The 62,977-nt window shown below is 37.8% G+C and overlaps 3 protein-coding genes across 3 annotated transcripts; 1 reads left to right on the forward strand and 2 right to left on the reverse strand.

The window, feature by feature from the left end:
* Window positions 1-20,022: 20,022 nt before the first annotated feature.
* LOC124642472 lies at window positions 20,023-22,208 on the reverse strand. Its single transcript, XM_047180904.1, has 8 exons — window positions 22,153-22,208; window positions 21,744-21,929; window positions 21,535-21,597; window positions 21,380-21,448; window positions 21,061-21,186; window positions 20,776-20,938; window positions 20,620-20,697; window positions 20,023-20,502 (listed from the first exon to the last, which is right to left on the reverse strand). Exons 2-8 carry the CDS (start codon window positions 21,837-21,839, stop codon window positions 20,249-20,251), a joined length of 849 nt encoding a protein of 282 aa, XP_047036860.1. The 5' UTR covers window positions 21,840-21,929; window positions 22,153-22,208; the 3' UTR covers window positions 20,023-20,248.
* Window positions 22,209-28,908: 6,700 nt separating this feature from the next.
* LOC124642246 (nose resistant to fluoxetine protein 6-like) lies at window positions 28,909-44,319 on the forward strand. The gene is made up of 14 exons (XM_047180588.1): window positions 28,909-29,049; window positions 30,214-30,384; window positions 30,889-31,094; window positions 32,379-32,584; window positions 37,329-37,420; window positions 37,671-37,852; window positions 38,243-38,394; window positions 38,860-39,022; window positions 39,948-40,141; window positions 40,445-40,595; window positions 41,467-41,650; window positions 42,810-42,952; window positions 43,579-43,688; window positions 44,139-44,319. The coding sequence occupies exons 1-14, from the start codon at window positions 29,016-29,018 to the stop codon at window positions 44,224-44,226; spliced, it is 2,076 nt and encodes a 691-aa protein (XP_047036544.1). The 5' UTR covers window positions 28,909-29,015; the 3' UTR covers window positions 44,227-44,319.
* Window positions 44,320-45,480: 1,161 nt separating this feature from the next.
* On the reverse strand, window positions 45,481-54,918 carry LOC124642195 (nose resistant to fluoxetine protein 6-like; the record flags this gene model as incomplete). Its single annotated transcript, XM_047180506.1, has 12 exons — window positions 45,481-45,631; window positions 45,963-46,105; window positions 46,491-46,674; window positions 47,128-47,278; window positions 47,582-47,775; window positions 48,058-48,220; window positions 48,476-48,627; window positions 49,061-49,242; window positions 49,636-49,742; window positions 50,032-50,237; window positions 53,139-53,344; window positions 54,729-54,918. Coding segments are annotated over 12 exons (1,992 nt in total), but the record flags the coding sequence as incomplete, so codon positions are not given.
* Window positions 54,919-62,977: the final 8,059 nt, after the last annotated feature.

The following is a 62,977-nucleotide window of genomic DNA, read 5'->3' on the forward strand; positions in this document are numbered from 1 at the left end:
GATAACCGTATTCAGTTCATAACTTTGGCCTTGAACCGTCACGATCGATACTGTACGGGCAAAATGTTTCACGGTCGGTCATGTACATCGCCAATCTGTACTGACGTATGTATCGTCCTCGTCAAACGTTTTGACGCCTCGGAACATTGCGCAAATCTCTGAGAAGAGGGTCTTATAGACCACGAGCAAAGGTTGTGCTAGGAATTTAGTTGTAGTTTGCAAACCACCGTTGTGTTGTTCGAAAACTGTAGGCTCATGTGTGAAGAATAGCGACAATGATTTATCATCATTACATAATATAAAACAAACTCACACTTACACTGTTCCTATAGCACTATGTATGCTTAAGTCTAAAGCTACGCAACGGATTTTGATGCAGATTTTTGATAGATAGAGTGAATGAAGAGGAAGGCTTATTTGTACCTATAATGCAGTGTATTTAGTATTAGCATTATTCCCGTGCGAAGCCGGGGGTCGCCAGTCATTCATATAACAGTTATTTATTTAAACTGCAGAATCAGAATCAGAATGTTTTATTTGTAAACTTAGGTCAAATTACAGCAGTGTAGGGTGTTACAAGTAGGGTTTTAGTTTCTCTATGGCTTACCACACTTACATACTATGTAGATACTACCATGCTAGTACCAAATACCACAGATTACTGTAATAGGTAGTTACTAATAGTACCTCTAGTTATAGTAAATAAAAAACGAGACAGTCTAGCAACCAGTGTTACCAAAGGGTATTGGGTTCCCCAGATGATGATGAGGTCAGATAGGCACTCACTACATGTAGAAGACTGCGACCACGCTTTTAGCCTAACCCCCAGATGAAAACAGACCACAACAATAAGTTATTAAGCATAATTATTCATCTATTTGTTTGTCACGTAAAACTATGATGGAAGTGGATTAGAATTCATTGCGAGGATATAGGGGGATGAAAGGGGATGAAGGGGGATGAAGGGGGATGAAGGGGGTGGAAGCAATTTTTAATCTAAATGCTAAAACCAGTCGCCTTTGGATTGCGACGCTAAGGGTAGAAAGAGGAATGATGTGCTACTAAATAGGGGGTTTTAAAAAGAAACAACCACTTCAGTGTCGCGTCGTTTAAGTGTGGCGTGGTTCTGCATATATTTGATTTAAAAATCACGACTCATGAACTGTTCAATGTATTTTTTGGTTGTGTTAAAGTCAAACATATGGTACCTATAGTGTGATTGTAAAAAAAATGTATTCAGAGTAAATTGAAATCATTTCATTAGGACATTATTCCTTATTTATTTTTATAGGGATGTAACAAAACTAACATAGGTACATTGTTATTGCAATCACCATCGGCCTTTTTAATGTCACTGTGTTTTTTACAATCACAGACATTGTTTTGAGTCCCACTGCAGGGCGGCCTCTCCTCATACCTACTAAGAAGAAATAAGTGTTAAATAATCACCACAGTTTTTGAAGCATGGTAACGAAAAGATAAAAGGAAAATGAAATTTAATTTGTACCTTAAAATTGGCAATCTACTGTAATACTATACACACTTAAGTGAAAGCAGAAAAACATTTTATTATGGTTTTGCTAACATCCTACAGAACCCTAAAACAGACTAGTTTTCCAGTGCATAAGTGCTCAATGCGAGCGTTTTAAAGAGCTAAATGGATATCTGCAGCCAGATGCGGAACCAAACGATTTCTTTGGCCACGTTCAGCTCGCACCAAGATAATGCTAATGTCATTGCTTATGCACATAATTTCTGGTTGAACCAACTTTCGGGGAGGAATTTTGGGTAAAATTTGGGTAAGAAGATTTTTTTTTTAATTTAATAAAATAAAATAAAAATAAATAAAATATTTAAAATTTTAGTTTTTTTTTTTTAATAATTCTTAATTTTCTTATTCTTTCTTATTTATTTTCATCCGATTTCGTTACTTCCTGAAAGTAATATTGTTTTCTTCTTAGTGTATAATAATGTCATACAGTTTTACGTGTAAACAGGCAACAGATCCTTAGTACATAATCGACCACGCCGAGAGAAGAACATATATAAGTTCGTCGATGCACATGCGTGTATGAGTGACATTGTTACGAACGGTGGCTACAACAACACACAACTGGTCACCACTGGTTACAACAGGTTGTGTCTAAACATTAACAGTAGTAGGTACTAGGCGTTTAAAACATTATGCCTACATAGTTAAATATAGTTATCGGCACGAATCTTGAGCTCTGACCTTCACCTGCGCAGCAGTAATTTATTGGGTCCCTTTTGTGGTATGAAGTGAGGCGCGGGGGCGGGCTAAAGCGGTGATTGGCCCGCAGTGCATCGCGTCGTAGCCGTCACTCGGGATTGGTTCGGGGTTGGACAAAACACACACCACAAAAGGGACCCAATAAATTACTGCTGCGCAGGTGAAGGTCAGAGCTCAAGATTCGTGCCGATAACTATACATATGTCATAATAATTAACAATACAATACACTGCTAATTACCAAACAATAATATATAAGCACTATAATAGATAGAAGCATTTCTACTAATGTATAGTATTTATTGTGAGACAAGCTGGCACTAAGTAATGCTTGATGCATATTTGATTAACTTGACGTAATCGCTTCGGCATTAATGAGTTGCAACTTAGTCAGCTTAGGGCAGGCTAATATAATAGGCGTGGCTATTATCTGGAATAATTAATGTTATTTGAAAATACATTATATTGAAAATAAGGACGGATGTGTGTATGTTTGTTTAATGTAAGGTTTAAGTATCATGTTAAAATTGCTGATTGTATTTTGATGAAACTTTCTGTGTCATCGTCTCAGGCCTCATTTACGGAGACGCGGGGCGTCTCGCGTCGCGTGTGGCGTGGCGTCTCGCGGCGCGTCGAACGTTTTTTTCTGTTTACGGTGGGGCGGCGCGTGAAGCGGCACGCATCATCCCACGCGTAAACACAAACTTATAGCAATATACGACCATGTTCATAGAGAAGCGAGATGGGAAGCGTGGCGGAGCCCGCCGCGGCGCCCGCGGCTAATCCTCTAGCGTGTGGCGAAGCACGCGGCGGGCATCGCGGCGGCGCACGCTCGCCTCGATCAAATCTAAATAAATAAGACTAGGGTCGGTTCATATCTGACGGAAAATGCGTCGAGCGTATCGTAAATGTATGATTGACGTACTAACGCATCATCGGTTAGGTGTGAATGATTGAATGTTTTATCGTATATTTGTCTGTTTTGGCGTTACGCGACCGAAAATACGCGACGTATGTTCCGTCAGATATGAACCTACCCTAACAGAAGATTCCGCCTCGGACATAGCTTCATCGAGAATTGCCGCTGCGTGCGCCGCCGCGATAAACGCTGCGTGGGACGCGTCGGTGCCATCCGCGGGCTCGGCCGCAAAAAACGCCCTAATTCAAACATCATCATCCTCCGAGCCTTTTTCCCAATCATGTTGGGGTCGGCTTCCAGTCTAACCGGATTCAGCTGAGTACCAGTGCTTTACAAGAAGCGACTGCCTATCTGACCTCCTCAACCCAGTTACCCGGGCAACCCGATACCCCTTGGTTAGACTGGTGTCAGACTTACTGGCTTCTGACTACCCGTAACGACTGCCAAGGATGTTCAATGACAGCCGGGACCTACAGTTTAACGTGCCATCCGAAACACAGCCAATGGTGTCTAAGATATACTTAGAAAGCTAAGGCCCTAATTCAAACAAACGCGTCTAAAATCGCTTTTCCGTAAACGCACACATACAACGCCATATATTTGAATTCAGTGCGGGCCGCGCCGCTCAACGCCACGCGCGACGCCCCGCGTCTCCGTAAATGAGGCCTCAGACGCAGATACAACATAAACGTCAGAATTTCTTAAAAATTACTGAAATGATTATTTTAAAAATTGAACATAGTAAACAGTTGTGTTAGTTTACATTGTCTATGTATACAATACATAATATTTTTTTCTACTGTCCGAATAGTTTCTTGTTTATTATCAGGCGTGGTTAGTAAGCTGCAGTTGATCTCCATACTAAGATATGCCATATCCATTGAATGCCGGTTTCATTTTCAGTACAAAACAGCTTCTTTGAAACTTTTAGCGCAATAAGCCATTTTCCAGTTTCATTACGTGTCATTTTAGCATAGGAATAGCATCTAATAGACATTGCAAACGTCATAAATGTGAAAATAATTTGGGGCCCAAATTCAACGACAGCGAGTAGTAGTAGTAGTAGTATTCTAAGAACAACTGGTTACTTTGAAAATTAAACGTAAAAAATTGGTAAACAATGGTTTTAAGTAAAGAAACTGACTTCAGAATCTTATATTTATTTGTATGAAACACGGGGTATACAGATGTTACATTGGTTATATACGTTCTGCATGTTTTGCCGTAGCATCATAGGTACATCATCGGCATTTAAATATAAATAAATTAAACTTTTATGTTGTCGGTGAATATGGGCCTTAAAACAAAATTGATTATAAGAATCGTAGGCATCATGTCTATAGAGGTATGTGAGAATTATGATAGTTTTTGTTTAGCTTTCACGATAATAATACAAAACAAAACTACACACGTACTACAGACTAAACCTAGTACCATACAAGCCTACGAATTCGATTCTAAGATATCCTCGTTCAGTCTCTGGAGGCTTAGCCAATCTCTCAGACCTCGTTAAGTCCCACCCCAATGGTACACATATTGATTCTTATGTGATTTTAGCTTTATATGAGTTTCTTTGTTTTGATAGTTTTGCTTTTTTGTTGGTTATGGGGTAACAAAATAATGGTGGTGTTTTAGGAATAGGCTATTTTGAGAAAAAGATGTTGTTTTTTTTGGAACATGTTGTTTACTTACTATAGTTTCACCCATGCCCCGGGAAAACCACTTACCGTAAGTAGCTTAAAAGTAATCTATTTTCTTTTTCAATAAGGTTCAGACTTCCTGGATACCAAATCGGTTCTGTAATTTTGGCATGAAAGCCCAACAAACGACTTATTTTTTTTGTAAGGAAGTATAACCTTACAAACAAACTCATGTTTGTTTTTGTTACAGCCTTTTTATCGTCCCACTGCTGGGCTGCGGCCTCCTCTCACACGGAGAAGGATTGAGCATTAATCACCACGCTTGCTCAATGCGGGTTGGCGATTTCAGACTTTACAGTCCAGGTTTCCTCAAGATGTTTTCCTTCACCTTTTTATCAGCCATTGGCGTCTAAGATATACTAGAAAGTACATACAAACTTAGAAAAGTTGCAATGGTACTTGCCTGACCTGGAATCGAACCTGCGTCCTCATACACGAGAGGTTGGTTCTTTGCCCACTAGGCCACCACGAAACAAACAAACTCATATGTTTAAAAAAAATATTTAGCAACTCACTTCCCATGCCACGTAATACCTACTACCCAAGATGGCAGCTCAAAGCTTAAAAATTCAGAATCCATCAGAACACTAATTACAGCGCTCTCGTAAATCATTGCATCTCCAGTTTACTTCGTCTTCTACTTATAGAAGACTACTAAGGACTACTGAGAACTACAGGCACGGAGGAAGGAAAGATAACGGAGATGCCATAAGGAAGGTAGGTCAGGCGCCTTTTTGTAGGTCAAGCATCGTACGATAAGCATGAATCACGGAGGAGAAAAGACTAGTCTGTTAGGAGATTTTACGTTAGGGCACCTCCGCTAGTCTTTTGTCCTCCGTGGCATGAACTCTCTCTTTTTAGAACCAATCTGTCAAAAATTGGTCTTGATTTATTGGTGATTTTATTTTGAAAGTAATGTGCAGGTTCCATAGAAGTAAGGGCGGAGCTAGTAACATTCCTCGTCCCCCGAACACCCGCATTTTGGCGCGCTACTTTCTTAGGAGATTTTGCGTAATGACATCTCCGCTAGTAATTTTGTTCTCCATGACTAAGGGAACTACGGAGTTTTAGAAGCTATTCGGTAATCCCTACTGTGCTTTTAAGATAGGAATTTCGTATGGAAAATAGTTTATTTATGAGCTTTGTGGTTTAAAGCAAGATGGATTAAGTGAGGTTAAGCGGTGCTTGCTATAGTGGGTTGGTATGTGTACCTAATTATCTTTACCTCTATGCCATGAAAGTTATGACCGATACATCCATGCTTAGCATTTTAGATCCATGATTTATTTTTAACTCTTTGGATAACCAGAAGATAGACATTTTATATTACACTGTAAGACCCTTCATGGTACCCTAGTAAGCGTACTTATTTATTATTTTGTTTAGACTGGCACCTTAACAATTTTAGTTGACTCCTAAATATTTGCGATAAAGAGTACCTATTGAAATGTAGCCTATGTAATTCAGGTCTGGGTAACGTTTTCTATTAGATGCGTTAGCTGGAGTCTTTTTTGTGTGCTACTATAATATTAAAACATTAATAAAAGTTAGTCTCAATCCAATATCAATATCAGTTGGGCTGCGGGTTGTTCGAAAGAGATACCGCGGCCCTGGTACATAAACGGCCTATGACGGAACACGACGGTTTTTAGTCAGTAAGAGTCTGACACTCCCTCACTGCTGCTAACCCACAGCGGGAGGGGTCATTTGATGATTTTTGACGTCGGAAAAAAAAAAAGATCAATATCAGTTACACCAGCATTTCAGAATACCAGCTTAGAATAATTACGTCTACAGCAAGCTATCGGAGATGTCGTCAAATCAGTAGAACGGGTCGTTTAGTACCCAATGGTGCAGTAAAGGGTTACTCGACCGAAGCTAGGAATCCGCTTGATTTTACTAATTGTTTTTGGGGTGAATGCGAATTCCTGTCTGGTTTTCGAGTTAGAAATGATTCGGGATTTGGGGTGAGGTTAATTTTTTGATAGTTCTTTTTAGATGGTTTTATAGGTAAGATGGACGCAACGAAGAGGTGAAAGAAATCCCAATATATTTTTACCTACTTAAGTTAAGTTAAAGGTAAGAAAGATATAAGGTGCGATCTTATCAATCGCACTAAATAAGTTTATATCAAAGTATTGATTTATTTTTAACTGTAAAAGTTCTTTCAAATCAAATAGTTTTTCAAAACTTTTTAATTAAAAATGGAATATTGAGAGAAGAAAAGAAGCGGAAGCATAGCATAGCAAGCATGTATATTATACCCACACAATGCATTGACATAGAAACTCCAGTTCTTATTAACTTCAATACAACCTACAACCTTGTAACAAAACAAACAAGATTATTATCTGAAGTTCAACACTACGCTTTTTGCCAACATACAAACACAAACGTCATTAAGTGCACAACCCGTGTGTAAGCCTGGACGCACACATTCGGTTTCTGGATTCGGTTTCCTGGTCAGGAATTCCTGATCGGGATTCCGTGACATTAGCGGACACGTTCCAGTTCTGACTATCTGAACGCACGGAGAAGATTCCGAAACAAATGTCATGTCTTTTCCGTTCGGAAAAAGTAAAAACGTGTGCGCTCTTGTGAACATTTTGTACGAAAAAAGAGCATTTCGGTTTCCGAATCTGAATTCCTGATCAGGAAACCGAATGTATGCGCCCAGGCTACACTTACACAACACATATGTACTCACATGTACTTACTTGTGTACTACACAAGTACACAATGTTTGCAATGTGTACTGAAAAGTAAATAGCTTGGAAATGGGTACTGAAATTAGCTACAGAGGTTTTAATTGTAGTTAGTTCTGGTTGCATATTCTGATTTTCGAATTTGAATTATATAGTGTTCTTTTTGGAATTTTATTTGATTAAAGATGCCTATAGTTCGGCCATTCAGAGAATGCGTTCCTGGCACGTCGCGATTGAACTGACGACGTAACTACATTCATTGATTATTGATATAATAATGTTGTTTTAATGCTCCTCAATTGTTAAAACGGTAAACAACCAGCAAAAATATTTTTATCGTAACTGCAACGCCATTGCAAAGTTACGTCGTCAGTTCAATCGCGACGTGTCAGGAACGCATTCTCTGAATGGCCGAACTATAGGATTCTGAATTCGTTTTCGTAATAATTTTAAACTGGCTTAGTTTTTGACCCGTGGGCCGAGGTTACTACTTCCCACAAATGGGTAAAAAAATAGCCTATAAAAATGATATTCTGATTCAAATAGGTTTATGACTGCAAAGTGTCATTAAAATCCTTACAAACTTTTGAATTATTTTGTAATATTTTAATTTTATATGTCATTTCTAGAATGAAATTTTATGTTAAGTATTGCATCTATGTATATTAAACAGTTCTAAGTGTTTTCAAATGAAGTAAGTAAAGTACCAACTTCATTTCAACTAAGTTAAAAGTTTAAATTGGACAAAAAAGTAATTTTAAATGTATTTTAAGTTACATTACCTATTTATATTGGCAGGTAATTTAAACTATTTTTGAAAAGTCAATGTGATTAGATAAAGATGCAATTGACATTTAATTTAATATGATTCGATTCTCTTTGAATTATTGAAACACTAGGTTATTTTCAAAAACCAGTCAAGTGCAAGTCCAAAAGTACTTCTCTAATCCTAGTTTCCAGAATTCGTTGTTAGGTTAGCCTGGTGGCAGACTGACAAACGGACAGCCAAGTCTTTTTAAAAATCTTAATAAATAGGGTCCTATTTTCACCTCATTGCTGTCATTTGAACATCTTTTTCAGTTGTTACGGGTAGTCAGAAGCCAGAAAGTGTGACTACCAGCCTTACCAAGGGTTATTAGGTCGCTCGGGTAACTGGGTTGAGGAGGTCAGATAGGCAGTCGCTATTTGTAAAACATTGGTTCTCAGCTGCACCTGGTTAGACTGGAAGCCAAACCCAACATAGTTAGGAAAAGGCTAGGCAGATAATGATGAGGGTCCCGTTTTGCTCTTTGGGTACACCTAAAAAAAACTTGTCAAAGAACAATGTCAGACGTCCATAGTAACTTAGGCTCAATAAAAATATTTCATGTACAGTGAAAATTCTTACAGTTTTTGTGTAGTTTAATGTCAGAAGCTTTTCTATGTTTTCCACTTTTGCATTGAACTTCTCAAAACCAAATTATTCCAAATTATTAAAACGAAAAATCTGAACTCGATAAACAAAATAATTACTTATTAAAAATGATTTTTTTTTTTTTGGAAAAGTTCTAGATAACAATTAAATATTTTATAAGAAGTTAGTATTTTATATTTAAATTGTTGTAGTAAAGAACTTTGTGTCCGTGAGAATTTAGTTTTAAAAGTTGATTGAGTGAGCCGAAACCTGACATTGTTCTTTAGCCGTAATATAGAGAAAACTCTTACAACATATTCTAGCTAGATGATATGCCTACAGTCTTCAAAACCATCCCATTAAGTTTGAGGACTTAACCCTTTCAATACTCGGCGGTTTCCCCAAATATTGTGCGGCGGTCAATGGGTTAACGACGAGTACTTATAATTATTATGACGTAACAAACATGTCTGTTATTGACATTGTTGGTTTATTAATATACCAAGTTATATTGAATTTGAAATAACCTATTTGGGACATAGAGGAACCCACATAATGTTATTTTGGAACTACCATGTTAAGCACTGGCTGTTTCCCGTGGTTTCACCCGTGTCCTGTGGCCACTGCTGCCCGTATCGGGATAAAATAAAAATGTAACTCGGGGATAGTCAAGCTTTCTAGTAGTGGAAGTATTTTTCAAATCGATTCAGAAAATGTTTCTTATTTATTTAAGAATACATATATGTAGGTACATATAGATGAGAGACGCAGAAAGTTATTTACATACTTATCTTCAAAGAAACAAATAAAGCAAAAAACACGCCATTATTAGTTTACGAGATAAGTCTAAATGCTCAGTTCTTTTTCCGATATGTAAAGACGCTCCCACACTTGTTGCGTTTGAAAAATACTAGTAATCCTGAAAGCTGATAAGCTAAATAAATGTTCGGGATAAAAAATCTGATTCGTACATAAAATAATAGGTACTAAACAGCGTTTATCTTAACTTGCTCCGTTTCAGGTCAGCCTGAAAGTCTCACTATCGTTCTTATCAAAAACTATCAAGATTTCAGTAAGCATTCGTGGATACAAAAAATTAAGCTATATCCAGAAAGATTAGGAGGTATTTCTATTCCTTACTAGCCGATCCCGCGAACTTCGTATCGTTCAAACCTTCCCTGGACCTCTGCAAACATTTTAAAACCTAAATCAGCTCAATCGGCCCAGCCGTTCTCGAGTTTTAATCAATTCATTTTTATTTATATAGATAGATAGGACCAGGAGAAAACTGCAAAGATTTTAAAATAATTTTCGCTACGCTCGCCTGATGACACAAGAAAACGAAGCATGGATGCGCCTTAACAAAATTCATTTGTATGTTCTAACAATGTGAAATTCCTTTTGCTATGCGTAGACAGTGGTATATTACTTAGAGCATGTAACTAACCGGACACGACATTGCTATGCCTTACGGCCCAGTTTCATTCAACATCTGTTTACTTTGAAAACTGGACGTGAAAATTAATAGCTCGACTAACAAAATATAACATACTATTTATAGAAAAGTGAGTCAAAATGCTTGTAGGTAATTGTTTTTGTCGTGTGCGTGTGTAACGATGTGATCGAAAATGCATGAGTGAGCTATCACTATTTGTTGCGTTACGTCAACCCTGTGTGTAAATTGGCAGACTTTTTAAACGACTTCAAGAAAAATAAGGTTCTTAGATTTACCTGTTTGTAGGCTTATGAGCAATCATCTTGCGTTTCGCTGATTTTCTGTGCAGTTTTCACTATAGTATTGTGTCAGTGTCAGACCTAGGAGAAACTTTTCTGTGTATTAACCAACCAAAAAATAAAAAAAACTTTTTACAAAAAAAAATACGACTTCAAAAAGCACTGAAAGGCAAAAATTAAGCATCGATCTCGAAGTCCGTAGCGAAATAAACATAACTGCATAGACTAGACACATACATTTCTACTCATAGCGGTTCCTGCCACTTAAATGCTCTAAAGTAGACAGTGGTATATTAAATTCCTATACGTCTCACATGTCTGGGTTCCCTACATAATAGGACGCAGACGTTTTGATTGCTTCTCGAGGAACCCTAAGTGTATTTACTTATTGCATATTTAATTTATTATTTGTACGATAGAATATCCTTTAGATTTGGTGTGATGTTTATTTTCAGACATTGAAACAAATTAACAATGTGTGTACATGTATAAACAATCTGTAATTTTTTTACTATTCACTCATAATTAAAATATAGAAATATTGTTATATAATATTATTCTTTGTATCTTATGTCTTACACAAAACTGTCGTCTAAGTAGACAGAGGGACGATGAGCCACCCGAACTCACCGCCCACAGACCCACGCCTACGGTGGCCGGGAGTCATCTCGCGACACCCGGCGCCCATGGTGTCTACCTGGTCCAGCGTGGCGGCCGGGATGAGAGGTGCGAACTCTCTGGCGTTCCACCTCCTCCTTCTCGAGCATGACCGCTTCGCAGAAGGAGGCGACGGCATCCCATTCCCTCTCGCCCCGGTCCATGGCCTGAACCAGGGCCGGACGCGAGAGGTCGCCGCCGCCCAAAGCCTCGACGAGGACCCGGCGGTGCCCCTCCCATGCGGGGCACACCTGGACTGTGTGGTCCACTGTGTCCTCGGGGCTGTCCGCACAATGGTGACACACGGGCGCCTCCTCACGTCCGATTCGGTGCAGGTACCTACCGAAACAACCGTGTCCGGTGAGGACCTGCGTCATGCGGTACGTGAGGGCGCCATGACTCCTCCCGAGCCACTCCTCAAAGAGGGGACTTACCTCCACGATCGTGGCGTGCCCTGCACTGGGTTGCGACAGTCGCTCCCTCCAGGCCACCATGAGATCGCGCCGGAGCTCTGCCCGCTGCGCGACAACTTGCCGCGGCAACGGGGTTTCCCCCCGGCGCTGAGCCTCCTCGCGCCAGTCGAACAGGCGCAAGAAGACCCTCGCCTCCAGATCCCACGGTGGCAGTCCAGCAAGTAGGCCAGCTGCTTCGCGGGAGATCGTGCGGTGCCCCCGGATTAGCCTAATGGCTATCACCCTTTGGGGCACGTTCAGGTAGTGTAAAGCCCGCGGCCGTACCGAACGTGCCCTTACCGGGGCCCCATAAAGGGCCATGGACCGCATGACCTCCGCGTAGAGTTTACGGCAGGGGGCGTTTGGGCCTCCCAGATTAGACAGGAGCCATTTGAAGGCAGCACCTGCCTTCTCCAGTTTTGGGGCCCAAACGTCGGAAATGCTCGACGAAGTTCCACCGGCGGTCGAGGACGAGTCCCAGGTATTTCATCGCCCTCTCGATGCCGATGGGAACCCACCCCCCCCCACCGTGACTTGGGAGCCTGAAGGTGGCGCGTTCCGAAGCCCATGAAAACACATGGCCTCGGATTTGTGCAAGGCCACCTCCAGGCCCAGCAGCTGGATCCTCTCAATGACTGTCGCAACCCCGCGCGTCATTATGTCGGCCGCCTCCTGGTGCAACCTCCCCTGTGCCAGAACCAGCGTGTCGTCAGCGTAGCAGACCACGCTGACGCCGCTAGGGAGGTCGGCGCGCAGCACCCAGTCGTAGCCGATGTTCCACAAGAGCGGCCCCAGAACCGACCCCTGCGGAACACCGCACGACATCTCTCGCCGGTTCCATTCCCCGTTGTGACCAGGGTAAATGATGGACCTATCCGACAGATACTCCTCGACCACGCGACGAAGGTAGGTCGGCACCCAGTGATACCGGAGTGCCTCCCTAATGCAACTCCAGGGAAGGGTGTTGAAGGCGTTGGCGATGTCAAGAGACACCGCCAAGACGACCCCCCCCCCCCTCCGGGACATCCCCCGTCGTGAGAGCTCTCACGCGCATGATGGCGTCCACCGTTGAGCGCCCCCTGCGGAAACCGAACTGGTGGTCCGCAAGGTTCGGCCCTATCCCCCCAAGGTGCGCGACGAGGCGGTTTGCGACAACTCGCTCGAAGAGCTTGCCCACCTCGTCGAGCAACACGATGGGCCGGTATGCGGACGGAGAGTCCGCAGGGAGGTTGTTATACCTACGTTGTTCCATTAAATACACAATAACCCAAAAACAATTATCGCATTATACCAATGATTAAAAACTATTTACATTAATTTTCATAACTATTTACATTAAATAACAATAAAGTTTTTAATGCACTTTGACTCTTATTTAAATTAATAATAGGGAATTGGTTTGCAAGTGACTATATAAGCCGAAACAGACGTCAACTGTCAACTGTGAATTGAAATGATAATTGATAATTTTCGCAGGATATGTACGACTGTACGTGTATGTCCTAGACAAGAATTAGTGTGTTTCGGAGGGCACGTTAATCTGTAGATCCCGGTTGTCATTGCACATCCGACTAGGTTGAGGAGGTCTGGTTCGAGAAAATTTTATAGTGAGTGTAAACGCCATACCAAACCATAGCTATATATAAAATCAAGCACATCAGCTCGTCTACATATCCGCAATCCAAGGAGTTCCCCTTCCTGCCGGGCTACCGGAGGAAATCGACAAGGAACAGTCTTCACGTTATTTGCTATTATGTGTAGGAAGATGTTATAATAATTTAGATTGAATGTAGAGAATTGTTTCCTGGGTTAATAGTAGTTTGATGATGGAACTAGCTGCTTTACTCGGTTTCAACGGGTGTACTCACGGGTGTACTTCAGAGTATTCAAAAGGCACTTAAAATTGGTAGGTCCCGGCTGTCATTTGAACATCTTTGGCAGTTGATTCCGGGTCAGGCAAGTATCGGCACGGATATTGAGCTCTCGGCGGAAGAGTGGGGCTCGCTTTGCGCACTGTACACATAAGGCAATAAACCAATAAATCGCTTCTGCGCAGGTGAAGGTCAGGGCTCAATATCCGTGCCGATAACTATACCAATGCAACTTTTCTAAGTTTGTATGTACTTTCTAAGTATATCTTAGACACCAGTGACCGTGTTTCAGTGGGCACGATAAAGTGTAGATCTCTGGTATCGTTGAAGGTATTTAGCAGTCGTTACGGATAGTTTAGAAAGTTTGCAAACCTGTCTTACATAGGGGTATTCGGTTGCCCGGGTAACTAGGAGGAAATCAGATAGGCAGTCGCTCTTTGTAAAACACTGGTACTCAGCTGCATCAACTACAAGCTAGCTTGAACTTCATTATGTAAAATTAGTTACTAAAATAAACCGCACTAATACCAAACTAACCACAAACTAATTCCGCCACTTCAGGCGTCAAAAATCGTGTGAAAATTAGATTAAAATGAGAGTGGCAAATAAACTAATGTTATTAATTGTTAGTACAAAACGTTAACCAATCGGCGCAGTAATTATAGGGCTAAAATAAATATCACGTCAGAGTTGCACGGAAATTAATTACACTATGAATATTAATAGCTTTGGGTGGTGGTACAAGGATTGGGAGATCGCGATTTGGGTTGAATGTTTAATGTGACTTCGAGCGGTTCGAATAACAAAAAGAAAAACCGACAAGAGACGCAATCGTCTCTTGTCGGTTTTTCTCCATAGGACCAACTTTTTACAACTGTACACACAGATTTGGCGTTTTATTAGGAACTATAAGTATGATAGGCCCACATAGACACAGAAGAATAATTAAAGAAGTGGCTTGAATAATCTACGAATACTTATTTCTCTATGTACATATATTGTTCGTAACTATATAATATACCTACTATTCTTTTTCACACTATGTCTTTCTTTTTTCTATCTCTTTCACACTATGTCTTTCTTTTTTCTATCTTTTTTATACGGTACAATAAATAAACTTATTTGTGTATGTTTGTGTAGAGATAAATGTAACTTTTGAAACCGCCACAAGCATTTGTTTATTTGAGCAAAAAATCCTTAATTCAATACATAACTGAAGCCGTAAAAAATAAAATACCAATATTCAAATTACATCACAAAATCGCTATCGCTTATGCCTCAAACCGCTTACAACCCCAGAATATTGATGTAACACGTACCAGAGTGAGCGGTTGTCGTCAAAACGCGCACGTTGTGGCCCCACACCGCGTTCTGTGGCCCCACACTGCCGAAAGCAGCTTAATGGCGGTTATAAAGGGTGTTTGGTAAACAGCGAGTTACCAGTACTTTAGCTTTTTTTATACAAGGGTGTTGTTTTTATTGAGTGTACGAAAATAAGGTATGTTTGGGTTGATTTTCGTATTAGGGGATTGAGTGATTATATATTAACTGGGCTGCGTGTGTTGAGTTCAATTTTTGTGTAGGTATATCTAAATCTGCTCTGAAACGATTTTGAAAAATATTTTACGAATACAATGATATGTTATTTGCGCTATTATAAGTCAATTTAATCATGTAATCTGTAATGTAATGTATATCTAAAATATGTATTTAATTTTGTAATATTTTTTACGGAATATATTAATCTTGTTTTTCAATGGGTTTTACCTGGAATAAATAATCATGGACTTTATTGTATTCTATGACAGGAAACCTCAACAAACTTTTTGACACTCAAACCTAACGTTTTCAACATCGATTTTTCTGCTCAATTTAAAAGCTGCAACCCCCACTTTTGACAACCAACACATAAAACCACAAAACAGCTTATTTAATCTTTAATCTGCTGTTACCAGTGGTTTACAGGCTCGGTTTAACTTTGAATCAGTAGTAATTTCACGGACCACGACCTCTGATGGTAAGTGTCACTTCAAAAGTTGTGTTGCTATTTATTTTTCGATTTAAAACTGAATTTACTCTGAGTTGTTCAATCTGGCCTGTTTGTTGCTGTGATATATGGGGATGAAATATGCTGGATTTTATAAGGTAGATTGCTGGTGTAGTATTTGTAAGAGCGACTGTCGTGCGTGGGGTTTTGGGTTCGATTTGAGGGCCGAACTTGCTGTTTTTCTGAAAAACCTTTTGCAAAGTAGCCCGTAATTTATGGCAGTTGGTGATATACCTTGTTGATCTTTTTGATATCCCTTGGAGAGGTAATTACAATTGTCTGTCAAAATTTCATCCAAAACGATTAAGCCCCTTTAATTAACAAACATTTAAATTCTCTGTCCCATTTGCAACCGTACAGTTAAATCATATCTAATCGATTCACTCGATTTTTATTCTATTTCCTCGATTCGATATCAAAACAAACACAAAACAAGATTCCTAATAAATAACACTACATAAATCGTCAGTGATCCTTTTAATAAATTCAATATTATCACATTTCCCTCTTCATATGAAAAACAAAACCAAAAAAGACTGAAATAAAGAAAATGAAACAGTTCATTTCATGCTTGAACCAATTCTGATCTAATTGGAAATTGCATTAAAAATTGAATCGTGTTTTTCGTGTTTTTCCAATTAAAATTGCATTTACACTTGAACTGGAAAATGCATGGAGAATAAAATGACTAGCGGAGATGTCATAACGCAAATCTCTTAAGAAAGAAGCGCGTCAAAATGCGGGTGTTCGGGGGACGAGGAACGTTACTAGTTCCACCCTTAATTGCCTTCTATGGAACCCACCCTGTTACTGTTACAGCCTTTTTATCGTCCCACTGCTGGGCTGCGGCCTCCTCTCACACGGAGAAGGATTGAGCATTAATCACCACGCTTGCTCAATGCGGGTTAGTGATTTCAGATTTTATATACATATAGTCAAATATTTTCAAATATTTCAAATATTTATTGCAATCATGAGTGTTACAAGGTGTTATAAAATGTAGAGGTACATACATGATACCCTGTTAGGGCGCAGAAATTTTAATATACAGTTACTTACAAACTATTTAGTTAATCTTAGGTAGTCCAGCATGTCGATTCTATAAAATATCACAACTCACTTCGACATCACTCTCACTTCGACTTCGATCTAAAGGTAGAATTCCGTGGACGCGACAATAGTCAACCTTTGAAAATGTATGGCACCGTTGTCGAGGCCCGTGACAGTCGCGCGCGGCCGACGAATTTCGTAAGCTGCTCGCGGCATTGTCAAAAATTTAATTCTGGTTTTACTAAAATTCTATAGATGTTATTAAGCGCTAGACCATGTTGAGAAGCGTACGGCCGCGAGCGGCTCACGAAATTCGTCGTCCGCGCGCGACTGTCGCAGCCCTCGGCAGCGGTGCCATACATTTTCATAGGTTGACTTTTGTCGCGCGCGGCTGCGACAATCGCGACCCACGGAATTCTACCTTAAAGTTTCGTGATTGACATTGTCAAACTACACTAGCGCTTCACTATCGAGCGTGTTGACAAGTTGAACTAAATCAAAGTCGAGATTTTGACAGATTTGTCAAAATCTGTCTATCTATAGGGGAGGTAGGGGAGAGATGGGCAGTTGGGAGACATGATCAAATCAGAATAAAAGGGGGGTCCTTTTATTCTGATTTCTGATCATAGTTTTGTTTTTTTTTAATTGGGTAGTTTACGTTACCGACTGGTAACGGTGTTCATCCATAGACTATCTGTCATTTCTGTGAGTTGTCAAGAACAAACACTCGTAAAAGTACTTAAATATTTTGTTGCGGTTTCGGATCGTTATAAAGAGAAAACTAATGAAAGGTATGTGTATTTTCTATTATTAATTATTGATTGTCAAAATCTCCAGTTACAATTATAGTAAGTCGATGCAATCCACACCTATTATACCTTTAGAAGAGAGTACTACAGCAATAGTTAATGGGCCCCACGTTTTTATTTTAGTCTAATATGACCGGGACCACCTACGTAGGTTGACAGGTAAGTAACTATTTTTTATTTTCTAGTTTTCAGTGCACATAAGATAAAACCGTTTAACTTAAAAGTTTTTTTACCGATTTTTTTTTCATAAACTAAGTCAAAAGTGTCCAATGCTCTCTATGGTAGGGAGGCTTTTCTTCGTCAGTGAAAATTTGTGAGGTTATAAATCTGCGCGAAAAATCCTTTATAGAATCTTGTTTCAGGTACCGTTGCCAACTTGATCTAGAGACTATTATATTTAAAATAGTGTTTAAATAAAGTTCTAAGTGTTTTAAAGTGATTAAGTGCCTACATTTAACGATGGCTAGAATGTTTTTGCTTAAATCTTTATTAGAAGGTGCTCATGCTTTAGATAATTTAGAAAAGCGTCAACAATCTGCTAGAATTCGTAGTTTACCTTTATTAACTCGCGATGATGACTATGTGAGCATATATAGATTGTCAAAGGAGCTAATTGACCAACTGGAGTCTGATTTACTGCCCCTGATAAAGCCCACAAAACGTCGAGGCAAAGGACTTACAACTCGTGTAAAAGTAAGTATTGACACAGTTTATAGTTGAAAAATTGTAATCAAGCACACAATAATAAGAAAAACACTTAGTTCTTAATAAGGAGTATTCCCTTTATGTGGTTTCCCCGCCAGCTGATATGTTTTCAAAAGCCTCTGTACTTCAGTTATAATATTGGTATTCTCTTAAGCATGAAAATAACCAAATTGGTCTCAATTTTGTTTTCACTAAATCCAGATAAAGTAGGTATTACATTTTTTATTGATTTATTGTTTCACAGATACTATGTACTTTATCATTCTTGGCTAGTGGCAGTTACCAGAAGGTTATTAAAGAGGGCATCAGAACTTATTTATCGCAACCGTCTGCATCTCGTTGCATAAATGAAGTAGTGGAAGCTCTGAACAATCCGGCCGTAGTAAAAAAATATATAAGGTTTCCTCAAAATCAGCAAGAAAGGCAAATTTTAAAAGAAAGGTTAGTACCTAGATATAATATAATTTTAATATTATTATAATTAAACTGACCCTTTTATTTTTACAGTTGATCATGTTAGTGATTATTGTAAATTACAGGTTCTACAAAAGGTTTGGGTTTCCAGCCACCATAGGCTGTATTGATGGCACTCTGGTGGCAATGAAGAGACCAGCAGAGAACGAAGAACGGTTTTACTGCCGCAAAGGCTACCATGCAAGAAATGTGCAATTGGTAAAATGGATTTCAATGTTGTAATCAATTATAATTAGGTATAATAGAGTCATTGTAATTTATTTCTTTTTCAGATAACAGATGCAGATTTAAATATTTTACACGTGGATCCCACATATGGAGGAGCTACTCACGATAGCTTCATTTTTAATTATAGTGCTATCAAAGACCATTTAGAGGCATTAACAAATGCTGGTGAAGAAGTAGTTTTGCTCGGTAAGTAGATCCTTTCCTGACCCTGCTTCAGAATATAAGCCTAATTACTAAGTATAAAAACTACATAGTTATTTTTTTTTCAGGTGATTCAGGATATGCTCAGCGTGCCTACCTCATGACGCCAATTAGTGGCGCTGAAGAGAATTCCCCTGAAGCTTATTACAATAAGCGTCATTCAACTGCTCGCAACTCAGTTGAGAGAACAATAGGCCTCCTAAAAGGACGATTTAGGTGCTTATTAGTACACAGAGTACTCGACTACCATCCAGATGTAGTTGCAAAAATAGTAATTGCATGTTGTGTTTTGCACAACATGTGCAATCGCGCGGGAATTCCGGCAATCTCTATTTCCGAGGAAGAAAGAGTAGAAGAGCTTGAAATAATTGCTGAAGCAACAAGGAGGCAAACTAGAGATTTACCATGCAACGCCGATTTAGCTTTAGGTCAATTACGAAGGCGAAACTTCGTGAATGGGCTTTGGCGTTCACGTCATAATTAATGGGTGCTAATTAAATAGACTTCTTTTTATTATCATTATTCGGCCCAAAAATGTATGTTGGCTTCTAAATTACTAAGTCAGCCACAATTAACTATGCCGGATTGCTGAACCAGAGGTCTTGGGTTCGATTCCCGGTTCGGTCGACATTTGTGTGATGAGCATGCCTGTTGGCCGTGGTCTGGGTGTGACAATATGTATCTATACTAATATTATAAAGAGGAAAACTTTGTTTGTTTGGTTGTAATGGATAAACTCAAAAACTACTGGACCAATTTTAAATATTCTTTCAATAATCTTAGCTGATGTTTATTTTGTTTTGATTGAAAAAAATAAAAAAATAAACTTATGTAAATTAGCTTATTTATTGTTCAACCACCTATAACAATTTACCTAGTTTAGGACCTCGAAGTTTAGTTTAGGCCGAAGCCAAACGCTGAATCCCTTTTGAGACAACTTTAATCTAAAAATTCTGTCCCTCTCTGCACTCCTCTCCAGAAAGGACTGCATGATCTGCGTATTCAATCTTTGTATCTCCAGCTGCTGTTCTTCCAACCTCAGGAATCTCTCAGTCATGGAGGAGAATTCCTATCTCTGTTGACGGCCTCTGCCAATGCTTGCAGCCCTTGACCGACTGCAGCTACAGCTTCAGCAAAAATTCTGTCCCTCTCTGCACTCCTCTCCAGAAAGGACTGCATGATCTGCGTATTCAATCTTTGTATCTCCAGCTGCTGTTCTTCCAACCTCAGGAATCTCTCAGTCATGGAGGAGAATTCCGTTCGCCGTTGTGATGGTGGAAGAGCAGCAACTGAAGACGTGTGACGTGCTGAAAAGAGAACACCTATTACTACATGCGTTAATAAAAACTCTTAAATAAATAGCTGCCTTTCGTTGTGATTTGTCTCAAAAATTGTTTTGATGGTTATTTTTAGTTTGTACTTACACACAGAACCACCTCGACTACCACGAACTGTCCTAGAGCGCCGAGAAGGTGAAGCCACTGAAGCTGTGTGACGTGAAACTAAAAAGATAAATATTTACATTTTAAAATTCTCGATCTAATGGTAGAGAATGCTGTTTAAATGTATTTTTTACCTACATGATGAAGCCGCAGTTCTTGGAATGACTGGGGAGGCTACTGGGGTGGAACCACGGCGTGAAGGTGAAGGTGTGGGCGTATGGGAAAGTGTTACAGTTGGAGGGGACAGGCTGGGATGATAAACATGAGGATTTGGAGGAGGAGTGTTGTCTAACTGGTTATTCTGAAACAACAGAAACAATCTTAAAAAGGCCCACTTCCTAATATTGAAATTAAATATCGACAATTCCAAGTGACACAGTAAATAATATTAAAGCACTTAGAATTTCAGAGATAGATACATACCCGTAAAATGCTTTGGCTAGTTCCAACAATGGAGCTGGATGAGGAAGCAAACAGTTTTCTCGAAATTGCACTAGCTGGTGGTCTGTAATTTCGAGGTGCTGGACTGTCCTCAATCAGGGCGGAATCCTGTAAATTGGATAAAATGCTATCTTCCTTGTGGGATAAAATTAAGATTATAATATTATTAGGGTTATTACAAGGATGAATTACTATTTCAATTATATTGGTAATAATAAAATGAATTTCAATATTTATAGATACTAATAGAATATAATCTAGACACATCATATACAGACATATTTAGTACAAAATAGCTTACATAAAATACAATAGCTGCTGATTCCTCAGTAGGCCGTGCCTGACTCTGCTGTTGTTGTGGTACATTAATCTATAATAAGTTAACATAAAAAAAAATGCTAGATAAGAGTGTAAAATAATGAATTCCATAAAATTATGAATTAAAAAATATCTTACGTTGTCATCATTAGTATTGTATATAGGTTGTGCTTCGGGTGATGGAGACGGCGTATCATTTTCCTGAAACAGGAAGGTAAATTTAATATAAAATTCACTTAACACTAAAAAGGGTCTAATCCACAAAAAAATGGGTGCTGTAAAAACGACAGCAAACCTTGCAGAGTGTTTCTAGTATTACTTACCAATTGCATTTCTGAATTTCTTACCGGAAACGGCTGAATGCCTAAATGTGCATCTCCTGTGGAAAAGCTTTCACCACCACACAAAGCAACAATCCTTTCCTCAACCTCAGTTAGCATCATTTCGTCCTCCACCCCACCACCAGTCCTACGCCTAGCAGCAGAGCGTGCTGCAACTTTTTTTTTAATGGCGCTTTTTTTGTCAGTCCAATACTACAATCAAACATTTATTTAAAATTAAAAAGAAAATTAGTTGTCTCCATTTCCACAATATTCTTGGTCAAAAATTGAAAAAGATTACATAAAATCAAAATAAAATATTTATGAATTCAAGGAACACACTTGAAACCAAGACTATCGGCTATCGCATAAGTGGTTTGCTTTAAGGAATGTGAAGTGGTTCTAACATACTGCTGCAAAAAAAAATACTGCTAACCTTGGTCCACTGTTTGTGGGTTTTGATGGTGCCACCTATACTGTTTAAGCGCACGGCTAATTCCTCCCACTGGCTTCGACTTCGCTCTCTGGCATTTTGCGTTCTCACGAAACCCTTCGCCAGGCCAGGGTTTTGCTCCATAAACTCAACCAGAGTTTCAACCTGAGCCGACGAAGGGTGAGACGACCTGTCATTTGGACTGAAATTATTGTTGGATTAATAAAATAAACACTTCTTTAATTAATATTATTTTTAACTTTATAACAAGAAATATAAAATTACTTCATGATTTTATCACAATTACGGCGAAAACCGGCGAAAACAAACAAGCTTAAACACAATATGAAGACAGAAGATACCCGATATATTACTTTCCTCTATGACAGAAGAGAAGAAAATATTGTCCACAGATTAATAATGGTATTGGCGCTGTCAGTATTTTTTTTCGTAGGGTAAGCATAGATTATATTCACAGCACGAATTTAGAGATTTCTGTTTATTTTATACTTAAAAGCTGCCTCAAATTCCTTACAATAACAAATTATAACTAAAACATCATATTTAGCTAAAATTCTGTGTCAAAACTGATAAAATTAAAAACTGATTAATCTCGGTTGACATTTTGTCGAGTGGGGAAGTCACTAGCACAGCATTGGTCGATGTCGAGCTCACTTCACTTCGCAAGTGATTAGGTGATGTTTACAGAATGCAAAATCAAGGTCGTTCTGAATCGAATGCGAAGTGAGAGTGAATAGCGAAGTGAAATGCGAGTTGTTGTTCGAATTTTATAGAATCGACGTGCAGGCAGGCCTTGGCCCTGTTGCGCCCCGCTGGGGTTGCTAACAGTATTCTACTTGTGTAGCCCTTTCATTTGATATCCATATTGAGGGGGCTGTGCCATTTTGTGCCGGCGGCCATATTGGATTTAATTAAAGGTGTATACAAAATTTCAGACCAATCGGTTGACAGGAAGAGGGTGAAATTTGAATTACTAAATTTGATCCAAGAATAAATAATAAAACAAACGGGGTGAGCTAAATAAAACCGTTTAAATATCTCGTAATGTTGAAACTGATTGTAATTTTTAGGAAAGCTCTTTCATTATATCTAGCCGAATATAAGAAATGGCAATAAAAGTTGATAATGATCTGTAAAATCTGATTTTTTATGCAATAAATTGTGAAAAAGTGCCCATCCCTCCCCTACCTCCCCTAAAGTATGAAATGACATTACGAATCGAAGTGAAATGCGAGTTGTTGATCGAGTTTTATAGAATCCCAGTACAGGTTTCCTCAAGATGTTTTCCTTCGCCTTTTTTATCAGCCATTGGTGTCTAAGATTACTTAGAAACTACATTCAAACTTAGAAAAATTGCATTTCCCAAATTAAAATCACCAATCAATCAAGACCAAACTTTGACAGATTGGTTTTGATTTGACAAGGAACCCGAACGTCTCGTTAATTCTAGTAACTGATCACGCTTACCATACGTTGCTTGACCTACAAGAAGGCGCCTAACTTACCTTCCTTATGTTATCTCCGCTATCTTTCCTTCCTCCGTGGGAAAAAGCATTTCTTTTGCAATACAGTTGTTTAATCAGTGAACATATGTGTCAAACAGTGACAATGAGAATGAACTTTTAATTTACATTTTGTCGTTTCATGAAATGAAATATAATGCCAGTTATTTAATTTTCTGAAAAATAAAAGGAAATAGAGAAAAATAATTAAATATTCACCACCGCAGATCTATTTACCTACGGGGCTGCGGGATTGTTCGAAAGAGTTACCGCGGCCCTGGTACATAAAAGGCCTACGACGGAACATGACGGCTTTTAGTCAGTATGAGTCTGACACTCCCTCACCGCTGCTAACCCACTGCTAAGGGGTCATTTGATGATTTTTGACGTCGTTAAAAAAATGACAGGTCTTACCTATACCTAATCTCACTGGCTATTTTTACGTCGCGGGAGAACCACTTCCTGCATCCGGGTACTAAGAAGTCTACACCACTATTTTTTAATTAGTACACAAAAAAATGGGGCTCTATCTGTACCCGTTACTGATCATATTTGTGTAATCAAAACTAAAAAAAAACGAAATCCCAAAATTGTCCATTAAAAGGAGATCATTCAAGTCTCGAACATTTTGTACCCAAAAATGAAAGTGCCGGCCAGAGTAAAAACATAGAAGATTCTTGTAGAGAATAATGCCCTGAAGATTTTTTACTATTACAAGAATCTGGCAAGGCTGGCGAAGGGGGCAAGTTCGAGCGAGAGCAGTGAATTGAGTGACATTTTTGAATATAACTTATCGCTAATAACTTTGCTGATTATGAATATTAGTTTTTAAAACTTTGCGTAGATAATACTAAGAACTTTTTAAATAAGCCCTTTAAGTATTTGCACTAATTAAAAAATAGTGGTGTATGTCGTTTCTTATGGTTCAAGACTATGGGTGTACCAAATGTCACTTAAATAGGTTCAATAGAAAAACAGGTTATTACTTGTAAATTATATGTTATATTCTATGACGTGATGTACCTAGTATTCAATTTGAGCCACACAAAGCAAAAATAACATTCAAGAAAGTCCTAATAAACTAGATAGAATACACACAATCCAACGACAAAAATAGATAATACAAAAGTATATTTTTATCTCAACAGTATAAAAATAGCATGTTACACCCAAAAAAAGAAGAAACATTTCTTGGAATAATCAGTAAATTTCCATTACTTTTACCATGAAATAAGCGTAGCCTTAGAGAGAACGCGACAATATTTGCGCGATCCATTTCCGCTCTCAAGATGGCGTAGCTTCCTATAGAATTTCACATGTAAATAGAATTAAATACTGCGTGCTTAGGGCTATTGCATATCCTTTTTATTTTATAAAAGCTAAAGGCTATTATTGTTGCTCTTTCGACAAAGTATCGAATACCTACTTAGGTTTTTATGAAACTTAGTTGTAATAAGTATAGCTTTAACATCAGATAATTTATTCACTTGCGGGATGTAGTTGAACGCGCCCAAACGCTCTGCGACGGAACGCATCCAGTACAGCGGGGCGCGGGGGGACCACGGCGGCCAGCGCAAGCGACGGACGGCGGCGTCGAGAACATTCGGCCAGAGACAGCGCAGCGGCATGCGCGTTACTGCTCGACACACTCAGTGCCATTTATTAATATACGTTATATTGTTACAGTATTAAGTTGAGCCTTTTATTTCTCTCAACAGAGTTGCCCCAATTATTTTTGTAATAAAAAATAATAAGGGCAATTTTGTGAACTTTACCCATTCTTTTAGGATTCCGTACTCAAAGGAAACATTTTATTAACGCGCTTTTATATTAGCTTCACTTGTAACCAGTATGTATGTAAGAAAATCTTGGAGTCTTAATTTGACCCACTTCTCGGTCTTCGATTAGGATGAAATTTTGCACACGCTCTGAGTTCTGATGACAAGAATGCTGAGAAACGTTACAAATCCAACCAATCCAAAAAAATTTGTTCGTGCTAAAAGTGTGCTACCTATTTAGATTTTGCTGTCCGTCTGTTCTTAGTCCATCCGTTAATCGGGCTATATCTCATCAACGGTGATCAATAAACAATTAAAATCACAATAAATACTGAATATTAAAATATAAAAAATGACAATTTTATGGGGCTACCGAACACAAACGTGATTTTTTGGCCCACTTCATAGATAACGGCATGGAACTAAGTCGCACTTGACCGATTTTTTAATTCCCTTCACATTGAAATTAGTATGCAGAAAATCTGCAGCAGTTTTATGAGCATTTTATTGCATTGTTCTTCTCGTATCTGCCCTGCGACTTGATCTATGACCTCATAATATGGGCAGGCAAACGTGATCAATTAGCCAAGTAATTATTTATTATTATGACCAATGATTCATGTACCACTATAATAAATTAATATAGGTATATGTAGTAAAAAGGATTAAAAAAAAAAAGTCGTGGTGGCCTAGTGGGCAAAGAACCAACCTCTCGAGTATGAGGGCGCGGGTTCGATTCCAGGTCAGGCAAGTACCAATGCAACTTTTCTAAGTTTGTATGTACTTTCTAAGTATATCTTAGACACCAATGACTGTGTTTCGGATGGCACGTTAAACTGTAGGTCCCGGCTGTCATTGAACATCCTTGGCAGTCGTTACGGGTAGTCAGAAGCCAGTAAGTCTGACACCAGTCTAACCAAGGGGTATCGGGTTGCCCGGGTAACTGGGTTGAGGAGGTCAGATAGGCAGTCGCTTCTTGTAAAGCACTGGTACTCAGCTGAATCCGGTTAGACTGGAAGCCGACTCCAACATAGTTGGGAAAAGGCTCGGAGGATGATGAAAAAGGATTTTTTATGTTTCTTTGTTTGTCCTCTAAAGTCTCCGAAACTACGGCACTGATTTGAAAAATTCTTGCACAGTTTTAAAGCTACACTTCCCGAGTAACATACGCTATATTTTATTTCGGGTGGGGTTTAGTCAGTAAGAGTCTGACACTCCCTCACACTGCACCCACAGCGGGTGGTCCTAATTACCTAAAAAGCATGATAAAATTTGATAACACTGGTTATCAGACTGACTAATTACTGACTAGGTTCAATCAATTAATAAAATGTGCCTGCAGTAATATTTTACTTTTATTACTGTATCTGTCAAGTTTCCTCGTGTTAACAAGTAATGAATAACGTCGACTCGTAGAGCATAAAAAACCGGTCAAGAGCAAGGTCGCGCTTTCCAAGGGATCCGTTCAATGCGTTGGACAAACTAACTTTGCTATTGGAAAATTAAGCTCGTAAGTTTTCATCATCTCCCGAGCCTTTTCCCAACTATGTTGGGGTCGGCTTTCAGTCTTACCGGATTCAGCTGAGTAGCAGTGTTTTACTGCCTATCGGACCTCATCAACCCAGTTACCCGGGCAACCCAATACCCCTTGGTTAGACTGGTGTCAGACTTACTGGCTTCTGACTACGACATGTTCAGTGAAAGTTTGTAGTCAAAAAATGAAGTTTTTTTGTAAAGTGATTCTTTGTCAGTGAGATCTTTGTCGTTTTACAATAGGCTACAAGATATGATCATCCTTCCTGAATAACATGATGTAAATAACTCAAGTGCGAGTCCACGAACTTGACCGGTATTTTATACTTTACGTCATTATTTATTTGCAAAATAAATATCACTTATTTATAAATTGTTAACAGAAGGAAGCTTGGCTTGTAGGTGCCTACAATAATAAAATTAAATACATTATACCGAAGGCAGTTTTGCTTTTTACTCAGCTTCAAAAGACTGCAGATTTCAATAGCTATTTACTGAAGTTTAGTAGTTTAGTTTTATTTAATACATTCTGAGAAAAAAATTCTTGATAGACTCTTTCAGATGGATAAGGGAATAATCTTATATGTACACAAGAGTTTTTCCTTGAGATGTGGAACCCTAAAAAAGATGTTGAAAGTGCCCATTCAATTGTATTTTTTTAGAAAATATTGCATTTCTCACTGTTGCTACTGATATTAAATCAGATATTAATTATTTAATCACACCCATTGTCTCCGGTTTGTTCACACCCATTATTGCATAGTATGAATTAAAGATTATTTTTTTTTGCACTCAACATTCTTGTTTTTTTTTTTTGAAGTTGTAACACCCGGATAAAAATAGCCTAAAGATATCCTTTATTATCATTTCTTCTATATTATTTTCTATATGAGAAAATTGTGAAAAAACAGACAGAGTTACTTTGCGTTTACAATATTCATAAGGAAATAATAACCTAATAGGTAGATATGACGGTAGAAAATAACCAAAAAAAAATTGCAACGCAAGTAAGTACGTTAAAGTTAAGAGTTATAAATAAAAAATTATAAAATGTCATTAGCCTCAGAATAATACGTGTATTTATTATACTTTCAAGGCTACTAATTTCATTTATATAATTTTGTTACATAGTTATACATTGTAAATACAAAGTAAATACTGTGGAAAGAAGTGCAATATTTCCCATAAGTATAATAGGTGGTTTCATGCAAATCTCTTGGGAACTTTTCCGCGCACCTGGATAAAAAGTGGCCCATTTGATAAATGGACTGTCTAACGCGGAAAGAACGTTTTCAAAAATGTCTAGTTGTACCTGAAATCAGCGTGGGAAGTAAAAAAATGATGATCTATTAGATACTATTATAATAATGAAAATATTTTTTTGTTTGCACTTACTTAACTACTGTATCGATTTGAAAAGTTCTTTCACTGCGGGTGTAACCGCGAAAAAACGGCTAAGGTCTTATAATAAGAATTAACTAGTTTACCTATATTTATTTAATACTTCTTGCACATATAGTACAATGACGGACATAACGCCTTAGGCGTTCTCTACCAGTCTACCTTTGGGTTGCGGAGAGAAAGCGTTGGTAGGTGCAAACAAATCCAAAAAACTAGTATGAAACATAAACCTACATATATTACAATACACAAATAAATTAATAATAATATATATGTATATATATAACTTTATAAATATGTACTATATGTAGAGAATTTTGGTATCATTTTTTTCTTTAATAGCTTTGATTTATTTCCCAAAAATGCACTAAACACAGTTTTACAATACAGTGTTTAAAATATTGTCCCTGTCTACACAATTCTATAGTCTGTAGTAAAAAGGTCGTGTCTACACGTAACAAGTGCTACTAGGTATACATAAATTATCTCTTTAACATGAATATTAACTTCGCAATTGCTCCGTTTATTCCGACGACAGTCGTCTAGGGATAAGCAGGTTAAACAACCTCCTCCTTTTTTTGAAGTCGGTTAAAAAAGTATTGTTGTAAGATTTACAAAAAAATATATAAATATGTGGCAATTGTATTCATTATTTATTTTGATTGGTAAGTTGCATCTGTGCTTAATTTTATAAGGATAAGATAATCTCAGGAGCTACTGGTCCGATTCGAAAAATTAACGCAGTGTTAGATTTCTCATTTATCGAAGAAGGCTATAGCAACTTTTTATCAGAGTGCGCGAAATAATTCTAACAGGATACGGATGAAAGCTAGGTACTTTTGAAAAATTTACTAACTGGTAATAGACACAGGAATATAAATTGAAACGCAAGTGTTTTAGTAGGTGACATTAATCATTCACTATTCAATTGAAAAATCAATAATTGCATAAACTGAACAAACGTAAGTGATCGATCTAGTGTTTATGATCCCTTACTCGATGCTAAGGGATCCAAATCTAAACTTACCTAAAATATGTGAAAAATGTGCCATTTTTTTCTGTTATTAAAACAACAGAAAAAAATTAACCCAGTTAGCAAATCGACATGTAAAAATACTGCATTCCAACATTTATTTATGAGTAACGAGGTCAATCACAGATACACACCTGTCCCTTATACCCCTTCTATTTTGCGAAGGTCTCAAAAGTTGTACAATATCAAGGCCCTCTATTTTTAAAAAATCTGTTAAAAATAAATAAAATGTCTATAAATAAAAGAAATGTTTAATATTCATTAGGTATGCGTTCTTTTGTATGCACATAGTAGCTTAATTATGTTGTTGATTTGTTACAAGGGTCATTGACTTACAGATTTTGAATACTTCAAAATACAGGTAAGCAAGTTAATAGACAAAATTTAAACATGTGTCTAGCCGTAACTGACTTGAAAAGTTGTGGTGGTCTAGTGGATAAAGAACCAACCTCTCAAGCGTGAGTGCGTGGGTTCAGTGTTTGTATGTACCTTCTAAGTATATCTTTGACACGAACGACTGTGTTTCGGAGTGTACGTTAAACTGTAGGTCCCGGCTATCGTGAACATCTTTGACAGCCGTAAAGAGTAGCAAAAAGTAAGTCTGACGATCAGTATTACCTGAGGGCATTGAGTTGCCCGGGTAACCGGGTTGAGGAGATTAGATAGGCAGTCGCTCCTTGTAAAACTGGTACTCAGCTGCAGCCGGATAGACTGGAAGCCGACCCCAACATAGTTGTGAAAAAGACTCGGGAGATAGAACGTTTTCTTCTAGCTGTATTATCATTATTTGTTACAGCCAGTGTATCATCAGACTCCTCACCACAGCTGGCGCAGTGGGGCTCGTCAATAGACGCGCTGATGCAGCGACTGCAGCGAGATTCCTGGGAGCGCGAGGAAGCGCCATGCTTGCAGAGCACGCTCACTCTCTTGCACAATGTCAAGAACCATACGCTGTGGGCTTCTTGGAGTAAAGAATAGTTGCAGTTTCTTGATTCATAAATTCTTTGCTGTCCAATTTGCCTATTGGATCTTGCTCATCATCATACTGTGCCTTTAAAAGCACGTATGGCGTAGTGGTCGGTCGAAATGGTTGTTACGCTTAGAGTTGCGGGTTCGATCCCCGCACGAGGCTCTTGAAATTGTTCTTTGATCGTGGTGTCATTTGCATTGTGCTTGTATGATTATATTTTGTCAAAGCACCTACGACTCAGAAGAAATTCCTAGTGTATGGTTTAAGAGAAAAATACTTAAACCCCTTGTGGGATTGAATACAGCATGAACCTCTTTTCTTGCAATTTATTTCGTCAACAACTTCTTAATATCAATTAGGCACTAAAATCGCCCTTTACATTCACCATTTACTTTCGCTTTTAGTCTCATAGCCATCAATGATCGTCGTTTCTATCTTCCTTAAGACATACGCTTTTCTCAAAATCATCAAAATTATTAACCCCAAATCTTTCCCTTCCAGTTTGGAACGCCAATTCCCTCATCACAGGCAACATGTACAGTTCCCATTCAAACTTCGGAAACTTCGACCAGTGCATGAAGCCACCCTGGCTTCACACCCATCCTGAACTCAAGACCAAGTATTGTATTGGAAAGATGGCGATACCAGGTGAGGTGAAGGACAAGCCTGAGTATGATCCCTATGGGTCTTCGGTGGAGTATCTTAATGTGAGTATTGAAAATCGCTGTTTACTCTGCTGTCCCGTGGGTACCTGGATAAAATATAGCCTATGACACTTGGGAATAGTGTAGCTGACCACAATATACGATAGTGAAAGATTTTTTGGGGTTTAAACAAACAAACAAAAAAATATATTCATTATTATATTAGTATAGATAAATGGTGTGTGCTCAGCTATCGTTACAGCCTTTTCACACTGGCGGATTTTACGCACAGTTTTTCCGAACGGGTTATACGGGAGGTTTTCCGGGGTTTCTCATGTAATTTTTGTATCATCAGTTCTCAATTATTGGCCCATTCGCAAAATCATACACAACTTTTTAACACTGAAACCTAAAACTGAAAGAATTTTAGAATCGGTCCGGTATGTCCTAATATTAGCGCGTATCAACAATCTTCTTTTAAATTATTATTTAGATTGACCCAGGAACAGGCGACTTTTCTCGATTGCCATTGCTATAATTACAAAAGTGAATGAAAAAAGTGAATTTAAGGACAAGCATCATATAAGATTATAACATTTTATAGCCCATTGTAACTTGCAACAATTATTTCTATCTAACAATAAGTAATTATAACAGTGACCGGTTCAACATTAATTTCACTGTAATTGTTCATCTTACCTTCGTCACCTATAATTATGTGATTTGTAAAGAACTGCCATAGTTTGCATATTGTATCATTATTTTAATTACGTACCTATCATATTGTTGTTCTTTGATCGTTAATGCACGTGATCTTTTTGCTAATAAGTGTCGGGCACAAGTTCAAAGATAACATAGACTTCTTTCTTAAAACAATAGTTTATTTTGAAAATTGAACCTGAGGATTGGACTAAAAGCCTAAGTCTAAGAGTACGAGCATGCTGTAAACTAAAGAGTCAACCGACAGTTGACCCGAGGTTTTTTTAAGAGTAAAAAACATGGTTCCATAAAAAGTTTTTAGTCGGTCTGATACCGATTAATTACCGGAATACATACATTTTCATAATGGTTTTATTCAAACTAGTGGGTATGGGTATTGGGTTGATTAGGTCAGATAGGCAGTCGCTCTGTATAAAGAGCTGGTACCTAGCTGCAACCGGTTAGACTGAAAGCAGATCTCAACATAGTTGGGAAAAGTCTGTCATGTAGGTTTTGCGAAGCGTGACAAAAATCCACAGAGTGCCTCGCCAAACTATGTTAAGTTGTTCCATATGCGATCTTATGGCGAAAGGAGTAATGCTATTCTCGAGTGTCACATTTTAAATAAGTCTATTTCTCATTTTACAGTCTCCAACACTATCAGGGTTACCAGTGAACGTAGTACTATGGGGTCTTTGCGTGCCGGCGTCATGCGGTGCTCGCGGCGCGGCGCGTCTCGCTTCAGCTTTGTGTGAGATCAACGCGTGCGCACCTGGTTCGCCTGAGTTGGTGGTCGACCACTGCCAAACTGCTGGGGAAAAGATGGAGTATAGTACTGGGATTTATGTGTTTATGTGAGTATTGTTTTTCTGTATTTTATCTTGGGATATTGCGTTTAGACGAATTTCTATCTAAGAAGCATCAGTCAGCCGTAAAAGACATTATCTATTTACCTATTTATTTATTTATTAACCCATTAGAGGTCAAACAAAAAGTACTTATATTATTTTGGAATTTTCTTTATTTTCATATAGAATTGGGAACAGAAAAACACAAAATACAAGAAAAATATGAAAATTCATAGTTTTCATGAAATTACAGGGGTGTACTCAACTGAGTACAATGACCGCCTGTGTATGAAGATTTGCGAATAATACTTTTTCGACATAAAGTGTTTTTAGGAACGTCATATACTGCCAAAGAACTCTCGAATCGGAAGTTACACGTCGTAGCTGATTTTTTATTTTGACGGGATAGTGTTCAACTCCAACTTGATGAAGGCCATCGACTATTGATGCAGCATGGCGCGATTTTATTCGTTCGTTGTATCAGCCAAAAGAGGCCCACAGCTGGACAAAGGCCTCCCCTCAGGTTTACCACATTGCTCGATCTTCAGCAACCCGCATCCAGTGCTTTCCGATGACCCTGGCCAGATCTTTTGTCCTTCTAGTCGAGGGCCTGCCCATGCTGCTCCTTCCAGGTTGTGGTCTCCACTAAAGAACAGCTCCATCGGCCATCTACATGCCTTGCCCATTACCACTTCAGTTTTGCAATTCTTCGGGCCAAGTCGGACTTTGGTTCTTTTGCGGATCACCTCATTTCAATCTCGCAGAGCAACTCCTAGCCTCTCGTTGCTCTTTTTTTTGAGACTGAGACTTTGAGCTTCCTCTCGAGGCTCATAGTTTACCGGCGACTATTATTGGTTCACCTTGGCGAAAATGATATCGTGCGATATGACTGCGAAACTCCATGGAACTACTATTACTCCTTGCATGAAAAGGCCACGCATTAGCAACTGCCATGTACTGTACAGACTGATAGAGTTCATCCATATGTCCCATATTGTTATCGTTGTTTGGAATAGCCCGATATCGCTATGACTACCTTCTCCTTCTTTATTCACACCACACCGTTACACCATCTTTTGATTGTCCTCGGTGGTTCAATAGTGTCATAGCTGATTGCCATGGTACCCAGATGATATCAATAGTACCAGCTACGTCTTACGGTTATCGATATGCTGCTGTATCCTTATTAGGACTCTCGTTTATCAGGCAATGCACATGTGTCCAATATAAAACGGCTTCCATAACTTCTTCGAACCCCTTAGTAGCTTTTTATTCAGGAAAATGTTGCTTCTGCACAGTAAGAAATTTGAAAAAATTATAGTTATTTTACTCACCTATGTTGTCATTGTACTCAATCGAGTACAGTCGTTTTTATATGAACCTAGTTTCATTTGAGTTACGAATGACTTATTATATTGTTATTTATTTATTTCTTTGATATGTATTTTGAAATAATCTTACGAAAAAAACAACTAAAAAGTAGCAATAATAAAAAAAAACGAAAAATGACAACTTACCTCAACAACATTTCGGAAGCACAACTTCAATTGGATTTTTTTGTGAAAAAAAATCACTCTACGCACATAATATTTTTCATATAATAAAAGGGTGTTATAATTAAGTAAAATAACAAGGTTAACTACGTTAACTTTACGAGATCTGTTATTTACACTTAGGAATATGACTGTACTCAATTGAGTACAGTGACTTCTAATGGGTTAAAGTGTTTACCAATAGCTAGTCTGTGTAGATAAAATTTGGAGTACAATTTTTTGTTATGACTAGGATTTACACAGTCGCCAATTACAGGTTAAGGCGATATATCGAAATTAAACATTTTTTTACGTTAATTTTAATTTAAGAATACTTATTTGTTTTTTTTTTTATATGTGTTTGTTGACTATATTACCTCCATTAATCCGAAGACAAAAACATAAAACAAGTAACTTTTCTCGATAGAAAAAAAATCAGAACTTACTTCTAAAAATAACATTTTATGAATTTTATGTGGTAGTCATGTACTTTCTGTCACATTAAAATAATGAAGAATGTAGATAATATCTTATTAAACATTAATCAGAAATCAGTTTTTAAAGAATCAAAATTGAATTTTTAATAAATTTTTATTTAGTATGGCGCTTACGTTATTTTTTTTCGAGCAGGTTGCATGTTTCCTCTCTCTATCTATTTACGTTACAATCGCATAGTTCTATCCCTCTCAACCATTTACCCAGTTCTCCCGTGAACATCGCAACGAGGTATCGTCTTAACCAACATTCACACATTTATAGTGCAAGTACATTTATTTATCTCCAGTATTTATTTATTATTATTATGTTAAAACGGTTTACACACCAATTACATTATCATAAAGAGAAAAAAAAGGAAAAAGAACATATTGTTATAAAAGAATACACATAAAACTTATAGTCCCCAGGCCGGCGAACAAATTTTTTGTATGTATGGGGAGACACAGTGACGTCATATCGACATTTTTCGGACGGTGGACACTCCATATGCAGCATGATCTTTGTCGGACAAGCTTACCACAATTTTCTAGTTAACTTTATTAAACAAATCTCAAAAAATGAAACTTGTATGTACGAAGAGTCGTAGTGACGTCATACCGACATTTTCAGGATGGTGGACACTCCAAACGCAGCACGATCTTTATCGGACAAGTTGTCCACCATTTTATAGTTAACTTTATTAAACGAATCTCAAAAAATGAAACAGGTATGTACGAAAAGTCATAGTGACGTCATGTCGACATTTTCAGGATGGTGGACACTCCAAACGCAGCACGATCTTTATCGGACAAGTTGACCACCATTTTCTAGTTAACTTTATTAAACGAATCTCAAAAAATGAAACAGGTATGTACGAAGAGTCATAGTGACGTCATATCGACAATTCCAGGAGTCAAGCATTAAAAAACGCAGCGGCACCAAACTTTGCGCATTCGAAAATTTTGTCGGACTCATCGTAAGGAAGGCACTCACAAAGTCTTAAATGTATATGTATCAAAAAAAAAATTGTTCGCCGGCCTGGGGACTATTAATAATATTACAGAATAAAATATTAGAAACACAACAAAAGGTAAATATACAATTTAAATAGACTATACACAAATTAAACTATTCGTTCACAGAGGCTGAGACAAAAACACATTATTATTTTAAAATCATCAGCGAATAAATCACAGTTCGGTTCAGCTTCCATGAGGTCGTTGAGCATAGCTAGAGCACGGGGAACCGGTAATGAGGCGCGGGCCAATGTGCGACTTGTAGGTGCGGCAAGTAGACGGTGTTTTCGACCTCGGAGGTACTTATTAAGGACGTAAAGACGAATCAGCTCATTATGCAGATCAGGGGCATCTGTTATCCCTCTACATATTTTAAGCATGATGCTCAGCTGGTCATAGGCTCTTCTAGTTTGCAACATATTAAATCCTAGATGTCCAACAAGAAATTTGGTTGGATGTAAATATGGATAATATCCAGACCGAAATTTATAAAAGAACCGCAAAAATGCCTTTTGGACCTTTTCAAGCATTAGTACATATTTGGCTTCATACGGGTTCCAAACACAAGAGCTCGCATCTAATTTGCTTCTGACAAGCGTAGAGTATAAGAGCCGCACGACATGCGCGTTTTGAAAATCTCGTGCGTTTCTTAGAACGAACCCCAGTCGCCTGAATGAGTCTTTAGCAATGGTAGCAATATGGTCATGCACCCAATACTGCGATAGGATAACACTCCATCATAACTGGAGAGAGATTTGGTACAGGACTCTCAGACTTAGAAAGTCTGTGTGGGACACGATGACGTAGTACGTTAGCGTGATGGATTGAATTCCCAGGAAAATATGTTATAAATAATCTAGTATCCCTTCTTACTTTGAGACTAGATGACATTTTGAAGAGGAATATTATTCTCCTCCTCCGAGCCTTTTCCCAACTATGTTGGGGTCGGCTTCCAGTCTAACCGGATTCAGCTGAGTACCAGTGCTTTACAAGAAGCGACTGCCTATCTGACCTCCTCAACCCAGTTACCCGGGCAACCCGATACCCCTTGGTTAGACTGGTGTCAGACTTACTGGCTTCTGACTACCCGTAACGACTGCCAAGGATGTTCAATGACAGCCGGGACCTACAGTGTCTGGTCTGGTGTCTAAGATATACTTAGAAAGTACATACAAACTTAGAAAAGTTGCATTGGTACTTGCCTGACCTGGAATCGAACCCGCGCCCTCATACTCGAGAGGTACATAAGAGGAATATTATTCTATTAGGTAATATTTCCACTAGACTTGATTAACAGAAAGAAAAATTCTTATAACTAGAATTGTTATCTTTTCACCCAAAGTCGAAAGGACCAAGGGCTTTTTCCTAATGACCTGTTTAATGGTCCTTAGAGACGATAACACGTGGAGCTATCACATGTATTATGTAATTATCACTTACATTACGCTTAACTTAGCAGCCGGATAATTCTAATGGAAAACTTTAGTTTATTCGATTTTACGAAAAAATCCTATACTAGATATTCCCAAATTCGATATCTCTACATATTCGAATATAATTGTTTATTTTCTATCAAATGATATCAGGTATCCAGTCAAGCGTACAGATTCTTATGGTCTTATGTAACGTCAAAAACTAGCTGAAGTGAGAAAAATAATAAAGTCTTTAGTTTAGTTATTATTATTTTATGAATATCTTTGCAGAAGAATTACTGTTGATTTCCAGAGTACTAATCGTATCGCTGATACTAATAGCAGCAGCATCTACTTACTATAGAAGTCATATAGCGAATGATGATCAACCACCAGACAGTATAGGTAAGAGATTGATAAACTTTCACTTTACGTAAACTGCGTTAAGTCTTAGCGAGATTTAATGTCTTTTTAGATACTAGAATCAATAAGCTTCATATCGGGAAGCCGTGATAATTGTATCTAATTAATATTTGCACAAAATCTAAATTCTCATTTACATTCTTTATGTACACAGAATCTCAATTCAAATACCTAAATTATCAAGGTAAGTAGATCTATCTAGATTAATTGACACATATCCCGAACATTCCAGAAACAATAATAACAAAATCGTTCTGTTTGAAGAAGAATCGAGATGACTTGTTAAAGGAAAACAAGGAAGAGATCAGCGTGATGAATGGCATGAGGTTCCTCACAGCTGTCACTGTTATATCAGTACACCAGATGTTTTATATGGTCATGCTGGGGATAGCTAATGGACAGGATTATGATAAGGTAAGTTATAACCCGACTAATGAATTGAATGGCATTTAAGGCATTGGTATTTTCGTAGTAGATGATCCCAAAAACGTCCCACAGGAACTACTCTAAGCACCCTGATTAAAAGTAGCTCATTTAAATGGGAACAATAGTTTTGGCGTGAAAGCTTGTCAAACAGACAGACATAATGACTTTCGCACTTATGATATTATATAGAAAGGATCATGGAAGCTGTCTGAAAATATAAAAAAGTCCTGAAAACCTAAAAACCACCTCCAAATTCACTTCCTTTTATGATGTTGGTTAAAAATCGAAGAAATCGTTCTCAGTTACATGACAACATAGCAAGCGCACAGCAAAGCATACTATCCTATACACAAATTAAATTTAAAAATATGATTTCAGAATCTAGAAGGAATAGGAGGGATATTTCTTCATGTTGATGTAATCGTTGACACATTCTTCGTCATGTCTGGACTTCTTCATATCAAGGGGCTAATGGCTAACCCCAAGAGACAACAGAATCTGTTCAGCGTTTTATGGAAACGCTATGTGAGGTAAGTCTCAGTGGCTTACATCATCGTCATCATTTATCATCCCACTGTAGTACTGTACTCTTCTCATAGAAAGATGGAATGAGACTATCTTTAAACTGAAGTGTTAACCTTCATAATGTAATTGGTATCCAACAACATACACACGTGCATTTTTTCAAAAAATGTACATAATAACTTATTGTAGTTTAATTTGTATTTTCCTGACTGATACTTCCTTTAAATATTAGGCCTATCTTCATCCACTGTAAATATTCAAATTGGTCAAAGTGTTAATTGTAATTCAAGTTTATTTCTGTTCATTTCGGTGTATTCTTTTTTCTTTTAATCATTACATTCAGTGATTTTGTCTGTATTCTTCTTCTTCTTCTTTCTCATGCCCTGTTCCCAAATTTTACTTGGGGTCGGCGCAATATGTCATTTTCTTCCATTGATTTTGTCTGTATTATATGTACCTATTTGTTCCAGATTAATAGGACCCTTCGCGTTAATAATCTTCTATTTAATATCAGTATCAAAGCACACTGGTTCAGGACCGGTGTGGATTTGGGGCAACAAACTAGAAGGAGACATTTGCTCTGAGACTTGGAGAGGAAGCTTGTTAATGCTCAACACTGACCCTAAATATATTGTAAGTATAAGATGTTTTATCTTACGAAAGCAGGTGATCTTTACTTGCGTGTGTACCTTTTGTTTTCCATGACATGTAGTCATTGTCTTTTAGTGTGCAAGCTCGGAAGTGTTCAGTAGTGATCTAGTCACCAAGTCTTATAAAGACATCGTCTTCATGAGATAACACATCTGTAACATTAACATCATCCTCCGAGCCTTTTTCCCAACTATGTTGGGGTCGGCTTCCAGTCTAACCGGATTCAGCTGAGTACCAGTGCTGTACAAGAAGCGACTGCCTATCTGACCTCCTCAACCCAGTTACCCGGGCAACCCAATACCCCTTGGTTAGACTGGTGTCAGACTTACTGGCTTCTGACTGCCAAGGATGTTCAATGACAGCCGGGACCTACAGTTTAACGTGCCATCCGACACACAGTCATTGGTGTCTAAGATATACTTAGAAAGTACATACAAACTTAGAAAAGTTGCATTGGTACTTGCCTGACCTGGAATTGAACCCGCGCCCTCATACTTGAGAGGTTGGTTCTTTGCCCACTAGGCCACCACGAGTTTTCATTCCTAATTATAATTTCAGCTATCTACTGGGTGTTAGGTATTTTCCATGACATGCCTCTGCGATTATTATCAGCTAACCCTTTACCTTCAATTGACAACTATCCAACTATTGTGATAGTGTAATAGCATACTCGTATCTTAGGATATATGCAGAAAGAATCCTGGTAACAGGCACCCATCTTTTTTTTTCATGGGAAAATCATCAAATGCTCCCGCTGTGAGTGCAGCGTGAGGGAGTGTCAGACTCTCACTGACTAAAACCCATCATGTCTCTTATTAAGCCCTTTATGTATCAGAGCCGGTAACTCTTTCTAACATTGTTGTTGACGGAACAATTTTTGAGTGACTTAATTTTTTTTCCAAAATAGTGTCACGCAGTAACCTGGTACGTACCATGTGACTACCAGCTCGCGATCTTAGGAACTCTTCTCTTCTACTTCTACAAGAAGGATAGAAGACTTGGTCTAGCTGCCTTCGGAACCTCTGCAGTCTTGTCTCTGATTATACCAGCGGTTCTCACGTATTGGTACCAACTGCCTGTCGTGCATTTTACGGATTTGGGGTAAGATATTCTGAGGCTGATCACGACACCTCAAATTACACAGGTGTCTTTACTTGGATATCAACATACTTGGATATCGGCAGATTTCAATAACCTTCCTTAGGTAGATGATTTTATGATAACTAGAGATACTAGAGATTCATATTACTTATACAGTGTAATGTCAAAATATGCAAATCAACAGTTACATATGTTGTGAAATCCATTGTAAATGGATAGTGTAATCATAGTGCATCAAAATTGTTCTATTTGAAGGTTGTAAGTTTCCACAAAAGTTGGTATTAAAATTGATTTCTTTTGCAGCAAATTGCTAAACCAACTGCGTAATTATTGGGAGATTAGCTACACCTACACGCCGAGCTACAGTCGCGCCGGTGCCTACCTCGTTGGCGTCGCCATGGGCTACCTCATGACTCTCTACAAACCTGACGAATATAGGAAATCTTTATCTCTGGTAAGCTCTCATCATCATCATTATCCTCCTGCCGTTATCACAATTTTATTTGGGGCCGGAACAGGACGTTTTCTTCTTTCATACTCTTTTGTTTGCCGTCATCTCGTGTAATGTGCTTTCTAGCCTTCTTGAGTTTCACAAAATTCATCCACCGGTATTCTCCTTCCACTGTATCTATCCACCTTCTTCACAACCTTATTCTAGGGATGTTTATTTCATCATTCAGAATAAGATCAAACTTCTCCAGAGCGGGTGAAGTTTTTAGAAAACCAACTGTTCAGTAGTATCCCTGAGCGGAGAAATCAAAAAATTCTTATAATGTCGATATAATGTCGAATAAAAACGTTATTTCAAATCGTGTTTCGTGGCCAACTTTTTGTAGGACAGGTAGGTAATTGCGCCGATTTTTTGTAGGACTACCTGTGGTGCTCCGGCCATCATAGGGACCCCTCCCCACTGGGGGGAGGTATGAGGGGCCTGCCGTGAGGCGGGCAATCGCCGGTGGGGGACTGGATGCACTAGATTCCCAGACCCCCTCCACTCAGACGAGGTCGGAGTGCCGCTGGGCTTTTTTAGTGGGTATACCGGGAACGTCGTTACCGGGGAGTCCCACATACCCCTCTCCCGTCCCCCGACGGGAAGGGCATGCGTAATAGCATTTTTTACCCAGCGACAACAAAAAAAAAAAAAAAAAAAGGACTACCTGACCAAAATTCCCTTACCGATTTTTTCTAAGACGTTTACGTTGTACTATTGCTATCAGTGTTCTATTTCTTTCCTTCAAAAATTTGGTCACCGATCATCGGACTTTGGTGAGCCCTTAGACCATCAACATCGTTGTTCACAACCTCTTTTATTTTTTTCTCTTCAGACATTATCCATACTTGGAACTACACTAGCCCTGATTACAATGGTGCTGGTAATGTTCCTGGGCCAGTATTACTTGTACCGGGAGTATGCACCAATAGAAGCTGCTGTAGTGGCTGCTACCAATAGGATCGTGTGGGCTGTGGCTATCTGCTGCATCATTGCGTTCTGCGAGTATGGGACTGTTCGTAAGTATGATGTCCTCCTAGCCGATTATCGGCTACGGCGGCTGTTCTCATGTAAGGAGATTAGCCAACTACGCAGGACATATTATCACACATATTAACAGGTGCACTCACTATTCCTTAACTCTCATAGCCCGATGGGACGGTAATCCGACACGACCGGAGAGAGATCAGGCGCAGGACCGACATTTACGTGCTCTCCGATGCACGGGTGTATCAATCACCAGCTTCCAGGCTCCGGGCTGCTTTGTGAAAGTCTTCTAAAAATGTCGGCCCGACTCGGGAATCGAACCCGAGACCTCGTGCTTAGCAGCCGCACTTGCGACAGCTAGACCAACGAGGCAGTTGGTGCACTTTAGTGCAACCGGATTAAAAGAAACCGTTAGGCGAAGTAACGATTAAGTAATTTGTGCCGTCAGCTTTCTTCGATAAATGGACTGTCTAATACAGTTCTTTTTTTTTTTTAGGGTTCCGTACCCAAAGGGTAAAACGAGACCCTATTGTTTTCGCTCCTCTGGCCGGCCGTCCGTCCGTCCGTCTGTCACCAGGCTGTATCTCATGAATTTTGTTGCCGCTATAACAAAAAATACTGAAAACTAGAATAAAATGAATAATTTGGGGGGCTCCCATACAACAAACGTGATTTTTTTGCTCATTTTTGCTCTGGTACGGAATCCTTCGTGCGCGAGTCCGACTCGCACTTGGCCGTTTTTTTTTTTTCAAATTATCTATACTAATATTATAAAGAGGAAAACTTTGTTTGTTTGTTTGTTTGGTTGTAATGAAAAGGCTCAAAAACTACTGGACCGTTCTTTCACCATTCGAAAGCTACATTATCCACGAGTAACATAGGCTATATTTTATCTCGGTTCGGGCAGTACTTACCACGGGACGCGGGTAAAACCGCGGGAAAACGGCTAGTACCAATATATATTGAGACTAGCGCTATCTGCTTGGTATGGTAAAGAATAATATTTTCATCAAGATTTTTAGGGTGTTTTGTGCCTGAATAATAATTTTTTGTATGTGTAAAGCCCGCACGAAATACTAGACTGCAAACTCAACATTTGTAACGACATAATTACCTATTTGTATTTCTTGGATTTGTTTCCTTAAGTCTCTAGGACCTCTATTAAAGATCCTGTGATTTGCTTATTTCCAGCTATCGTGTCTGACATATTAAGCGTACCTCTGTTCACGCCGCTCAGTCGACTCTCATACGGCATTTACATGATACACCCTCTCATCATACAACGGAAGACTTTCACGCAGAGGGCGCCTATCACGTATGATTTATTTTCAGTGGTGAGTTTTTCAAAGTATATTGAATTAATATTTTAAGTCATAGTTTTACTGTCTCACAGCCAGTTTCTTCATCAAAAGTAAAAGCCAAAGTAATGGCATAAAGTAAAAGTAACGGTCAAATTCGTAAATAAAAATTTGGCTTTAACTTTTGATGAAGAAATTGGCTGTCAGAGTAGATATTTAAAATATAGTTTTGATTGTTTGCCTCTAGTGAGTTCTAGTTTTTACATAGAACGACTACCTACTTGATCTCTTGAATCCAATAAAGGTATATGTTTTGAATTCTTGCTGCCGTCTTTGTTTTGGATCGAAGTGGCAACAGCATGTGCAGTCGCTGTCAGATATCTGGCATCGATATTAGCAACAAAAATTCTATTCATACCAGAAGTCTGTCTGGACAGACTTTCTCTTCTGACTGATAGTAACAACTGTCAAAGATGTTCAATTAATAGCCGAGATCCAGAAATACGGAAGAACTCGAAGTCAAGATGGTCACCAGTCTACCGACGGACTTCACTTGACCCTGTCGTTTAACCTCATGATCCATTGACCCTTTGGGGCTGTTACTTAGCCACAAGTTCCTCTCGTATTTCTTCTTTTAGAGACTTTATGGATGTTTGTTTCAGATATTCGATACTACAGCTACCTTAGTGATGTCAATTAGCCTTAGCTTCGCCATGTGGCTCCTCATTGAAGCGCCGTTGATCAACATGAGCAATCATTTTCTGTTTAACAGGTATGTATTATATTTTATTTTTAGCCTGAACTGTCCCACTGCTGAGCAAAGGCCCCACTTCGTCTCCACACCTGTCGATCCTTTGATACCTCCCACCAATTAAGGTTGTAGGCGTCCAGGTCGTCGTATAATATTTTTTCCCTCAATTTACTTGGTATTAAGCGTCGTGGTTAAAGCAGCAGCCTCTATCTATAGTACGTATGTCTATGTTCGAGTCCCGGTGTGTTTTGGACGTTTAGGACTGAGCAAAGTTGAAGGAAAAGATTTCGAGAAAACATCGACCATAAAGTTTGTGTGTCACAACTATGTAATGCACATACATAGTATCAGCTATAATAGAAATAATTTAACCCTTTCGTAACACTTATCCCTAAATAGTGGATCTCATTTGCCTATTTATTAAGTTTATTTACTTTTAGTTACATATTGACAATATTATGTATTTTACAGATCAAAAAGTAAACAGCCCGACAAAGTTTTGGAGGAAAATGGCCACATCGCTCACCAAAATGGAACGACGAAATCGAAAGCATCGTGACAATCTACATTATTTTTAACATCCAAAGATAAAAAATGATACCTTTTAGTAGAAGTCATATTTACAAGTATTAATAAATCTATAGGAGATATACAAATGTGTTTCTTTTGTACTTTTTGCCAGGTCTTCTTTAAGTTTAGATGTTTTATACTTGACATAGGGACACATAATTATCCATATAATCTGTACATGTGTCTTTAATTGGAGATATTTTAAAACCCCGCGCGAAATGAAAGGTGTTGGGTGTTGTTATAAGTTTGCCCGCTATCTCTATCTATCTGTGTCACCGTAGCTCAAAAAAGGATGAACAGAATAATACAAAGAAAACAATTTAGATAATTATTCATTTATTCACATCATTTATAACTTAATAGGATACATTCTACTCTTAACGTTACATAACCTAGGTACTTATAGACATTATTTTTAAACAAAACCTGTTTGTTCGTAATTTTAATTCGAGGGTAAAATAATTCAACCCATTGTGATGAGATTCAGTACATAAAAGGTAAGTTTACTCTTATTGTACAAGAATGTACTCGGAGAACTTTCATGAAATACGAAAGCAATAACGACTAGCTTGTTTATTATTGTGATTGACACAAAATAGTGTTGAATGAAACGAGTTCTAGAGTGGAGACCACGCCTCGGCAAACGTAGTGTAGGACGTCCTCAGGCACGGTGGAGTGATGACTTGCGCAAGACGGCTGGCAGGAGCTGGATGCGAGAAGCCGAAAATCGATCTCAGTGGCGTGCACTTGGAGAGGCCTATGTCCAGCAGTGGACTACGATAGGCTGATGATGATGATGAGTGTTGAATCACCAATTCTATCCTCATTAATATCAGCTGTTACAATAATTTAGCTTTTACTTCTCCATTTTGATAATGGCCTCCATTTTGCTTTATGATGTCACTCGGTATGGTTTTAGTACTGAAAGAAGAAAATAATAAGTGTTACTCATTAAACAAATTATCAGGTACAGTTAATTGCATGGATTCCGTACCGTTATTACCTTTTAAAACATACTGAGATTTTTTATCTATATGTAAGTATAATATGTATACTTATAAAGCATTTGGTATCGTAGGTAATCTATACCAATATGCGGACGTATCTAAAGTTAAAAGTACACAGGTAGTAAGAAAAGACAAAGGCTACTATTTATTAGGATACAGGGAGTTGTTCCTTCGAAACGCGGATGAAATCGTGGGAACAACCAGTAAGTACACCGTAAAATAGATACAAACAGTATTAATATTAATAAAGACAGAGAAATAAAGACGGTAAACTCACTTATTAAATAGCAGATGATTACACAAATTAATAAAAGGAGCTTCAATGAACAGCCACATCGCGAAACTAAGACCTGTCGCCAATGTCAAGTCTCCAAACGTGTCTGTAACCTGTAAAATAAGACAAAATACAATTACATTTAAGTTTGTTAATTAACAGGTGTCACACACACCTTTTAGCACAGATACCTAGATGTGATCCCATTATGAAAAAGAGGCATTATAAAAAAGGTTTTTCCGATTTCGGATCGATTTCGGTTCTAATTTTTATTAGCCTAGTAGATGGCATTGAGTCATTTTTAAAGAATGATGATAAAAAAAAATCGAAGCACTGGTAATATAGGATAGCAAGCTTAATAAGATATGCTTTATGGTATGGTATATGGAAATTTTCTAAGCCATGTTAATCCTTATTAAAAGACTATGTTTGATAATAACATACCATCGCAAGCCCATCAAACGTCATAGGTCCTCGTTTAGCGAAGATCCTCCGTTGTATAAGCAGAGGATGTATCATGTAGATACCGTAGGAGAGACGGCTTAGTGGCGTGAATATTGATTGGCTTAGTAGATCCGGGATAAATGCTGTAAATAAAAATATGGAATTGAAAACATGCCAGAAATCTGGTGTCTTTAAAGCCTTCAAGTGATAGTGATGAGGAGAGCAGCATGCGACACCTACAAAGAAGAAACATAGTGGCTAGTTAAATTCAAAAAAACATCAATGGACCACACCCAGATTTTTTGAGGAGTTTCATGTAGGTGCTAAAATAAAAATAGCAGACAGACAGTACTAAAGCAATAACCAACAATTTGAAACAACATTATGTCTATGCAGAAGACCGCACAAGTTTTCACCAGTAGGTCTAAACGAGTTAACCACCCCAGGTCTATAGGTTAATCAAATAAATAGGCAGATACATAATTAATTCTTAATCCAACAGAATAAATAACTTTTCAAAGTACTTACGAACAATCCCATATTCACAAAGTCCAACAATACAGCAGATAGCCGTCGCCCAAACAACCCTGTTGGTAGCTGCTACCACAGCCGCTTCTAATGGTTCATACTCCTTCAGTAAGTAGTACCAGCCCAATGAGAATACAGACACCATAGATAGGAGGGATACTGCTACTCCTAGTATTGACCAGAACTGTATGAAATAAGAAAAGAAAAATAATTAGATTATATTAAGGTGAGCTTTTGGCTAAATGATCGGCTCCAAGAAACTAGACCGGAGAAGCTTGACAACTAAAAGACTTTAACAACTTAGGTATAGGTACCACTGCGTCGGTGGAGACGAAATGTTTGAACAGCGGAATTCTCTTGGTTATTTCAAAACATAGAATAGCCCCATCGGTCGATCGATCAACGACAAAGCTCTGCTAGGTAAAGTCAGTCAATATCAACAAGTTCCTGGTAACCTACAGAAGCAGATCATTTTTACAGAATACTTAGAGATAAGTATGTCTGACAATCAATGTAGTAGGGGGTATCATGCTATCTTATAGGTTCAAAAGTTCAAATGGTAGTAACTCTACGTGAAACACGAGTATTCAGCTGCATACACTTCCATTTGAACTCAATGGTCATGTTCAAAACTCACCTGAGACACAGTCTTCCTATAGTCATCAGGTTTGTAGAGAGTCATGAGGTAGCCCATGGCCACTCCAACCAGGTAAGCACCAGCGCGGCTGTAGCTCGCCATGTAAGTGTAGCTAACTTCCCAGTAGTCACGATATGTGAGGTACCATTTCCTGAAATAAGATACTGATAAAACAATGGGATAAGGGCAGGAGGATGATGAGCCGCAGCTTTCTGGTTAGCTATTTGGCTGCTTTCAGAGTCTCAAGTTAGCCCACGTTTTAGAAATTACTTAGTACACAGTAAAGCAGCTAGCTTCGAACTCGCATTATGAATTTTGAAGAATCTTGGCTATAAAAGTGTTACGTTTGCTCTTATTGGTAGCTAAATATTATAAATCCATGTAAGAGGCCGTAAGGTAAATTTGAGAAAATTTGAAATAGAGGAACTTAAAAGAATCTAGAACAAAATCTTACCCAACATTAGCAAAATGCACGACCGGTAATCGGAACCAATACGTCAGAACACCTGGAATAATCAGTGACAAGACTGCAGAAGTCCCGAAAGCAGCTAGACCAAGTCTTCTGTCCTTCTTGTAGAAGTAGAAGAGAACTGTCGCCAGGATCCCGAGTTGGTAGTCACATGGTATGTACCAGGTCACCAGATCACACTAGAAAAATGTAAAAAAAATGAAATAACGGATGAATGGTGAAATAGGTCAATGCAACAACAGTTGACAGTATAGGAATGTTTGTAAATGTTTCCGAGGCATTCAATACAGGTGACAAATGACATATGGCTTACGACATTCGCTTGTTTTCGAATTGTACCCAAGTGATCCTTTATAAAAACGACCTTTTTTAGTTTTTTGCTGTTGATTTTTAAACAAAACTACGCCTCGGTTATATTGTATTTTTGTGTATTTTTGTACAAAAACTTTTTCTTTTCTTACCATATCATCAACCCTAGTGCTGAGCATAAGCAAACTCTTCCTCCAAGTCCTGCGACAGACTTCTGGCTCGAACTGACTGAACTGAGGCCAATGGGGACCAGACCCCGTGAAGTCTGACACCGAACACAGGTAGAATATCACCACGGAAAAAGCTCCTATTAATCTGAAAACATTTGCTAAATTAGTTAAAGTATATGCAAAGGAAGAAAATAATATAGCATCAAAAAGATTATAAGACCTCATGAATTTTGGGTTCCTCTTTTTAAAACCATCCCCAATGTTCGAAAAAGTTAGGTACCACGATCTTAAAATACATAGGACCATAAGATTTCGGTCAGTAAAGAAGTAGTAAGTTCCAAAATGACTCATTTCAAAAAGGAGGAAGGTCCTTTGATGATTCAAGACCACAAAAACTTACCTCACATAACGCTTCCACAAAACTACGAATAGATTTTTATTCTTGTAAGAGTTAGCCAAAAGATTTTTTATATACAGTAGACCAGACATCGCGAAGAACGTATCTACCACCACATCTGCATGAAGAAGGAAGCCTGTTGGACCTTCGATAGCCTGAGAACAAGACATAACAACTTTAATCGGAATTACATGGCGTACAATTATTACTAGTTTCCGAAAGTGGTCTTCTACCCGCGTCCCATGGGTATTTACTCTATATACATCAGGACAAAACTACCCAATGGTAAACTGATCTGTCCGGCTTTTATGTAAAAAATGGTATATCAAATGAAATCACTTATTTTGCAGAAAATATGGGTACCTACAAAATAGGAATTATAGGAAAATATGGGTAACATTTATATAGGCAATTTGGTGGACACATTAAACATGGGTTGCTTTTTACCCAGGTGCGGGAAGTATTTACCCCAGAGCGTCGGTGGAACTGTGGTAAAAAGCTAGATTTTCCATAAAAGCGTCACAAACAGAAGATCAGAAAAGTTTTTAAGACCCAACTGGTTTTCCAGTTTAAGGTTTCAAAACTCACCGTATTAAAGTCTCTAGTATTAACAATTCCCAGCATCAGTGCATAGAACAATTCATGTATAGCTATAACAGCCGTCGCCACTATGAACCGTATCCCGTTCAATATTCGAATCTCATGCTTATTCTCCTTCACTAGGTCTGCGTAATTCCTTCTGATGTCGAACGATTCTGTTATTATTGTTTCTGGAATTTTTAATTTTTGGGTTAGACTGTTACCTAATTTAGTTTCTAGATGATACCTAATCGTCTATTGGTTTAAGCATCAGCCTCTAAAGTGTGGAAGTAAGGGTTTGATTTCGGGTTAAGCACCAATGTAACCATACCAGCGTAAATGTGTTAATGTTCTTTCTAAGTTTATCTTGGGCACCAATGACTGAACAAAGGTGAAAGGAAATCAGCTTGAGGAAACGTGGATTTTAATCTAAAATTGCCAATTAACCCTGAACAAGCGTGGTGATTGACGTTCATTCTCTTACCGTATGAGAAGAGGCTCAGCAGTGGAAAAATAAAAAGGCAAATGATAATGAACCACGGTTTAATGCATTAGATAAAGAATAAAACAAATAATCAACTTACGTAGACAGGGATCATCATCCAAACACACTGAAGTCTCATCATTTGGTGTTTGCATTCGATAACATGTTGAAACCACAGCTGTGACTATTGCCAATACTAATATTGTTCTGCAAAATGAAGAAATTGAAATTGAATTTATTGAAAAAATGAAGTCGATGTTTTATGTCACAAAAGCCGACCATTTTATGCACATAAGATTCGATTACCAGCTTTTTTGAGATAAAACGTCTACAGTAACAATTGTATCTCTATATTATGTCGTTGCAGTTTTTAAATCTCTGCAAAAGTTGCAAGTGCAGTTTTGATCAAGAAGTCGCAAGGGACAGTGAAGCTTTTTCATAAAATGTCTTGCTGCCTTTTGTCAAACATGATCTTAGAGTAAATACATGTACTCACATAAAGACATAGAACCCAGCAGTATACGGAGTATTATCTCCAGCAGTTTGGCAGTGATCGACGGTGACGTTGGGCGCGTGGGGTGCGCACGCGGTGACGTCACACATCGCCGCGCCGAGCCGCGCCGCGCCGCGAGCGCCGCACGACGCCGGCACGCATAGTCCCCATACTAGCTCATTCGATGGCAGACCCGATGTTGTCGGAGACTGGGGGTAAAATGGGCTTTATTTTGATAGCAATAACGTTGATTTGGACCTGGACTATAAAGTCTGAAATCACCAACCCGCATTGAGCAAGCGTGGTGGCTCAATACTTCTCCGTGTGAGGAGGCCTGTGCCCAGCAGTGGGACGATAAAAAGGCTATAACAGTAACAGCCTGGTAAGCTTGAATTTTCTTTACAACCAAGATTTTGTCGAACAAAAACGCCTACTTTTTTCATATGTGTTCAATATTATAAAGCTGTAGAGTTGTTTGAATCTCAGAAACTAAGGTCCTGATTTGAAACTAGTCATTTACTATGAAATATTTTTTCATACCCGAATGGTATGCCGGCTATTTTTTTCCCACGAGACGAAGGGGGGATTTCTAGTTATTATTGACACAGATTGCCGAAAACAAAAGCTTTCATTACATTGTGTCTGCCTTATTTTGACAAAAGACGTCTGGCCATTAACAATAGGACAATGTAGACCAAAACTAGTAGTAGATATATAGTTGTTTATATACCGAGTTCAATGACCCTACGGATTAATCCGAATACACAGTTACGTGAAATCAAAAACCTGAATATAGGCCATTGATCAAAATATGATCAAAAACTAGACAAAGGCCCAACAGTATGGTGATATCATCTTATAATAATAAAAAAAAATATTTAAAAAAAGCGTGGGGTGCATAGTGTCAATAGTTATAAATATTTTATTGACAGATATGAGTACAGTGATTTTCATTTCGATAATATCTTAAAAAGCACCCCACGCTTTTTTTAAATATTTTTTTTTGTATTCACACTATTATTCATTTATATTCATTGAAATTTTTAACACTGTTTTCTTAATTTAAATTCATAAAAATTTATTTTCTATTTTTTGGTTCGTTTTTCTATAAAAAGCGTGTTTTTTTAGTTTTTTTTAAACTATTATTTATTTTCTACTTTTTAGTTTGTTTTAAAACTATTATTTGTTTTGTAGAATTAAAATTCTCTTTAGTATACAAAAAATTGTCAATATTACAGAAAACTGCTAAAGATAATTATTGGAAATAAAAATTAACATCGAGTCCTGCCTTATCGACTGTAGAGAAAAATTCTAGAAAATTTTAATTAATTTTCTTACCTTATCGACTATAGATGAAAATTATATCAATTAACAAAAATCATATTTTGCAAATTGAAAAGCCTAGAAGTCGGTGTCTAATGGATGTTACTAAGTTAATTTTGCCACCGACTTCTAGGCCGATGCACCTAAAATTAGTTTTTTTTTTTGCTTTTTAGTGTTTTGGGAAGTTGGTTTAATTTTTTTGTAAAAAGGTTATTTATTTAAAGCTTTACAGTGATATGAATAGTTGTCACTATCCATACAAGTCCAAACGAGGTATTTTACATATTCAATTGTCGAGTTCCCTCGACTTTCTCTGGTCTCCATCATCAGGTCAGCTCCAAACCTTCACCGTTGCAAAGGTCTTGTCAATACAAATAATTTAAGCCCAAACACGAGGTAGTTTACATATTCAGTTGTCGAATTCCCTCGACCCTCTCTGGTCTCCATCATCAAGTCAGCTCCAAATCTTCACAGTTGAATAGTGCTTTTAGGCGTACACCTGAGTGTCAAGTTTTTACCCTATGTATGCCTACAACTTTTGAAGGTTGCCCTCGATTTCTCAGGGTTTCCATCATCAGATCCTGACCTGATGACTATGGGACCAACTGGCAGCTATTCCGAGTCGAACAAAAAAAGAATCACGTAAATCGGTCTATAAACCTCGGAGTAATCGATGTTTATGTGTAACCTCCTCCTTTTTGGGAAGTCGGTTAAAAATGGAATTATTTTATCAAATTATTGTATTGTCATCGGTCCTCAATAAATCTACAAAGTTTGAACGAAATCTGGCCGTTTCAAGTGGGTCAAAATCGCGCCCAAAGAAGTCGGTTACAAACATACAGGTGAAGCTAATAAAAAGCGTGTAAAATCAGATTGACAGTTCGAAAACGTGACATTTACAAAACAGGAGTCACGTGTTTTTCATTTTATAGGTATGTAGATTAAAAAAAAATATGTTTAACCTTTTTCCTCGTATCTGCTAAAATATATTTCACTTTTTTCCTCGTATGTATCTGCTAAGTTTAAAAAAGTTAACATTCTTGTAAATCGTAGTGCGTAAGGTTTTTAAACGTTTCTTAAATTCATATTCTCTTGCATAATCCTACTAATATTATAAACGCGAAAGTTTGTATGTATGGATGTATGGATGTTTGTTACTCTTTCACGCAAAAACTACTGAATGGATTTTAATGAAACTTTACAATAATATAGCTTATACATCAGAATAACACATAGGCTACAATTTGTAAACATATTTTTCGAAATACTAAACCTGCGCAGACGAAGTCGCGGGCACCAGCTAGTAAATAATAAATTGGGGCAAGGGCTAGGGAATTGATGACGATACATAGTATACTCGTACAGCACCAAGTGAGATATAAAATGCCTTGGTCGGAGATGGGCAGCAATCTCCGAAGATAAAATATATCCCACCCTGCGCTCACCAGCACGATTTTTTGTTGTTGTTTTTTCTGTGATGGAAAATCATCAAAAGACCCCTCCCGCTAGGGGTGCAGCGTGATGGCGTGTCTCTTTCTAACGAAAACCCACCATGTTCGTTCTTAAGCCTTTATGTACCGAGTTACCGCGGCCCTGGTACTTAAAGGCCTACGACGGAACACGACGGTTTTTAGTCAGTAAGAGTCTGACACTCCCTCGCCGTTGCTAACCCACAGCGGAAGGGGTCATTTGATGATTTTTGACGTCGTTAAAAAAAGCCCTTTATGTACCAGGGCTGCGATAACTCTTTTGAACAATCCCGCAACCCCGTGTGATAATATACTCACATTGAGATACTCTTCCACAGACCCATAAGGATCATACTGAGGTACAGTCTTCTTGTGATTAGTGAGCGTGAGTCTCGCGACGCAGTACTTGGTCCTGAAGTGAGGATGTGTGCGCAGCCAGGGCGGCTTCAGGCACTGGTCGAAGTTACCGAAGTTCGTCAGCGAACCGAACAGGTTCCCAGTGGGTACCGTGTTGGCGTTCCAAACTGAAATGTAATAAGCTTCAATGTAAAAAAAGTGAAAGTACATGCATTCCATTAAATGTTTAAAGTACAGTTACCCTACAGTTTTCCTCGATAGTTAGATTATCTAACACTTTAGAATGTTGCCCGGGTAACTGAGTTGAGGAGATCAGATAAGCAATCGTTCTTTGTAAAACACTGGTACTCAGCAGCATCCGGTGAGACTGGAAACCGACCCCATCCCCATAGCTGGGAAAATGTTAGGGCGAGTTGATGAACACTGATTATTTTTTTCAAATTACTTAGTTCTGTAGACATTTAGATTAGCACGTTCAAGTTAATATACAAACAAATAATATTTTTAATTTGAAGGTCACTGGGTACGATGCACCATACACGCATCCAATAAATTAGCATTTTAAATGACTGTTTATCGAAGAAAAAACCTTAATTAGCCATAAAATTCTTCTCGGGCTACACGTGATAACATGATATTATTATAATAACATGACTCTAGTCGAGAGTCTAGCAGACTGTCAGACACCTACGCAACAAATTCAGCCGGAAAAGCGAGATAGGCCGTAACTGCCGTGTCCTGTACCATGAAATCATAATCAAAAATCGTTTATTCAAACTTAAGCCCCCAAAACGCTCACCCTTCACCACTTCCTATGTGTTTTGCTGGGAAGAAGAAGTGGCATGTATTTTATGAAAGGAATCAAAGAAATTATTATTTTAAAAGTTTTGATTTGAACTAGATTCAAACCATAATTCAACGCTCAATCACAACCTAAACATGTCATCAAAAAACTAGAAAAATAAGGAAATAATTAAAGTATAATAATTTTGACTAAACATAAAATCCGAATACTACTAAACCGCTATCAAATAAGCCTACGTTTTATCATTTTCCTTAAAGTAGGTACTTTAATTAGATTTTTGATTAGTTTATGAATAAAATATAGATTGCAAATCAAGCTCTTTTGCGATTTAAATACAAAATTCATGTCATTTGCATTTTATGTAAATAGTAACTAAATCTATTAAGATTACAGGCATGTTATTGTTAGCCCAATAATTTAGATTTTGTTTTAATTAGCTTTCAGTTAAACAAATTTTCAGCACCTACTGATTTATTTTACGTATAAAATTGTAACAGGTATATACAGGTTATCAAACTCTTTCCTAAATACCTACTCGTAAAGGCTCAATGATCTGTGAATAACAGCCAAAGCCCTGCTTCCTAAGGCACCAGGGAGTCCAAACTATTTTTGGATCGGCTTCCAGTCTAACCTGCTGAGTACCAGTATTTTACATGAAGCGACTGTCTATCTGATCTCCTCAACCCCGAGTTCCGCCAGTTCCGCCATTATTACACGAAAATCTTATTTATTTGTATTGAACTAACTCCAAGAAGCCCACAGCGTATGGTTCTTGACATTGTGCAAGAGTGTGAGCGTGCTCTGCAAGCATGGCGCTTCCTCGCGCTCCCAGGAGTCTCGCTGCAGTCGCTGCATCAGCGCGTCTATTGACGAGCCCCACTGCGCCAGCTGTGGCGAGGAGTCTGATGATACACTGGCTGTGAGTGCTGTAACAAATAATAATGACGAGTGTTAGGACTTTGGAAAAAGTCGTGGTGACCTAATGGGTAAAGGCAATGCAACTTTTCAAAGTTTGTATGTACTGACTAATTGAAGTCCTAATTAACAGCCGTTTCCAATATTCTAACTTTTTGTTATTATGCTAATATCTGAATTTTCTTAATTTTCCTGGATCTCAAATGACTATTTATGAAATGACAGCAAGAACTTTGGAGTGGGGGTGGTTCCTGGATACTTCTAGGATAAGGACTCTTGTACCCTAAATTGTCGCTGACTTATTTGTCTAAGGTAGGTTGACAGTTTATTTTTCATCATTAAGCCAATCAAACTTTCAGTCAGTCAAGCCGAACTCCTGGTCGTTATAATGTGCTTACTACCAATCATCTACAAACTAATTAATAGGCCTGATCAAACTATCGGCTGACTAAAAGTTTGCAGCGTGAGTGCTCCAAATCTTTAGATGTCACCAACTGCAAGATGCTGGTTGCACAAATAGATTTTTACGACTCCTAGATAATAATCAGAGTCGTAAAAATCAACGTAAATAAGTGCTTACCTATATCTATTCAAAAGTCAAGATGCGCTTCAAATTAATTACGGTAAATCAAATCAAATCAAATCAAATCAAATCAGTTTATTTGCTCTAAACATGGGTGATAATACAATGTTACACAGTATTTATGATGTTAAAATAAGCAGTATAGTCCAACATGTTTTACCTATAAAGGTGTACAAATTAAAAAATTTCATTAAAGTCAAATTAAAATTTAGTCCCAAATAATAATAATAAGTAATCAATGTCATGTTAAGAATAATTATACAGTACAGATTGTTATAACAAATTTAAAATGAGTCATTCAAATAGTCCTTTACATTATAATAACATTTGTTCACTAAAATATTCTTTAATCTTTTTTTAAACAACATTATATTCAACGTTTTTAGTTCTGTTGGTAATTTATTATATATGTTGGGACCCATGCAAAAAATACTCTTTCTCATGAGCTCTGTCTTTGATCCATGAATTCTTAATCTAGTGTTATCTCGCCGGTTCCTGACTACTGTATCAGATAATCGTGGGAATAATTGAGGATTTTTTTTAACAAATAGTGCGATTTCCAGAATATATATCGACGGAAGCGTTAGGATTCTGTGTTGCACGAAATATGGTTTGCAGCTATCTGTTGTACAAATTCGAAACATAGATCGTATGCATCTTTTCTGTGCTTTGAAAACTTGCTGAAAATCAGGTGAGTTAGCCCAAAATATGATTCCATATCTCAACAATGATGCAGCTATTCCATGATATGCCATAATGATAGAATCAGTATTGAGAACATGAGCTAGTTTATACAGTGCATACGCGGAACTGCTTATTCTTTTGGTCAAGTTGTTAATATGTGGTTTCCAGTTAAGTTTTTCGTCAATTGTTAAGCCTAGAAATTTAACGTCATGAGTTTGAGTTACTAATGTACTTTCATGAAATATATTAAAGTCAGATAAAATAGTAGGTCTTTGCGAAAAATGAATGATATTAGTCTTATTTAAATTAATTCTTAAATTATTAGTGTGAAGCCATTTAATAATCGAATTAAGTGATTCAGTTACGTCATTTTTATATGATTTTTTATCCTTACATGCTATGGCAACTGTGCTATCGTCTGCAAAGAGAGACATTGGGTGAATTGTCGCTTTTGGGAAGTCATTTATATAAATAATAAATAACAATGGACCAAGAACACTTCCTTGGGGCACTCCAAAACTAGGCATACGCTCATCTGATTTAAAGATTTCTTCTCTCTTTGTGTTTATATTTATTCTTGAAATGACTGTAATTTGTTTGCGATTGGTTAAATATGATTTTAAAAGGTCTAAAACGTTGCCCCTAATTCCGTAAGTTTCAAGCTTGTCAAGTAAAATACCATGGTCAACATAATCAAATGCTTGTGTTAGGTCACAGAAAATTGCACAAATCGGGTTAGTTTTGTCAACGTTTTGCATAATATTTTTCAAAAAGTCATGTATGGCTAAGTTAATGCTCTTTTTTTGCCTAAACCCTTTTTGTTCAAGACTAAGAAGATTAGATTTCTCGAAAAATCTATTAATTTCCGTATAAATAAATTTTTCAAATATCTTCCCAATAATAGGCAACAAATTTATTGGGCGATAAAATTCCATTAATTCTCGGTTTTCTTTTTTAAATAAAGGCTTTACTAATGCAATTTTTAAATCATTAGGAAAAGTGCCCGCGGAAATGCACAGGTTAAGAATGTGACTCAGATGGTGGCAGATATCGTCATTCACATATTTGATTACTTTTGTCACGATTTCGTCATATCCCGCACTATTGCTATTTTTTAACTCTTTTATTATTTTATGTATATCACTAGGTATGCTAGGGTTCATAAAGAGTGAAACAGTATTTTTATTTATTAGGGACGTAACATTTGTGCTGCTGTTATTGGAAGGAATAATTTTGTCAATAAAATAATTATTAAATGCATTTGCTATTTGCTTAGGATTAGTGATTGTTGTATTTCCCAATTTTATTTTGTCGATGGTATTATTTGGTATATTAAATCTAGATTTATTTATTATTTGCCAAGCTGTTTTGATTTTGTTCTGAGATGTTTTTATTTTGTAGTTATTTTGTGCTCTTTGTGTCAATCTTATTATTTTGCGGAATAACTTTGAATATTTTATGTAGCTTACCTTATTAGTATTTGTCGGGTTTTTCCTAAGAGTTTCTAACAACTCTCTTTTTTTCTTGCTACATGTTTTAATACCCCGTGATACCCATTTAGTTTTCCGAATCACCTTTATCGTACTAAGACGGTAAGGAAAGCATAAGTCATACAACAATTTGAAGTCTCCCATGAAGGCTTTATATGCACAGTTAGGGTCATTAGTTTTGTATATATCCGAAAACGAGAGGCTAGCTATATAGGATTTAAATTTTCTCATGTTTTCTGTACTGAAATCTCTACGTTTTGATCGCCAAATATCAATAACACATTTAGTTTTAATAGGGCATTTTAAAATTTGCGCTGTATGGTCCGATAAAGCAAATTCTAGCACTTCCGTCTTGCAGGTTTGTCGAAAATTGTGAGCAAAATTATCAATGCATGTTTGAGACTTTAATCTTGTCGGTTCCTTCAGTGCTAATTGGAAATTAAAGTTTAGCAGCAAATATTCTAAGTTTCTAGTTACATTATTAGTTTTTAACAAGTCGATATTGAAATCTCCCGCTAAAACTATATTAGTTAAGTTTAATTTACACAACAATGTCAATAATTTCTCTAATTTACAGAAAAATGTATTTAAATTATCAGGTTTTGGAACTCTATAGATACATACAATGACCATTTTATAATTAACAAGATTTACGGCGCAACATTCAAATATACCTGATACAGATAGCTTGTTTATTTCTGGTAAATTTTTCCAATGCAGTCCATTCTTTACTAATATACAGGCTCCGCCTCGCCTGCTTTCAAGCCTGCTAAAGTTGGTGGCCAGTTGAAAGTTAGGTATATTCAAATTGTTTTCTTGGCCTTTCATCATAAAGTGCTCTGTGATGCATAATATATCTATGCTAGAATTTCTGTTCGAAAGTTCATCTAAGCATATGGTTAATTCATCTGTTTTATTTATAAGACCAGCTATATTCTGATGCATTATATATAAATACTTATTTACGAAAAAGCTGGGTTATAGTTTCATTAAGTTTTTGTCCTTGTGTGTCCATACGATTGAATAATTCCATGTCAATTAATATATTTTGCATGATTTGGTCGTAAATAATTCTTATTCCATACTTGTTTATTTTTCCCGTTATGTAGGAAAACATCTCAAGTGTAAGGTCACGATTACTGTCAAAAATATATACGTTATCTTGATTTTCTAGTGCTAAGTATAGATAATTGGAAAACATCTCCACTTTGTAGTTATATATTTGTGCTCCTGTTATATAAGTTGGGATACAGACAACAATATTCGTGAAATTGATTTTTTGGAGTGTCTTCTTCAGTTCATTTATAGTGTCTATATAATTTTCCTCTCGTATGTCATTTTCGCCTATGAAAAGTATGCAGTAGTCATATATAGTATAATTTTGTAATTGCTTTTCTATATTACAAAGAAGCATTTTTATCGTACTATTAGGTATTATGTAGTGGTAGTATTGACAATAGTCAGAAAAAACGTCTTCTATTAACGGTAGTGTCCCTTTCGTTATGTTGCTGCTTAATATACATATTTTATTCTTATAATTACACTTTTTTGCGATAGTTGGCTGTTCAATATTTTGAGATATAGACTTATCGATGTGATCCACTGAGTTGCTGCTAAATGGTTAGTAATATTACAAAAGCAGGTATGTCTGTCATGCTTTCTCACTAAAACCACTGAACTGTTATTGACAAATTTTAGTTACATTTAAAATACATAGTTTAGAGCTTTTTTTTTTTTTTTTATCGACGTAAAATCATCAAATGACCCCTCCCGCTGTGGGTTAGCAGCGGTGAGGGAGTGTCAGACTCTTACTGACTAAAATCGTCGTGTTCCGTCATAGGCCTTTTATGTACCAGGGCCGCGGTATCTCTTTCGAACAACCCGCAGCCCCGGCAGGCCTTGGCCCTGCTGGGCCCCGCTGGGGTTGCTGACGTCTCTTTGAGGAGCGCGTGGAACAACGCGCGCCGTCGACACGGGTCTGTCGTCTAGGAAGACAGAGGGACGATGAGCCACCCGAACTCACCGCCCACAGACCCACGCCTACGGTGGCCGGGAGTCATCTCGCGACACCCGGCGCCCATGGTGTCTACCTGGTCCAGCGCGGCGGCCGGGATGAGAGGTGCGAACTCTCTGGCGTTCCGCCTCCTCCTTCTCGAGCATGACCGCTTCGCAGAAGGAGGCGACGGCATCCCATTCCCTCTCGCCCCGGACCATGGCCTGAACCAGGGCCGGACGCGAGAGGTCGCCGCCGCCCAAAGCCTCGACGAGGACCCGGCGGTGCCCTTCCCATGCGGGGCACACCTGGACTGTGTGGTCCACCGTGTCCTCGGGGCTGTTCGCACAACATAGTTTAGAGCTTAAGAAAAGATATAAGGTAGGTACTTTTGTTGTGTGAGGGAACTACTTCCCTAGGTACTCGTGTTTTTCCGAGTGATAAAGGCTATATTTTATCCGAATACGAGAAGAAGTTTCCCAGTTCGCAGGGGGAACCGCGGGAAACAGCTAGTTAATACAAAATTTGCTGAATCATTTACTATGTAAGTATAGAAAAAAAATGTAAATCATAGTCATTATGCGTCATAAAATAAGCAATATACTTTGCTGAGGTGCCTCGCCTATATCTAGAGAGGCTCTCTTTAGGCAGCTGGATTAAAGGGCTTGTTAAACATACATAGCTCTTCAACAATTGGATAAAAGACGGTACCCACTCCTGCGTGCTCTTACGTATATCGAAGGATTTTTCTCTAGAACCCTGACCTTCCAGTCGGTGTTCATCATATAATGTATTTTTATGCTGAGGGAACCCAGTGGTCTCAGATGCGACGCATGTAAACTACTATGCTCAAAAATAGATTAAAAAAAAAACAGTTAATAAAATAGATTAATGGACTTTATGAATGGAACACTGAAATAATTTTTCAAATCGATCTTCCTGAGATTTAATTAAATAATATAGGGAAGTATTTTTTCTAAAGTCTTCATCTTACATTAGATTTTTTTCTGTTTCAAACTCAAAAAAAAATTAAATTACAGTGATGAATCAGCACTTTTCGAACGTCAAATGTTTCGAATGTCGTGAGTGCGTTTGTAAACATAAATCACACATCCGAACCAAAATTATAAAAATCTCGTACGGAATCGAACCAGCGATATCGCATAAATCCCAGCAACCGATGCAATCGACCGATAACTATACTTTTCGTAAAGATTTAAATTATTTAAGTTAAGCAACATTTTGAAAATTGGCACGAGAATCCCATTTGACCCTTAAAGTCCCTTCACCATTTCTTTAGGTAATTTTATAAGCTCATAAATAATTCATTTATTTTATGAATATTGCCAAATAAATATTAAATTAAGTTAATACAAATAAATTAAACTTACCAAATAAAACAAAAATGCAAAAAACAGACCACATCTTTTGACACCACCAATGCACTTTCCAAGACCACTATCACGTGAATGTCCTATAAAAATCAAATACCTACTAATAATATTTATATAAACAACTACCTTTAGTTCCAAATATATAGGTACCAACTACCTAATAAAAATAGATAACTATAAAAACAACATGGAATGATTAATTAAATTTTTAGGGTTCACTAAAATTAATTTATTGGCCCTTTATCAAACTATCACCATTTATGAGGTATCACTTTTGCACGAAACTGTAAATTTTTATGAAGTCCTATTAGACTGACATCTGTATCACTTCTGCTTAGCTGGTATTCCAAAGCCGTTATTCCAACCAATATATTAAAAATTCCAAAAATTTACTTCTAAAAAAACGAGTTATTTTACACTAATATTATAAAGAAAATTTGTCTTTTTGTATGTTTGTTTGTAATGGATAAAATAAAAAACCAACAGACCAATTTAAAAATTTCTTTAACCATTAGAAAGATACATTGTTTGCGCGTAATTAAGGCGTAATTTTATCCCGGTACGGGCAGTAGTTCCCACAGGACACGGGTGAATCCACGGGAAAACAGCTAGTTTTTTTATAACTGCGCAGGTGGACCAGTCCCCATAAATGGCTATTATAATAGAACATGTTTTTTTTATATGCAAATATATATTATATTGTTTTTCTATTGGACATATTTACGATAGAGCATCGACCTGTGTGACTGTTGTTTTACATAAATAATGTACGGAATCCTTTAGGCACGTGTATGAATTGCGCTTAAACGGTTTTATATTAAACTAGCTTTTTCTCCATGTTTCTCCATGTGTCCCATGAAAACTTCCCTTACTCTCCGGGTGTGTCGGAATTCCATCTCATCGGGCTATGAGAGTGAAGGAATTGTGAGTGCACCTGTTTCTGCGCAAATGCTTGTGCATTTGTATGAGAGCAGCCGCCCCGGCTGGAAATCGGCTAAAACGTTATCTTTGCTAATAATATTACTCGGAAAATTGTAGCTTCTTAATAGTCAAGGAATTCTCCAAATTGGATATCGGGTTGTCCGGGTAACTGTGTTGAAGAGGTCAGATAGGCAGTCGCTCCATGTAAAACACTGGTACTCAGCTGTACCTAGTAAGACTTCCAGCCGATTCCGACATTTAAGAAGAAGCTAGGCAGATGATATATAGCCAAGACACCAAGTAAATAGAATCGTTACTTTTTGCTCTTAATCTGATACAAAAAAAATCTATAGTCACTGTGATAAGACAGTTATGTTTTGCAATAAATCAGTATTAATTTACATAATTTATATTCAATTCAGAATGAATCATTTAGAGTATTTTTTATGGGTAACGCGTTAGGCATAATAGACATTCTTGGGTACAAAGATACATAAACAAGAATGAAAAAAAATGTCGAGTTGGCATCGCGAAAAACCGGTTCCGTACCAACACTATCCACATACCTATCAATGTATTCATAGAAAGGCAAAAAATATGTGTATTATATGGGAGCTCCATGAACTACCTACAGTTAGTTATGTTATTCTAGTTTTTAGTATTTGTTATTATGCGGCAACAATAAAATAAATTATCTTTCATTACTGCCTCATATCACCGTTCGTCATATACAGCCCGGTGACGGCTTCTTTAGTAATATGGTCTCGTTTTAGCCTTTTTGTACGTAACCCTAAAAATATTAATTGGTACGAGTTTTGATAGTCATAATGGGATGCCGTTACTATGGTTCAAAGTCCAAGAGTCCAACTAGTCCAAGTTACTCGTAGAAACTCCTAAACTTATTGGGATAGCTTAGATATTGGACTCGTAGAAACTCCTAAACTTATAGATATATGTTAATTTAGTTTTATATATTCCTAAGTGTCCACCGATTACATACAAAATAATGTTAATG

This window comes from Helicoverpa zea, chromosome 24 (assembly GCF_022581195.2).
Source record: "Helicoverpa zea isolate HzStark_Cry1AcR chromosome 24, ilHelZeax1.1, whole genome shotgun sequence".
Lineage (NCBI taxonomy): Eukaryota > Metazoa > Arthropoda > Insecta > Lepidoptera > Noctuidae > Helicoverpa > Helicoverpa zea.

Excerpts from the sequence above, each read along its gene's own strand:
- LOC124642472 (XM_047180904.1), bottom strand. The coding sequence starts at position 21,839 with ATGATGCTAACTGAGGTTGAGGAAAGGATTGTTGCTTTGTGTGGTGGT. Across the intron at positions 21,449-21,534 it reads ACAATACTAATGATGACAAC|ATTAATGTACCACAACAACA; the intron begins GTAAGATATTTT and ends AACTTATTATAG. Across the intron at positions 20,939-21,060 it reads CTAGCCAAAGCATTTTACGG|AATAACCAGTTAGACAACAC; the intron begins GTATGTATCTAT and ends CTGTTGTTTCAG.
- LOC124642246 (XM_047180588.1), top strand. The coding sequence starts at position 29,016 with ATGTGGCAATTGTATTCATTATTTATTTTGATTG. Across the intron at positions 31,095-32,378 it reads CTTCGGTGGAGTATCTTAAT|TCTCCAACACTATCAGGGTT; the intron begins GTGAGTATTGAA and ends CTCATTTTACAG. Across the intron at positions 37,421-37,670 it reads TCAACCACCAGACAGTATAG|AAACAATAATAACAAAATCG; the intron begins GTAAGAGATTGA and ends CGAACATTCCAG.